At 46.5% G+C, this 60,948-nt stretch overlaps 1 protein-coding gene and 2 pseudogenes across 3 annotated transcripts, besides 2 other annotated features; 2 read left to right on the top strand and 1 right to left on the bottom strand.

Moving 5' to 3' along the window:
• Positions 15,866-16,039: a silencer, noted in NCBI's record as "fragment chr4:25647409-25647582 (GRCh37/hg19 assembly coordinates)". NCBI's record gives its function as "represses an EF-1alpha promoter that drives an FKBP-Casp9 reporter gene in an ReSE screen in phorbol 12-myristate 13-acetate-treated (for megakaryocytic differentiation) K562 erythroleukemia cells {active_cell/tissue: K562(+PMA)}" and the evidence as "EXISTENCE:reporter gene assay evidence [ECO:0000049][PMID:32094911]".
• Positions 25,380-26,293: an enhancer, noted in NCBI's record as "H3K4me1 hESC enhancer chr4:25656923-25657836 (GRCh37/hg19 assembly coordinates)". NCBI's record gives its function as "activates a minimal SCP1, AML or CMV promoter by ChIP-STARR-seq in primed H9 embryonic stem cells {active_cell/tissue: H9 hESC(primed)}" and the evidence as "EXISTENCE:reporter gene assay evidence [ECO:0000049][PMID:30033119]".
• On the top strand, positions 25,930-48,827 carry SLC34A2 (solute carrier family 34 member 2). Of its 3 annotated transcripts, none has more exons than NM_006424.3 (13): positions 25,930-25,969; positions 32,577-32,691; positions 32,784-32,921; positions 34,281-34,409; positions 36,207-36,350; positions 37,959-38,070; positions 39,726-39,921; positions 40,817-40,912; positions 41,680-41,800; positions 43,166-43,333; positions 44,375-44,491; positions 44,584-44,708; positions 46,214-48,827. In NM_006424.3, exons 2-13 carry the CDS (start codon positions 32,580-32,582, stop codon positions 46,826-46,828), a joined length of 2,073 nt encoding a protein of 690 aa, NP_006415.3. In that variant the 5' UTR covers positions 25,930-25,969; positions 32,577-32,579; the 3' UTR covers positions 46,829-48,827. The 3 variants fall into 3 exon arrangements, with proteins under 3 accessions (NP_006415.3, NP_001171469.2, NP_001171470.2); NM_001177998.2 differs by having other exon boundaries at positions 32,787-32,921; NM_001177999.2 differs by lacking the exon at positions 25,930-25,969 and adding an exon at positions 26,543-26,643 and having other exon boundaries at positions 32,787-32,921.
• On the top strand, positions 48,897-49,188 carry RPS29P11 (ribosomal protein S29 pseudogene 11; annotated as a pseudogene).
• On the bottom strand, positions 56,240-56,546 carry SLIRPP2 (SLIRP. pseudogene 2; annotated as a pseudogene).

The raw sequence follows: 60,948 nt of genomic DNA on the forward strand, positions 1-60,948 counted from the left end.
TTCCTGTTTAAAAAATAAAGCATATAGTCTTGGAGGAAAACCAGAAGTATGATTATTTAATAAGTATTGTGTTATTCATTCATATATTTATACATTCATCAACTATTATTTATTTATTATGTATATGATATATACTTTTTTTTTTTTTGAGACGGAGTTTTGCTCTTGTTGTCCAGGCTGGAGTGCAATGGCGCAATCTCAGCTCACTGCAATCTCCGCCTCCCAGGTTCAAGAGATTCTCCTGCCTCAGTCTCCTGAGTAGCTGGGATTGCAGGCATGCACCACCATGCCCAGCTAATTTTGTATTTTTAGTAGAGACAGGGTTTCTTCATATTGCTCAGGCTGGTCTTGAGCTCCCAACCTCAGGTGATTCTCCCACCTCGGCCTCCCAAAGTGCTGGGATTACAGGCGTGAGGCACCGTGCCTGGCCATATATACATATTTATATCCATATAAATTAAAGATGGGATCTTGCTATATCTTGCTATGTTGCCTAGGCAGGATTTGAACTCCTGCCTCAACCTCCTGAATAGCTGAACTACAGGCATGTGCCACCATGCCTGGCTTTCATTGACTACTTTGTGTTTGTATTTTTAAATATTTATTTATTCATTTTTAGAGGCAGAGTCTTGTTCTGTTACCCAGGCTTGACTGCAGTGGTGCAATCAGGGCTCATTGCAGTCTTGACCTCCTAGGCTCAAGCGATCCTCCCACCCCAGCCTCCTGAGCAGCTGGGACTACAAGTGTGTGTCATCACATCTGGTTAATTTTTTAAATTTTTTATTAATAGAGATGGAATCTTGCTTTGTTGCCAAGGCTGGTATTGAACTCCTGGCCTCAAGTGATCCTCTCACCTTGGTCTCCCAAAGTGCTGGGATTACAGGAGTGAGCCACTGCACCTGGCATCATCAATTACTTTTTTTTTTTTTTTTTTGAGACAAAGTCTGGCTCTATCCTCTAGGCTGGAGTGCTGTGGCACAATCTCAGCTCCCTGAAGCCTCTGCTTCCTGGGCTCAAGCCATCCTCCCACCTCTTGAGTAGCTAGGACTACAGGTATGCCTCACCAGATCCAGCATATATATATTTTAGAGCTGGGGTTTCACTCCTTTGCCCAGGCTGGTCTCGAACTCATGAGCTTATGTGATCCGCCTGCCTCGGCCTCCCAAATTGCTGAGATTATAGGTGTGAGCCACTGCACTCGGCCTCAACTACTTTTTGAATGTCTACTATGCACCACACTGGGTGCTGGGGACACAGAGATGAGCAAGAGAGCCAGTGCCCATCCCCATGGCTCTGGCAGCAAAGAGAGAGGTTGAGCAGCAATCAAGTGTGGGATAAGTTATGGTAGAGAAGGGCAAAGCATTCTGGAGACACACACCAAGGGACTCAAAGAAAGAAGGAGCATGGCCTTGAGGAACTGATATTTAAGTTGATATCTGGAAGATAAAAAGGAGCCACCCAGCCCAGTGTAGCCCTCATAAGAGCAGAAATCATGTTGCCTTCTTATTCTTCCAGTGCTTGGCTCACATTAGGAGCTCAACAGATTTTTGTTAAATGGCAGAGGGAAAATGTCAAGGTTGATGGCTGGAGGGGTAGGCAGGGGCTAGATCAGGGAGTTTCATAAACTGTCAAAAGAAGTTTGGCTTTGTATTGGAGTCAAGGGGGAGCCACTAAAGATTAGGAAGAGTGGCCAGATTTGTGCTTTAGAAGCATCATTTTGGCGGTGATGTGGGATTGGATTGGAGGGGGATGTGGGATTGGATTGGAGGGGGATGTGGGAAATGAGATCAGCAGTTGGGTGACAGTGGTCTGCTCTAGGGACTGGAGAGGTGAGGATTATCCAGGCAGAATAGACTGGGTTTGGTGATTGATTGATTGGATTTGGGGTGAGGGAAGAAGCAGAGGCAACCCTTGGACAGCTGGTTCAGGAAGCTTGAGGAATGGTGACACCATCCACTAGAGCAGAAAGCACTGGAGACCAGACAGGTGTGGGGCAAACATGCACTGTTTGTCTTTTTAATTTTTTTATTTATTTAATTTTTTGTTGTTTTTATTTTATTTTATTTTAGAGACAGGGCCTTGCTCTGTCACCCAGGCTGGAGTGCAGAAGTGTGATCATAACTCACTGCAGCCTTGAAATCCTGGGCTCAAAGGATCCTCCTGCCTCAGCATCCCGAGTAGCTGGGACTATAGGCACACGCCACCACACCCAGCTAATTTTTGTATTTTTAGTAGAGACAGGGTTTCTCCATGTTGGCCAGGCTGATCTCAAACTCCTGACCTCAAATGATCCACCAGCCTCGACCTCCCAAAGGGCTGGGATTACAGGCATGAGTCACCGCACCCAGCTCAACTGTTTCTTTACACAAGGGGTGCAACCTACATCATAAATTGACTTTTTGAGTTTGTCAAATCTTTTGACGAGCACAAACAATAACCACCATTTACTGAACAACAAAATATGTATGAGACACCCTGGCACGTGTTAGCTCTGTGGCTTTGGGGAGATTACTTAGCCTCTTTGTTCCTTAATTTTCTAACTTTCAAAATGAGGCAAAAATTACTTACTTCAAAGGGTTGTTGTTGTGAGGGTGGAATGAGTTTCTTACTAGATGTAGACTCCTGGAATAGCTCCTAGAACGTAGTAAGCACAATCTGGCATTTGCTGTTGATCACCTTTATTATTGCTGTTGCTGTTTTGTCCAATTACTCTGCACAGCAGGAATTAGTAGCATCATTTTCCAGATAAGAAAAGAGAGGCTCAGAGAGGTAAAATAACTTGTCCGAGTCCACCACTAACCTATAAGGAGTTTTGTGTCTTTTTTTGTTTTCTCTTTTTTTTTTGGTGGTTGTTGTTTTGTTTTTTTGAGACAGGATCTCACTCTGTTGCCCAGACTGGAGTGCGGTGGCATGACCTTGGCTCACTGCAACCTCTGCCTCCGGGTTCTTTCTTTTTTTTTTTTTTCGAGATGGAGTCTCGCTCTGTCGCCCAGGCTGGAGTGCAGTGGCGCGATCTCAGCTCACTGCAAGCTCCGCCTTTCGGGTTCATGCCATTCTCCTGCCTCAGCCTCCCAAGTAGCTGGGACTACAGGCGCCCACCACTGCGCCTAGCTAATTTTTTGTATTTTTAGTAGAGACAGGGTTTCACCGTGGTCTTGATCTCCTGACCTCATGATCCACCCCCCCCTCTGCCTCCCAAAGTGCTGGGATTACAGGTGTAAGCCACCGCGCCCGGCCTTGCCTCCGGGTTCAAGCGATTCTTCCGCCTTAGCCTCCTGAGTACCTGGGATTACAGGCACACGCCACTACTGCCTGGCTAATTTTGTATTTTTAGTAGAAACAGGGTTTTGCCATGTTGGCTAGGCTGGTCTCGAACTCCTGATGTCAAGTGATCCACCCACCTTGGCCTCCCAAAGTGCTGGGATTACAGGTATGAGCCACCACGCCTGGCAGGACTCTTGACCACAAGAGATGGAAATACACCTGGAGCTTACTTCCGGGGATGTATACAGGGCTGTCTCATGGAACTCAGGCACCTGATATAACTGCATATATCAGTCAGTACCTCTCAGTGGCAAATCAGAGAAACCAACTCTGGTTTTGCTAAAACAAAAGGGAACTTAGAGACAGAAAGAAGGGGGCACACAAGGCTGAAGGCTGAGGACAGCTGAGGCAGAGCCAAGGCAGCCTGGAGGGGTGGGCAGGAGACTTACCAGGATCGCATGGGCAGGCAGCCACCACTGCAGTCACTTGCATGGGGTTTGTGACCTGGGAGAGGCCAGCTGAAGACACGTGCCTGTGTGTGGCAGTCCCTGGCTGTGGGCAGAAGAATTTGGCTCCCCTCAGTATGGTGAAGGTGGCCTGGAATGACCCTTCTTTGAAAGGCGACCCACTGTTTTAGTTTATTTGGGCAGCTGTTAAAAATGCCACAGACTGGGTGGCTCACAAACAGCAGAAATGTATTTCTCACGGTTCTGGAGTCTGGGAAGTCCAAGATCAAGGTGCCAGCACATTTGATGTCTGGTTAGGACCAAGTTCCTGGTTTGTAGAAAGTACCTTCTCCCTGTATCCTCACATGGTGGAAGGGGTGAATGAGCTCCTGTGAGTCTCTTTTATAAGGCCACTAATCCCAAAGCCCTCACCTCCTGATACCATTACCTTAAAAGGATTTCAACACATGAATTTGGGGGAAACATAAACATTCAGACATAGTGCTCACAGTGGAAATGGGGGCCTGTTTTGGAAGCTAATGGGTACTGGGCAGCCAAAAACACACAAATCTGCCCCTCATGAGGCCCTGACCGGGGACTTGCCAGGGACAGGAATGCCCACAGGACTGTCTCCAAGTCCCATTTCAGCCCTTATTTTATTTCTGCTTCACTCTTCTCTCTTTCTTTTCCTGAAAACTCTCTCTGCAACCTATTATCATTCCCGGAGTAGAAAAGGCCTTAGAATTTCTTTTTCTTTTTCTTTTCTTTTCTTTCTTTCTTTTTTTTTTGAGATAGAGTCTGGCTCTGTCACGCAGGGTAGAGTGCAATGGTGCAAACTCGGCTCACTGCAATCTCTGCCCACCTGTTCAAACGATTCTCCTGCCTCAGCTTCCTGAGTAGCTAGGATTATAGGCACCCACCACCATGCCCGGCTAATTTTTGTATTTTTGTAGAGATGGGTTTTCACCATGTTGGCCAGGCTGGTCTTGAACTCCTGACCTTAGGTGATCTGCCCACCTCGGCCTCCCAAAGTGCTGGGATTACAGGCGTGAGCCATTGCACCTGGCCAAGGCCTTAGGATTTCTTGACTGGTCCAGCCACCATGGGACTGAAATCTCTTAGCATGATTTCAAAGTTTGAGGCCAGGAACCCATTGGTTCCACTCAGGTAAGATGTCTACTTGTGGGCCAATCAGTTGAGGCCGGGGGGATGGAGACAAGCTGAACACTCTACCAGCATGGACTGGGAGAGGGGAGCACTTTGCAGGACGAAGTTGGGGACCTCTCATAGGATATGAACCCCAGTCGAGATCATGCCACTGTACTCCAGCCTGGGCAACAGAACGAGACTCTGTCTAAAAATAAATAGGCCGGGCGTGGTGGCTCACGCCTGTAATCCCAGCACTTTGGGAGGCTGAGGTGGGTGGATTACATGAAGCCAGGAGTTTGAGACCAGCCTGGCCAACATGGAGAAACCCCGTCTCTACTAAAAATACAAAATTAGCCGGGTGCAGTAGCGCGTGCCCATAATCCCAGCTACTTGGGAGGCTGAGGCAGGAGAATTGCTTGAACCCGGGAGGCAGAGGTTGCAGTGAGCCGAGATTGCACCATTGCACTCCAGCCTGGGCAACAGGAGCAAAACTCTGTCTCAAAAAATAAAAAACAAAAAAACCCAAAAACAAAATTAGCTGGGCATGGTGGTGCATGCCTGTAATCCCAGCTACTCGGGAGGCTGAGGCGGAAGAATCACTTGAACCTGGGAGGCGGAGGTTGTGGTGAGCCGAGATCTCACCATTGCACTCCAGCCTGGGCAACGAGAGCGAAACTCTGTCTCAAAATAATAATAATAATAATAATAATAATAATAAATAAACAAATAAATAAATAAATAAAACTGGAAGTCCAGGCCAGGCACAGTGGCTCATGCCTGTAATTTCAGCACTTTGGGAAGTCGAGGTGGTAGGATGGCTTGAGGCCAGGAGTTTGAGACCAGCCTGGGTAACACAGCAAAACCTTGTCTCTCCAAAACAAACGAAAAAGAGTCTCACCTTGCAGGTTTTAGTCTCTTTATGCATGTGTCACTTCCGGAAAACCAGAAGGACTCAGGTTACAGTGAAGTGAGTGAGTCACTCACCTGGAGCACAAAATCTAAAGGATACCAAAAAACTCAGCACCCAAGAAAAATAATATCTTAATGCAATATTTAAAAAGTAATCTAAGTTAATGCAAACAATTCATAATGAACAAAATAACAATAAGACGTAGTATTGCTCTTTTGCCCATGCTGGCGTGCAGTGGTGTGATCTCAGCTCACTGCAACCTCTGCCTCCCAGGTTTAAGCAATTCTCCTGCCTCAGCCTCCCAAGTAGCTGGGATTACAGGTGTGCACCACCACGCCTGGCTAATTTTTGTATTTTTAGTAGAGGCAGGGTTTCCCCATGTTGGCCAGGCTGGTCTCAAACTCCTGACCTCAAGTGATCCATCTGCCTCAGCCTCCCAAAGTGTTGGGATTATAGGCGTGAGCCACTGCGCCTGGCCATAAAATTTAAATAAATAATTGGTGCCAAGTGCATCACTACTCCCCTCCTCCTGCTCTGAGAACACATATTTTTGGGTGGGAGACGTGGGACCAGACATAAGGAAGAAAAAGCAGGAATGCTAACAGCCTCGGGCAGTTTAGCGGAGACAGGAAGGTCCAGCTTCTCCTCCCTTCCCTCCCAGTTCACCCTAGGGAACGTACTGGTTTTTCTTCACTTTAGACTGGTGGGCAGGGGTCTCTGCAGACAGCAGGAATAGCTGCTGCAATGGAGAAGGAGGAGCTTGTGGGAGGAAATGCAGGAGGTGATATTCCCTCCAAGGGAAGCATATGGCTACCAAGAGCAGGTCATGGGGGAAAGGCCAGCACATGGGATAGGAAAGTGGTCCTTTTAGTAGGACAGAGGACTAACTCTGTTGGGAAAGGCTTCTAGAAGCCCATTTGCTGTAAAGGCATCATTGGCAGCTGAGGTCAGAGGAAGGAGAAAGATGTTCTACAACAGAGGAAAGAGAAATAATTGGACCCGGGGTGGAGTATCTCGGTGGAGCTAGAGACAGAGAATGATGCTCCTACATTAACTTGATGTGACCCCTCCTGCTGCCCTCCCCTCCCCATCTTGAATTAAATTTGCATCCATCACAAATTGCTGGGGGTGGGGTCTGTAAGGAGACAGCAGAGGCCAGGGTCAGCATGGCCCCCAGCTCGCTTCTGGATTTTGCTAACATCGTATCTGTTGGAAACGGATGCATCCCCCTCTTTCTGGGAAGGATGGCTCCTTTGTGACTGCTAGCCAGCAATTGTGAGATCCCAGAGCAATTTTGCTGTTGATTAGATTGCCTATTTTTGTATTCACTTTGGATCTCCATAGATCTGGGAGAGCAGAAGGTCTCTCTCAAGGGTTATAACAGTGACTTTGCCATTTGGCAGAGATTTATGGAGCTCGCCTTTGGTATCTCAGAAAGTTGAACTCTCGATTTTCTCTCTGAATCTGTTCCAGTCTCATTTTCTGCATCCCAGTAAATGGCACCACCAGCCACTCAGTTGCTCAAGCTAAATTCCTATCAGTCACTGTCAATTTTTTCTTTTCCTTCCTTCTATCCATCAGCGAGTAAGGTGGACTTGATCTCTACCCATGGTGGCCTAGGATGACCACCCATCCAGGTTTGCCAAGGACTTTCTCATTTTAGCACTGAAGTTCCTGTGTCCCAGGAAACCCCTCAGACCCAGCAAACTGGGGTCGTTGGTCACCCTCATCTTTCACAGCCATGTGAATCCAATTGGCACTAGTCTGTCCCTTCCTAGCCAGCATCCCTGCTTCCTTCTGGACCTACAAACATTCTCCACACAGCAGCAGAGTCAGCTGGTAACTGAATGAATCAGAGGATAGGATTCCTCTGTCTGCTTGAGACCCTTCAATGCACTTCAACCCACGAGAGCCCCCTTACAGCCCTGTACGATCAGCTCTGGCTTTGCTTGGGCCTCTCTGCCACAGCGCTTCCTCATTTGCATTCTAGAGCCACATGCTTCAATGTGCCCAGGCCCTTCTTCCATGTCTACCCTTGTTGTCCCTCCTCCCTGACATGCTGTCCCTGAATCTCCACAAGGGGCTTGCTTCTCATCATTCAGGTCTCAGCACACAGGTCACTATCTCAGAAAGGACCACCCAGGTCTGAATTAGCTTTCCGTTTCCTGACTTAGTGAAGGCTAAAGTTGGTCAGTTTCTAATCATTGGCCTCTTTATCTCATAACTCTGTTTTAATCTCCTGATGTATTTGTCACTGCTAAAACAACTTTGTGCTGGGCACGGTGGTTCATGCCTGTAATCCCAGCACTTTGGGAGGCTGAAGCAGGTGGATCACTTGAGGTCAGGAGTTGGAGGCCAGCCCGGCCAACATGACGAAACCCCGTCTCCACTAAACATACAAAAATTAACCGGGTGTGGTGGTGTGTGCCTGTAAGGAGAAAAAGATCCCTAAATCTTTGTGGAGGATGTGAGTCCTGAAAGAAGATGGATTTCCAGAGGCAAAGCGAAGGGCACTTCAAGGGCATTCCCCATATGTAAATGGATAAAGGCAGGAATGAGCAATGCGCACACAGGTCTGCCGCTTGGTGTGGCTTGTGGAGTCTATATGAAGACACCAATGTGACGAAATCTGCCATGGAAGGAGCAGGGAGCCACAGAATGCTTTGCCACAACACATCTTTTTTTTTTTTTTTTTTTTTTCTTTTCAGAGATGAGGTTTCACACCTTTGCCCAGGCTCACTCCATTGCAATCATAGCTCACTGAAGCCTCAACTTCCTGGGCTCAAGTGATCATTCCAAATAGCTGAGACTACAGGCATGTGCCACCACACCTGGCTAATTTTTAGAAATATTTTAGTAGAGCCAGGGTCTTGCTATGTTGTCCAGGCACCGAATAGTATTTTGGGGAAAGTCATTCAGTTTGCAGAAGACAGCAGAGTGGCATGGAGAGCTATTGGTCCAGGGCTGTGCTGATACTAGTGTGAGGGGCAGAGGGGGGAAGGCAGGACTGGGAGAAAGGAAACAAAATAGGGAACATTAAGGGGGAAGCAGGCCAGGTGCGGTGGCTCACGCTTGTAATCCCAGCACTTGGGAGGCTGAGGCAGGTGAATCACTTGAAGTCAGGAGTTCAAGACCAGACTGGCCAACATGGTGAAACCCCATCTCTACTAAAAAATACAAAACTTAGCTGATTATGGTGGTGTGTGCCTGTAATCCCAGCTACTCAGGGGGCTGAAGCATGAGAATTGTTTGAACCAGGGAGGCGGAGGTTGCAGTGAGCCGAGATTGCGCCGCTGCACTCCAGCCTGGGCCACAGGCCAAGACACTGTCTCAAACAAAAAAAATTAAAAAGAGAGAGAGAAGCATTACTAGGGCCTCATGGCAGTTTAGATCCTTGTGGCAAAGAGGAAGGAAATCTCCAATCAATTACCAAATTCTGTTGATTTCCAGTAGAATTGATCAATAGAATCAGGTAATTTCAGAAATCAATAGAAGTAGGGAATTCAATAGGAAGAGAAACAGAATTAAGTAATTGGCCAGATATTTTTGGCAAAGGAGAGGATGAAAGCTGACAAAATTTGGGTTGCTGGGTAGAGAGTGATCTCTGTGTGAAGTACTTGCTTGAGAGGGTCACACTAGTGAAACGGTTTTGCAGACTATTACATATAGGGTACTGGTGGCTTCCCAGGTGGTGTTCTCAGCAGCCACTGTGTCCTGTGGGGCTGGAGAGAGAAAGAGGCAAGTTGCTTCTGCTACAGGAAAAAAGGCTCTTAAATTCCTTTAGGACAAGGACCTTTGTGAACACACACAAAAAGCTCCCCAGAAAGATTCATTTACCCACAAACTTAGAAAAACTTGCATTGATAGCCAATCATGAGACTAGTTAAAACAAATAAATAAATAATTTTTAAAATTTTATTTTCATTTTTTAAGACAGAGTTTCACTCTGTCAGCCAGGCTGGAATGCAGTGGTGTGATCTCGGCTCACTGCAACCTCCACCTCCCAGGCTCAAGTGATTTTCCTGCCTCAGCCTCCTGAGTAGCTGGGATTACAGACATGCACCACCATGCCTGACCAATTTTTGCATTTTTGGTAAAGGTGGGGTTTCGCCATGTTGGCAAGGCTGGTCTCAAACTCCTGGCTTCATGTGATCTGCCCGCCTAGGCCTCCCAAAGTGCTGGGATTATAGGTGTGAGCCACAGTGCTGGGCCAATTTTTTTTTTTTTTTTTTTGAGACGGAGTCGCCCAGGCTGGAGTGCAGTGGCGTGATCTCAGCTCACTGCGAGCTCCACCTCCCGGGTTCATGCCATTCTCCTGCTTCAGCCTCCCAAGTAGCTGGGACTACAGGCGCCTGCCACCACGCCCGGCTAATTTTTTTTGTATTTTTAGTAGAGACGGGGTTTCACCGTGTTAGCCAGGATGGTCTCAATCTCCTGACCTCGTGATCTGCCCGCCTCGGCCTCCCAAAGTGCTGAGATTACAGGCGTGAACCACCACACACTGCCCAATTTTTTTTTTTTTTTAAAGAAAATCTTGCATTCTAATTTAACCCATCTGTCTTTGTTTTTTGTTTTGTTTTGTTTTGTTTTTTGAGACGGAGCCTTACTCTGTTGCCCAGGCCGGAGTGCAGTGGTGCCATCTCAGCTCACTGCAACCTCTGCCTCCTGGGCTCCAGCGATTCTCCTGCCTCAGCCTCCCTAGCACGCACCACCATGCGTGGCTAATTTTTGTATTTTTAGTAGAGACAGGGTTTCACCTCTTTGGCCAGGCTGGTCTCGAATTCCCGACCTCAAGTGATCCGCCCTCCTCAGCCTCCCAAAGTGCTGCGATCACAGACGTGAGCCACCGCGCCTGGCCAAACACGTTTCAAATGGGTGTTTTTTTGTTAGTTTTTTATTTTTTTGTGCGCCGTTGACAGTTGGGTTTTATGCATGGAAAAGATTTTCCAGAAATGGTTTTGGTTTTTGAAATAGCATTTTAAATTTGTTAAAGTTTTAACTTTTAAAAACTCTCTTTTCTTCATCTTCTTAAATTCAGTTTATAAATATTTTTGTACTATTTCTAAAGTTACTAAAGTTTAAACAACCCATTTTAAAAGCACTTTAATTACATTTTAAACTTCACTTATACTTTTAATATATTTAGTTTATTTTTATAAGTTACTTCAATTGTCTAATATAACAAACCTTCCAATATATCTGAATAATTTTTTATAAATCTAATGAATTAAACCTAAAAATGATGGATCTGAAGTTCTCATCGGGGTTCTAACATGGTTTACAAACTTAATGAGATTTCAACGTAATCAGAGTTCCAATGCAGAAAAAAAAGATTTCAACTTAAATTCACAAGTCTAAATCAATTATTTTTATATTTATTTATTTAGAGATGGAGTTTCACTCGTTGCCCAGGCTGAAGGGCAATGGCGTGATCTCAGCTCACTGCAACCTCCACCTCCCGGGAATTTCAAGCCATTCTCCTGCCTCAGCCTCTGGAGTAGCTGGGATTACAGGCATGCGCCACCGTGCCCAGCTAATCTTTTGTATTTTTAGTAGAGATGGGATTTCTCTATGTTGGTCAGACTGGGTTTGAACTCCCAACCTCAGGTGATCCGCCCGCCTCAGCCTCCCAAAGTGCTAGGATTACAGGCGTGAGCCACCGTGGTTGGCCTCAATTACCTGTTTTAAATTATAATCACTAGGTTAGGCCTGGCATGGTGGATCCTCCCTGTAATCCCAGCACTTTGTGAGGCCGAGGCCAGCAGATCACTTGAGCTTAAGAGTTTTAGAGCAGCCTGGGCAATCCATGGCAAAACCCCATCTCTACTAAAAATACAAAAATTAGCTGGGCATGATGGCGCACGCCTGTAATCCCAGCTACTCCAGAGACTGAGGCATGAGAATCCCTTGAAACTGGGAGGTAGAGGTTGCAGTGAGCCGACATCGCACCACTGCCCTCCAGCCTGAGTGACAGAGCGAGACTCTGTCTCAAAAATAAATGAATAAATAAAAATAAATACATAAATAAAATTAAAATTAAAAAATAAAAATAAAATTTAAAAAATCATTGGGTTAACCTACTATAAATGCCAATATGCTAAATTATCCTTAACATTTCAAGAAATTAAAATGACAGACAGGTACAGATTATTTTTAAATTCATCACAAAAAATGGAATATTCTAGGTTTGATTTACCTTATAGCTCTTCTAAATTCTGAATCTCCCCTGGGGTTAGTTTTTCTGGCAAGAGAATATCATTTAATCAAGGGACAACATTATGCCACCCGAATTTGGAGCCTATTTTTGCAGTCCTTCTATCAAGGGCCCCAAAACTCTGAAAGGGATAGGCCCTCATCTCCTCCCAGAAGTCTGCATGGCCCACATTGCCACCCAGAGGACCCTCACAAGAGGACATTTTTCTGTTTTTAATCAGACTTGATGTTTAAAAATAGATTAGATTAGATTTTCTGGACTTTTTGTTTGTTTTCTGTTCTTAGGATTGTTAAAATACCTTTTTTATCAAACCCTAAATACCTTGAACTTGATGGAATTCTTTCATATGTCCTATTGCTGTCCCACTTGATGGGACAGGAGTTGTGTGGCAGGATCTCCCTGGTCACGTGAGTCTCAGGCCTGCGGGGGCAGCAGGGTGGTAAAAGGCCAGCCAGCCCTGGGGAATGACCCCCAAGGCATATGTTACCAGCCAAATTTAGAGAAAGTAGAGAAAAGACCTTGTTCACAGGGGGCAGAGAGGTGCTGGGACGGTGCCAAGTAGTCACTGGCAGAACAAACCAAACCAAGAACTGGGAGGGGACCCAGAACCATGCAGTGTCACAGAAGCCAAAGGTGGAAAGTGTTTCCAGAAAGAAGCGTTTATAAAAAATGTCAAGCTGGTCGTGGTGGCTCATGCCTGTAATCCCAGCACTTTGAGTGGCTGAGGTGGGCAGATCATGAGGTCAGGAGTTCGAGACCAGCCTGACCAACATGGTAAAACCCCATCTCTACTAAAAATACAAAAATTAGCCAGGCATGGTGGCGGGTGCCTATAATCCCAGCTACTCAGGAGGCTGAGGCAGGAGAATCGCTTGAACCCAGGAGTCAGGGGTTGCAGTGAGCTGAGATTGCACCACTGTACTCTAGCATGGGCAACAGAGTGAGACTCCATCTCAAAAAAACAAAGTCAAAACTAGGTAAAGTTTGATGGCTGGGCGTGGTGGCTCATGCCTGTCATCCCAGCACTTTGGGAGGCTGAGGCAGGCAGATCACTTGAGGTCAGGAGTTTGAGACCAGCCTGGCCAACATGGTGAAACCCCATCTGTATTAAAAATACAAAAATTAGCCAGGCGTGGTAGCGGGCACCTGTAATACCAGCTGCTTGGGAGGCTGAGGCAGGAGAATCAGTTGAACCTGGGAGGCAGAAGTTGCAGTGAGCTGAGATCCTGCCAATGCACTCCAGCCTAGGTGATAGAGCAAGACTCAGTCTCGAAAAAGAAAAAACAAACAAACAAAGAAAACAACTATGTAAAGCTTGAGATGGATGAGGGCTTATGAAAGATCAGAAATCATTTGGATTACAACAGCTTGGTTCCTGAACTTGATCGTTAGCTGAAGCTTTTCTGATACCAGGCACAAAGGTCAGCATCGTTTCAGAGAGTGTACCCTTTTCTTAAAAGTTGTTGGAATTTCTATGTCCCCAATACTATGTTATAGTTAAAATGGCAGCTGTGTTTTTCCATATAGGCTCCATATTGTCATACCAGGTATTTCAAATTTATGCCAAAGTCCCTGAATCTGCTATGCTGAGGACTAGAAGAAGAAATTGACCATTTGACTTTCCTTAAGGTCACTTCCCTGCTTCTCTTGGAGAGAGGAATTATTCTTTACACAATAAGCTTCCTAGGCGGGACTGGAAACAGCACCACGCAGTAGATGGGACATAGATTTAGGACAGAGATTGCAAAGTGGCAGCCTCTTTGCAGCTCGGGATTTCTTGACTATGGCACTAACGACTTTCTGGGCTGGATCATTCTTGGTTGTGGGGTCGGCCCTGTGCATTGTATTATAGGATCTTTAGCAGCATCGCTGGCCTCTACCAGTAGATGCCAGTTACACTCCTTGCCCCTAGTTATGACAACACAAATGTCTCAAAGCTTTGCTAAATATCCCCTGTGGGCAAAACTGCCCCTAGCTGAGATCCTGTGCTGTGGCTATTTTAAGCAGAGAGGGGTTTAATTCCAGGAATGAGAAGGTGCTTTCAGATCCACACTAACATCATTGCGGGAGCCAGGCTGTGCTTCAGAAACACACAGAACTGGCCTTTCCCTGGCCCTGCCTCTCAGCCCCATTCAGCGGGTGCTCTCTATCATTCCCTTGCCCTGGAAGAGGTCCCCCTTGACTCATTCACATCCCCCAGGCTCCAAAGGCTTTGATTTTGCATCAGTGTCCGACAGACCTGTTTGCAAATTGTTGGTTCTGCTTCTTGCCAGCTGGGCACTCTTGGGCAAATTATTTAATTTTCTTGAGCTTGGTTTCCCCATCTCTGAGCGTCTTTCTCAACTCACATTCCCTGTCTGCCTTGAGACTCTGTGAGAGTCTCAACTCCTCTTTCTTTTTCCCTTCATCTTTTATTTTCCTTGACATCTTTTTTCCTTCTCTGTGTCTTTCCTTCAATGACTAAAGTACATTGATCAAATGTAAGGTTTGATGGTGTGCTCTTTAAAAAACAGTGTGTCGCAAAACAAAACCTCTATCAAAGAAAATTGGGAAAAACAAGGAACATTTAAAATACTCCCTTTAATCTTATCTCCCTAAAACAATCGTTCTGACAAATCTAGATGCATCTTGTCTTTGTTGCTTTGCTTGTTTTTTCCCCTTATTTTTTTCTTACCACAGGCAGCAATAATCAAATACCATAGACTGGGTATTTTATAAAAAACAGGCCAGGCGCAGTGGCTCACGCCTCTAATACCAGCACTTTGGGAGGCCAAGGCAGGTGAATCATCTGAGGTCAGGAGTTCGTGACCAGCCTGGCCCACATGGCGAAACCCCTTCTCAACTAAAAATACAAAAATTAGCCGAATATGGTGGCAGGCACCTGTAATCCCAGCTACTCTGGAAGGTGAGGCAGGAGAATCGCTTGAACCAGGGAGGCGGAGGTTGTGGTGAGCCAAGATCGCGCCACTGCACTCCAGTCTGGGCAACAAGAGTGAAACTCTGTCTCAAAAAAAACAAAAACAAAACCAAAACCAAACAAAACAAAAAACAAAACAAAACAAAATTCCAGAGGTTTAAAGTTTGTTTCTAAAAATTCCAAGGCTGGGAAATTGGAGATTGAGGCATTGGCATATTTGGTGCCTGGTGAGGAGGCGCTTCTTGGTTCATAGAACAGCACCTGCTAGCTATGTCTTCACTTGGTGGAAGTGGCAAAGGTCTCTCTTGGGCCTCTTATTTTTTTATTTCATTTCATTTTATTTTTTAGATGGAGTCTTGCTCTGTTGCCCAAGCTGGAGTGGTGGCACGATCTCAGCTCACTGCAACTTCGGTCGTCCAGGTTCAAGTGATTCTCCTGCCTCAGTCTCCTGAATAGTTGGGATCACAGATACCTGTCACCACACCTGGCTAATTTTTGTATTTTTAGTAGAGATGGGGTTTTGCCATGTTGGCCAGGCTGGTCTCGAACTCCTGACCTCTTGGGCCTCTTTTATAAGTACACTAATCCCATTCATGAGGGCAAATCCCTCATGACCTAATCACCTCCCAAAGACACTGGGTCCTAATACCATCACCTTGATGATTAGGTTTCAACATAAATATTGGGGGAGGGGAGTCATAAACATTCAGACTATAGCACCCCATATTTCTGTTTTGAATTTATCATTTCTTTGTTACATTGTATCATAAACATTTTGATGTTGCTACATTGTTTTCATAAATGTCTTTTTTTGTGAGATGGAGTCTTTTTGAGACGGAGTCTCACTCTGTCGCCCAGACTGGAGTGCAGTGGCATGATCTCGGCTCACTGCAAGCTCTGCCTCCTGGGTTCATGCCATTCTTCTGCCTCAGCCTCCTGAGTAGCTGGGACTACAGGCACCCACCACCACACCTGGCTAATTTTTAGTATTTTTAGCAGAGACGGGGTTTCACCTTGTTAGCCAGGATGGTCTGGATCTTGTGACATCTGATCTGTGCACCTCATCCTCCCAGGGTACTGGGATTATAGGCGTGAGCCACCATGCCTGGCTAATTTTTGGAATTTTTGGTAGAGACAGGGTTTCACCTTGTTAGCCAGGATGGTCTCAATCTCCTGACCTCGTGATCCCCCTGCCTTGGCCTCCCAAAGTACTGGGATTACAGGCCTGAGCCACCACGCCCGGCCCATAAATGCCATTTTTTAAAGGGACTGCAAATAGTCTTGCTTATCTAGTGAAAGTGCCGTAACTTACTCAAGTCACTCTCTCATTCTGGACATGTAGTTTGTGTCTTTCTTATCTTTATTCTTTACTCCGTAATGAATATTTTCATACATAAGGATAAAATATTTTTTCAATGTGGGTATCTGTAAATATAATTATTAAGTCAAAGGATAAAAAAAGTCATGTTTCTAAATAAATGTTGAGTTCATTTAAATTACAAAGCCAGAGGCCGGGCGCAGTGGCTCACGCCTGTAATCCCACCACTTTGGGAGGCTGAGGTGGGCAGATCACGAGGTCAGGAGTTCGAGACCAGCCTGGCCAACATCATGAAACCACTGCTCTACTAAAAATACAAAAATTAGCTGGGCATGGTGACACACGCCTGTAATCCCAGCTACTCAGGAGCCTGAGACAGGAGAATCCCTTGAGCCAGGGAGGTGAAGGTTTCAGTGAGCCTAGATCACGCCATTGCACTCCAGCCTGGGTGACAGAGTGAGACTCCGTCTCAAAAAAAGATAATAAATAATAAAAAAAAATTACGAAGCCAGACACTAAGGGTTCCATAAATAAAAGGAATAAGCAGAAATCCACCACAAAAGATATAGATCTACTAATTCAATCATGAAAAATGCCAATTTTTGAAGTACATATTAAAACCGTGAATAGGACACTTTTCCCGCTAGTACAATTTGTTTGAAACATTAATGTCTAACAGTGATGAGGGAGAAATGAAATAGATATTGGTGATTCACATGAACAGAACCTTTGAGGGAAAACTAGAAATATAAATGATCTGTCTACTGTTTATTATACTGTTCAGTGGGGATATTTTTTCCCACTGTGTTTGCCTAATTTTACATAGCTATATTGTCAAATCTATAGCTCTTTTGGGTTATCTCATTCATGGTTTTTCTGTGATCTGAGTTTTAAAGTCTTTCTCCTGGAATTAATTTTTTTTCCATTGTTTTCCATCCCAAATCAACATCCCTGGAATTAATTTTGATATATGATATGATATATGTCTAAGTCAATTTTTTTTTTCTAATTGACAATTGGTTACTCTAGAAAATTTATTAGTAATCCTTAACTTTAAAAATTGATTTGAAATGCCTTTTTAACCTAACAGCAGGAATCTATTTCTGGGTCATTTTATTCAACCATTCATCTTGCTGCTCCTTGGTTATTACCACATTGTTTTGTTCATTGTAGTTTATTACATTGTAGTTTATTATTTATTTATTAGATTGTAGTTTATTATTTTGTATTTATATAAATACAAATTTATACAAATATTAGTTTAGTATTTATTATTTATTACATTGTAGTTTACTAGTGTGTTTTGATATCTTATAGAGCTTGTTTCATCTCATTTCTTTAGTTTCTTCTGAATTTTCTTCTATATTCTTGTCCTCTCTATTCTTCTGTATTGGTTTTACAGATGCTTTCTTTTTTGTTGTTTGCTTTATTTTTTCCTTTGGAAACAGGGTCTCACTATTTTGCCTAGGCTGGGCTCCAACTCTCCATCCTTCCATCTCAGCCTCCTGAGGAGCTAGGATCACAGGCATGTACGACCTTGCCCAGCTACTCAGATGAGGTTAGAATTTTCTTGCCAATGTCCTATCTTCTCCCTGGGTGGGGGATGCCAGGGTGGGCTGGCCCAAGTGTTTCGGTCCCTAATGCCCTCATAGCACATATGTGTGTGTCAGACAGGCCTGCTTAGGCGGGTCACCACAACAAGAGGTTTGACGTGAGTGTGTGTAGAACCAAGGAACAAGCTCTAAAACAGGGGCTTCCAACCAGAGAGAAGGGATTAAACCCGCCTTAGGGTGGGACTGGGTTGATTAAATTAAGGAGATTGCAGGCATGGGTGGGGCTAAGTGGGACCTATTTAAGGCCTCTTATCTTCCCCGGTCTCAGACTAGTGGCTTCCAGTTCTGACTGAAGCGGTCTCCAGCTCTGAAGCGGTCTCCAGCTCTGAAGCTATCTCCAGCTCTGAAGCGGTCTCCAGCTCTGAAGCGATCTCCAGCTCTGAAGCGGTCTCCAGCTCTGAAACGATCTCCAGCTCTGAAACAATCTCCAGCTCTGAAGCGGTCTCCAGCTCTGAAACAATCTCCAGCTCTGAAGCGGTCTCCAGCTCTGAAACAGTCTCCAGCTCTGAAGCGGTCTCCAGCTCTGAAGCGGCCTCCAGCTATGAAGCGGTCTCCAGCTTTGACTCCAGTTGTTTCCAGCTCTTCTGGACTGACTTCTTTCCAGGTAGGAAGACCAATGCAGGGTCTGAGGGATCTGGAACCTTCACCACAGTATAACTAATTTCTTCAAGTCCTGAGTGGGCAAAGGTGGTCTCTGGGGAGATGGTGAAGGGTGGGGTATCAGAGTGTCATGTGGGGCTTGGAATGATGAAGGAAGTTGGGGTGACCAGTCAAGGAGGTCCCCATTTTCCAGCCCGGCAGGCTCTCCGTGTGTTGTTGGGAGTGGAGTAAGGGGCTAGTCCCTTTGTCCAGTGAAATAAGAGTGTGCTCGTGTGTCAATGAGCTCCCCATGGGGCCTGTTGGAGAGCTTGGGTCTCATTTAGGAGATGATGTCCACAGATTCTTGCTTAGGCTTATGAGAGGTTGGTAGAGTTGTGAATCTGGTTTGAATCCTGAGTGGACCAGAAACTTGGGCAAAATCTAAACTCCCAAGCCAGACTCCTCATCTGCAAAATGGCGATAAAATTACTGGATAATCTAGGGTTGTTGTGAGAATTTAACAATTGAGTGTTCAGGCTTTTGACATTTATTGGAGACAGGGTCTCGCTCTGTTACTCAAGCTGGGGTGCAGTGTTTGCTGTGCTCACAGCTCACTGCAGCGTTGGTCTCCTGCTCAAGCAATCTTCCCACCTCAGCCTCCCAAGTAGCTAGGGCCCCAGTTGGGCATCTCCCTGCCTAGCTTATTTTTGAAGTTTTTGTAGAGACAGAGTCTCGGTATGTTGCCCAGTCTGGTCTTAAGCTCCAGGACTCATGTAGTCCTCCCACCTCTGCTTCCCAAATTAGTGAGATTACACGTTTAGAAATCAAAAGTTAAGAGATGAAAGTTTCGGCCAGGCGTGGTGGTTCACGCCAGTAAACCCAGCACTTTGGGAGGCCGAGGTGGGTGGATCACGAGGTCAGGAGTTCAAGACCAGCCTGACCAAGATGGTGAAACTCTGTCTCTACTAAAAATACAAAAAAAATTAGCTGGATGTGGTGGTGCACGCCTGTAATCCCAACTACTCAGGAGGCTGAGGCAGAGAATTGCTTGAACCCAGGAGATGGAGGTTGTAGTGAGCTGAGATCGTGCCACTGCATTGTAGCCTGGGCAACACAGCAAGACTCCGTCTAAAAAAAAAAAGATGACAGTTTAGAGGTGAAAAGTGATAGGTTTTGACATCCTGGTTTCACCATCTGATGCAGGTAATCTGCAAAATGTGGATAATGAATCAACAGTGGTTGTTAAAGTTTTAACTTTTAAAAACTCTCTTGCTTTCTTCATCTTAAATTCAGTTTATAAATATTTTTGTATTATTTATACATTTACTAAAGTTTAAACAATGCGTTTTAAAAATACTTTATATTTTAAACTTCATTTATACTTTTAACATATTTAGTTTATTTTTATAAATTATTGCAATTGTCTAATATAACAAAACTTCCAATCTATCCAAATAATTTTTATAAATCTAATGAGCACCAGGCAGAGGTAGTAAGCTGGCAAGCAAGCAGCTAGTGGGCTGCATTTAGCTTGACATGGATTTTGCTTGGCTCCTACAGTTGCTTTAAAAAAAAAACCCACACTTAAATTCTGAATATTTTTATTTGTTTTATTTTGAGACCAGGTTATGAGACTGGTTGATTTTTGTATTTTTGGTAGAGATAGGGTCTCACCATGTTGGCCACGCTGGCCGCAAGTGAGCTGCCCACCTCAGGCCTCTCAAAGTGCTGGAGTTACAGGTGTGAGCCACCGTGCCTGGCCAAAATTCTAAAATTTTACCCGAAAGGCTTAATTTCTAGCTTCTGAAATGTGAGAAAAGTAGCAACACTTGCCCCAGTTCCCAGCAGCAACAGCCAGGCGAAGATGAGGCGTGGCTGCTCCATTTAGAGGAAAATCAGTGTGTCAGTTCTCTACTCTGAGATCTTTTTTGTCCCACCTGGCCTTTTTCTGTTTTCTTTTTTGAGACAGTCTCCTCCATCACCCAGGCTGGGGAGCAGTGGCAATCACTGCTCATTGCAGCCTTGACTTCCTGGGCTCAAGCAGCCCTGACTTCCTGGGCTCAAGCAGCCCCCTTGCCTTAGCCCGCTGAGCAGCTGGGAATACAAGCGTGTGCCACGCCCAGCTAATTTTTTAAAAAAATTTTTGCAGAGACAGGTCTTTCTATGTTGCCCAGGCTGGTCTTAAACCCCTGGGATCAAGGGATCATCCCGTTCCAGCCTCCCAGAGTGCAGAGATTATAGGCATGAGCCACTACACCAGGCCAATAGCAGGGGATTTTAAGGGAACATTTTTAACTTTAAAAAACTAATCTCTTGGCTGGGCGCAGTGGCTCATGCCTGTAATCCCAGCCCTTCCGGAGGCCAAGGTGGGCAGATCACGAGGTCAGGAGTTCGAGACCAGCCTGGCCATAGTGAAACCCTGTCTCTACTAAAAATACAAAAATTAGCTGGACATGGTGGCGGGCACCTGTAATCCCAATACTCCGGAGGCTGAGGCAAGAGAATTGCTAGAACCCTGGAGGCAGAGGTTGCAGTGAACCGAGATCACAACACTGCACTCCAGCCTGGGCAGCAGAGCGAGACTCTGTCTCAAACATACACACACACACACACACACACACACACACACACACACACAAACTGATCTCTGCCAGGCACAGTGGCTCATGCCTGTAATCCCAGCACTTTGGGAGGTGGAGGCGGGCTGAGGCAGGAGAATCGCTTGATCCTGGGAGGTAGAGGTTGCAGTGAGCTGAGATCGCACCATTGCACTCCAGCCTGGGCAACAGAGTGAGACTCTGTCTCAAAAAAAAAAAAAAACCCAAAAAAACAGCAACCAAAAAAACCTGATTTCATGGGGGCAAGATTCAAATGTCAACTTCAGTTTGAGATTAGGAGGCCCTGATTCATTAAACCGATAGTTATGTATTGGACCTACCATGAGTTGAATGCATGCATACAGTGTGGTGGGAAGGGTCTGTGAGCTCTGAGAGGCCAGAGTTTGAGAGTCTGGCGGTGCTTCTAGTCATAACAGACACATAATAGGACATAAAAGGAGTAGTATTTACCTACTAAGTTCCAGGCCTATGATAATGCTTTACACTCACTGGCTTGCCAAATAACTTATAAACTATACAAACTTTATTATCAGGAACTGTTATATTTAATAACTCAGGCAAAATATTCACATACTCTTACCAGTACTAATAGTCATTACCATGATTGATCTTTTAGGCTGTCTTTGACAAACAGAAATGGACAGTGTCGTACGGTTCCAGCATTTAACCTCTCCTCCACCTCAATCTTACTTCCCTACGTTTCTCTTTGCCTCTTCTTTCTCACTTAGTTTTGAATCAATTATACTTTGTCGATCTGTTAGCTGTCTTAGATCCTTTTAGGAGCAGCATACAAATAGAAAAATACAGTCTCCCATATCCCACAACCAAATATAACCACAATGAACATTTTTGTGTATTGCTTTCCGGTATTTTTCTCTGCATATTTATGTACATATTGAAGCCAGGTTGAAGACAGCCTGTAATTATGTCAGCCCTGTGTTCTGTTCCGTTAGCATTTCTCCATTTAAACCTGACTCTTTGAAGTCCAGTGCTGTCTCATGACTAGATAACACATTATTTGACTTTTCTGGAATTCTGGCTGTATCTAAGGGGATAGGTTTCCTGTCACTGAGCCTGACTGAACAATTCTGAGATTATCAACACTGCCATAGGGCCCCGAAAAAGCGTCTAATGAATGCAAAAGTTCAAAGCGGTTTTGTTCAGGTGTTATTTTTGGAGACACTTTCTCAGGCTTTTATGATGCAATCCACTTTGTGCCCCTCTCTTGCAGCAGCTGCGGCCAGGGAAAAAGCACTAAGTGGGCTTGCTCACTGGTCCTCAGGGGTGGGTACCCTGGGCAGGTCAGCCCAGAAGTCAGCTGCCTCCTCTCCAGGCCCTGCCTGGACAGCTGAGAGTCAAGCAGACAGTTATGTGCCATCCCTACCTCTTTTCTGTCTTCAGTAACTGGCAGCTTCATCCTGCCAGAGAGTTTGGAATGAGCTAGGACTTTCCCATCAGTCTGAACTCCTGGGTTTTCCCAGGCCTGGTGACTCAGAGGGTAAGGCACCGAGCCGAGGAAGAGAAAGGAGAACCTGGACTCCTGGGTGCCTTTGTCTCACCACACAATCACCTCCCAGGAAGGCTGTCATCCAATCACTCCTGTGGAATCTCTCTGCCACTTTGTTGTAAAGAAAGTCAGCCCCAGTGAAGGGTAAAAAGAAGTGCCAGAGGGCCTTGGGGACAAGCCATATACTGGTAGAAAGGGCACTGGGGCAGGGTCCGAACAGCTGAGAGTATGTCTAGCACCAGGATGAAAATCAGTAGTTCACAGAGCTGCTTTGTTTGACCTACTCCGTATTTTTTTAATGGTACATTTCACATAAAGACCTGTATATCTGGCTTCCCCACAAAAGTCAAGATCTGACAGCATCTGACTATATTTTCTCATGCAATATCTGAAGCTGGGTAGCAGCCAGCCCTGGATGGGGTGTTTCCTCTCCAGATTAACACAGAGCCTACCAACTTGTTAAATCTCACCTCATAGGACAATAGGCGCAAAAATATACTGAAATGAGTTGAAAAAATGGTAATACTTTTTTTTTTTGAGACAGAGTCTCACTCTGTCGCCCAGGCTGGAGTGCAGTGGCACGATCTTGGCTCACTGCAAGCTCTGCCTCCCAGGTTCATGCCATTCTCCTGCCTCAGCCTCCTGAGTAGCTGGGACTACAGGCACCCGCCACCATGCCCGGCTAATTTTTTTTTGTATTTTTAGTAGAGACAGGGTTTCACTGTGTTAGCCAGGATCATCTCGATCTCCTGACCTTGTGTTCCGCCCGTCTCGGCCTCCCAAAATGCTGGGATTACAGGCTTGAGCCACTGTGCCCGGTTTGGTGACACTTTTTTGATGAAAGTATTTTTTTTTAATTTAATTTTTTTGAGACAGATTCTTATTCTGTCATCCAGGCTGGATTGCAGTTAGCTCTCACTGCAACTTCCGCCTCCCGGGTTCAAGTGATTCTTGTGACTCAGCCTCCTGAGCAGCTGGGATTTTTTTATATTTTTAGCAGAGACGGGGTTTCGCCATGTTGGTAGACGGGTCTCCAACTCCTGGCTTCAAGTGATCTGCCTGCCTCGGCCTCCCAAACTGTTGGGATTACAGATGTGAGCCACCACACCCAGCCTCGATGAAAGTATTTTAGATGTTTGTATTTATACATAAGGCTCTATGTTTGAAGTACTAAATGGTGAGAGTATTTTGTATCTCAGATGGAATAACGATAGGAAAATGTTCTTCAGCAAATTGTACTCTCCTAAAGGGAGAGATTATAGAGTGATGAACACAGACACGCCATCTACCTTTCCTCCAGACTTTGTAAAAAAAAATTATATAAATTACAATCCCAAACTAGAATCAGATACCATCCCTGATCTACTACCAAGATCTATACACATTAAGAGAACAATGTTCGGGATTGAACCTGTTTTGCCTTTTTAATCGGAACACAAAAGGGATACCTTTTTCTTTCTCCAAGTTTTTGAAATTTTGGTCTCCCTCCTACATTCACTCCTTGTTGAAAGTAATGGAAAGGCAATTAGGTCTGTGTCCCAAATGAAAGCCCACAGTCAGGAGGGGATTCTCATTGAGGTGACTGTCCTGTTAAGACCTGCTCCTGTGAACCCCCAAGCACAGGGCAGAGCAGGACATGAACTAAGAGCCAGGCTTTGCCGAATCCGGGTCGAGTTCACCGACAGCAGTGTGTGCAGCACGCTTCCTCCTCTGCACCCTGGCAGTAGAGCCCTTCCTCATTGTAAAGCCAAGTGGTGTCTGCAGTCCGCCTTGCCCAGGGCTGGAGGCAGAGCTGAGCTTGGTGAACAGGTGCCAGGGGATTCCTGTCATCAGTGGACTATGCTTTAGAAGCTGCTTGTTGCAAAGGTACTGGTTGATCATTGTCTGAGAGTTGGATCTGAAGGCCAACACCCACTAGCAAAACCATCATCCCTGTAATAACAGCAACCCAAGCAGATTTGATTTCTCCAGTGAAGGTTCTAGATGAGTCTAATCAAGGCTTCCCACCCATCTTCTCCCAACACCAGAGTTTCCCTGTGAAAACGATCATGGTTAACTCGCACTGAATACTATTTATGTGCCAAGTACCATTCCACATTCTTTACATATTTTAGCTCACTTTACTCCAACGGGGACCATTATTCCCAGTTTGCACATAAGCAAATGGAGCCAGGGAAAGCAAGGGGCAGAACAGGGAACTGATTTCCCGGAGTTTCGGCCCAGAGTCAGTGTGCTTAGCCACCGCCAACACCAGCCCCAGAGCTCTAGGCTCCTGGAAGTCGTGCTCCCGAGTCCTTCCCCTTGCACAGTGGAGAGAACTCGATGTTGGAATGAAACCAGCTAATTCCAGTAGGGTGCTTCCGCTGTTGTGAGGAGCTGGGCAACTAGTAAGCTCACTGAGCCTCACTGTGCTCCACTATAAAACCAGGAGAGTGCGCAGCAGAGGAGAGGGTCTGGGTTTCAGAATAAGAAGCAGGTTTTCTTCCTGCTCAGCAAATCCTGGGTAATTGTATCATATCCCCTAACCCCTTAAACCTCAGCTAGAGAGGGCGCCAGTCTTAGCCCCAGGGAAGGCTTTCGTGTGCACATTGGAGACAAAGCCTGCCCAGCAGTGCCCGGCACAGAACTGGGGAGCTGTTGGGATAAGCATGGGGGTGGACTCTCCCTGGGACAGATCCTATCTCACAGCAGTTTGGAGAACTGTTGTATACACACGCAGGTGACACGAGGCAGAGCAGGATGTGAAACGAGCGCAGTGGTTTGCCAAACCCGCAGCAGGCTTAGGACGGAGTGGTGAGAACAGCCCCCTTCCTTTTCCTCAGCTTGACGGTCCCAGCCTTTCCCATTGCGGACCTAGAGCCCAGACTCCCAGGGCAGAAAGCGCCCCACAGACTGATAAAGGTGAACAATCCAGGCTTTGTTTCCAAGGGCTTTATCCCTGACTTTCCAACTGGCTTTTATCTGTGTCTTCACGTCTCTGACCTCTTGAGCCTCACAGGAGCTAGACTAGAAGGTTCAAGTTCTTGAGGAGAAGGCAGGGGCGGGAGAGCCCCACTTGCGGGAATCTCGTGCGGACCGAGTCGGGGCGGGAGAGGGCGCGCACCAGCCAGGCTAGGGCGCGCGGGGCGCCGAGGGGCGCGGGGCCGTTTGGGGCCGTTCGGGCCAGTTCGCGCGGCGGGGCCCGTCGGAGCTTTTCTCTCGGCAGCCTGGCTGGCCGCGCGTCTTCTCCGCGCAGCGGGCGAAGTCGCGATGGGTTCATTAAGGCGGCAGGTAGGCAGTGCCCCGGCGGCGGCTGCGGCAGGCGGTCCTGGAATGTGCGAGGGGCGTGATGACAGCGGCCAGCCTCTTTGCGCAACACCTTCGCCATATATACCCGGGGCGCTGCGCTCCACCTGGCCGCCGCCTCCAGCCCAGCACCTGCGGAGGGAGCGCTGGTGAGTACCGCCGCCGGGGCAGGGGCGCTTCCTCGCTCTTTCAAGGACTTTGATTCACTTAATTCTTGCAAATACCTCTCGGTGCTGACTTCAAGGAACTTGGCTGGCTTTGGGCCGCAGAAGTGAAAAACACAAAGCTCTCCACAATGTTCAAGTTGTTTTCTTCTTAATGTTACGGTTATTGCTTTTATTACAGCTTTTGCTGCTACACTCTTACGATCGACAGTGTTATTAATCAGCCACACTTGTGGATTCTAAAATGATCACTGTTTTGAGAGTCGTGGTTTGGAAGAGGAAAGGCCCAGGGGATAGAAATCTCCACCTAGGAATCAGGATAGCTAGGCTCTTTGTGGCTGGGTCACCAACTAGCCATGTGACAACGCTAGTCCCTGTGAGCCCCTGGGCTGCCGTCTTCCATTCTTTATAAGAAGGGGAATGCGACATCTCAGGACCATGAAAATTCTAGGTTTGTGGTGGCTGCCTGGTGATGTGACACTGCCCCCCACCCAAGTGTGACTTCCACGTGGTACAGTGCTTGTTTGCAGTTATTTAAGGTGCCTAGGAGACAGTCTTAGTTTGTTTCTATTAGGGCCCGTGGCCATCAGCGAAGGGTCCGTCCTTCAGCCGTCTTGGGGAGCAAAGCCCGCAATTTATGTTTTCCAAGCCACAAATGGGTGAGCAGGCTGGGGAGATAACTTACAAGGAGATGTGCACAGGAGTGGTTGGGTTCGGGGACTGCGCATCCTCAGGCCAGAAAGTTGGGGGCTGCATGGCATGGAGTTAGTTCAGGTTCCCTGCAACGGTGCCTGCCACCGGTGGCTCGCACTGCGCTGAAGAGAGTTGGAATCTCGTTTTCTTTGAGGAGGTCCCTTTTTCAAACATGTTGATTTCATGGAAGCAGCTTGTGGATTTCATCACTCGAGTCCCCTCTTCCTGTTTGGGTGCCCCAGGGGGTTTCTGTGTTAGCCCTGATCGCTCTGGGCCTTGTCGTTCTTTCCTTTTTCCTTCTTCCCTTGTGTGCTGGCAGTTCTTTAACTTGTCCTGGGTTGGGTATTCTTGGAAAACTGTGCTTGTAGGAGTGGCCGTTGTTTCAGATTGTTAAAGAAAAACAAAAATAAAAAAGATTGCCTCTTTTGTCCCATGCCCGCTGATCATGATCTTCTCTGCTTTTGTAATTTGGGGAATGGGTGATAAGAAAGGCGTGCTTTGTAAAAGGTTTGGATGCTAAACAAATTGCCCCATCCAAAACTCCCCAAATTGCTCAACTGTCTCAATGAAGCAAGTCCCCTGTGGTATGAGGATGGGCTTCTGATTGTTGCTGTTAGACACAAAGGGGACAAAAAAATAGCCCGAATTCAATGCAATGAGGAAAACAGCCTCACAGAATCAGAGTGCTTTGGAATAAACTGGGCTTTAGTAACCAGTTTCAGGCATCTTCCACTCCTCCATCCTCACCCACACCCCCACTTCCATTCTGGGGACCGCAGGGAGCAATCAGGACATCCCAGGGAATTTATTCATCTCAGTGAATTTTTAAAATGCAAAGGTACAAAAAGAGGGCTATAAAAAGATTGCGGTATTTTTAAGATGTTTATATTTACAAATTTAACTGCTTTAACCTCCCCCCCCAATACAATGCAGCACAACTGATATAGTTACAAGTTATTTACAGGATTTATTTTAAGATATCATAAATACAAATTGATAGTGCATGGTGAGGGTGTGGTTTGGTGATATGGCCCAAGTTTAAAGTTTATTAGTGTGCCACATCAAAAATGTAAACTCAAGTTATCTATCAATGTGAGGCCCAGGCCAATTGCTTCCTTGACTCCTCTCATCACTACCACCATTGTGTCCTTGAAGAGATTATTATTAGCAGTAATGTAGGGACAGGGTCTCACTATGTTGTCTAAGCTGGTCTCAAACTCACAGGTTCAAGGGACTCTCCCACTTTGGCCTCCCAAAGTGCTGGGATTATAGGTGTGAGCCACCACCCTTAGCCTATAGGGGTGATTATTTTTCCTTGTGATGGCTGTAAGGGAAGCAGAGGAAAAGGAGACGTCACCCTCTTGGGAATTTTTGAAGCACAGAGTCATTCTTTCAAAGTACAAGAAAGTTTTCCTGGGCATCCCGAGAACACTGGCCTGCATGAGGTTGAAATTATCTCTGCAGTGTTGTGGTGCCTATGTGATTTGAAGCCATTAACCTCTCTGTGGCTCAGTTTTTCCCTCTATAGAATGAGGATACTGTTCATTTTAAAGGAGACTCTAAGTTTACATAGATACATGAAATGCTGTGAGTAAATTTGTGCACCAATTTGCAAGTGCCAGGCACAAAGTCTTTAATAAACACTACTTGGCTACCATGTGCCCAGCACTGTCCTATGTGCTGGGGATACAATGGCCATACTCTAGTCCCTGTGCTTGTGAAGGCTGCCATTCTGATGGGAGACTGTGTGTCCATGTTCTGGTTCCTCACAGGACCACTGCCCTGGGCTTCCTCCTCTCCCCATTTCTTCAGATGGCCTTGACTGCTGCTCTGGGCACAAGGGGCCCAGGAACAGGTCTTGGTTGGAGAAGCCCAAACAATGCGAATGTAGGGGTTGGGTGACTGCCAGGTACCCTACATTCCCCTGCTTCCCAAGTCTGAGCCAAGTCAAGAAAGTTCCTCTCCTGGGTCTTCAAGAAAGAATAAGAGCTCTTTCTGGCAGTGGGTGCCCATGTGGTGCAGGAAGTGGAGCCAAGAGGGTGAGGCACACAGGCAACTCGGTTATAGAGGCCAGTGTGGCAGCGGGGGAGCCCCTCCCTGGGCTTTAGTAAAAAGCTTCCAAATGATGACTTCTCCCTTCCTCTGCTGCTTCTGGCAGGTGGCAAGAATGTGCTGGAGTGAGGCCTTGGGAAGGCTGGGAGAGAACAAGGCAGTGGTTGCGCCAGGGCTATGGGGGTAGGAGAAAGGCTTAGAGGGGCTCAGAGCTCCAGGGTACATTCTCTGCCTGCACCATTTAATACCCACCCCCACCCACCCACCCCACCCCCACCACCCTCCCCTCCTGCTCATCCATTGCAACATTCTTGGGCGGGCATTTCCAGCATCTGAATGATCATGTGGGAGTGACCTGCAGACATGCCAATCTAGCCAGCTATCCGAAAACACTCAGAGCCCTCAATGTGCCTAGACCTAAGGCCCCTGGGTGCCCTGGTGCTTTGAGGGCTGGAGAATTTCTCCTCCCTTTGCCCCTGGCTGTGAGATCTGTGGAAAAGCTTCTGGCTTTGGAGCCAGCAGTCTTGGGTTCATATCCTGACACCAGCTCCAGGTAGTTGGAGGCAAGCTTCTTTGTTTCTCTGTGCCTCAGTTTCTTTGTCTGTACACTGAGAAGAAAAACTCCTTCCTTGGTAGATTTAATGAGGTCACAAACTGTATAGGACACTCCTCTGCCACAAAACAAACATTAGCATCTTTCTCTCACAGGCTTTGGATTCATTTATTCAAATATTAACTGAGATCCACTACCATGCTGAGCATTGGAGATGAAGAGCTTATAGTCTAGGGTACACACAGTGGAAATGAGGCCATTTACTGTTCATGACACAGTGCATTTCCACGTAATAAACACTCTTGTTTATTGTTCATGACACAGTGCATTTCCACATTGTGTCATGAACAATAAACAAGAGTTCCGAGTGTTTACTCTGCCAGGCACCATGCTCTAGCCTCACCTACACTTATTAACCAATTAGTCCTCATAACAGCTCAGTAAGCAAGATGGTATTGTCCCCATTTTTACAATGATGAAGCTGAAGCTCAGAGTGGCTCAGGGTTGCATATAGTGAGGGGCAGGCCTCTGCAGAGCCAGCCCTCCCTCACTGTGATTCGCCTCTCTCCAGGTATCACTGAGCCATCTTACCTTTGTGAGCTTAGAGGTTGAGTTGCATCTTTTAAAATAATTTTCTTCTAAAATTTAAAAAATCACCCACAGTCTCACCACTCCCTTTTACCTCCAGAGAACATTTCTGGATCTTGTCTGCCTTGTTGAGATGATGCTGTGAATGGGAAAAAGAAGTGCTTTAGATGTGAAGTTTATCTAAAGCATTTCCCTATGGTTTTACTGATTCAGTATAACCTCTTTAATGGCATGCTCTTACAATGCATGGACATACCATAGTTAGAAGGAGTAATTTCTCTTTTTTCATTTTTTCACACTGTAAATGATAGAGCAGCAAATATCTTTTTGGTCTACATCACATTCATTCTATCATAAATATGCCCGGCAGGGCTCAAGACCTTAAAGATGAAGTGATGGACAAGACAAAGTCCACTTTTTGGTAGGGTTTGCAGTCTGGTAAGCAGGAAATAGGTTGACGAAGAAAGGAGTCAGGTGGACTCAGGCTCTAAGAAGCCCTCTTGGAAGAGGTGATCAGAGTAAGTTAGGTATTTCTGAATTTCTGAGAGGAAATATTCCTAGCTTCCTGATTCCTAGAAGTGAAATGACTGGGTCACAGACGTGTGATGAACATAAGGCACTTTGGACAGTTTGCTAACTTTTCCAGAGCTTCTAGCAGTGTTCAACTCATAACATCTTCTCCAGCATAGCATAATGAACTTAAATTCTTTTTGCTACTTTGATAGTTGTCACTGTTTTAGTTTGAATATATGGGATTGCTTCTGTTTTTTTGAGACGGAGTTTCACTCTTTTTGCCCAGGCTGGGGTGCAATGATGTGATCTCAGCTCACTGCAACCTCCACCTCCCAGATTCAAGTGATTCTCCTGCCTCAGCCTCCCGAGTAGCTGGAATTACAGGTGCATGCCACCACGCCTGGCTAATTTTGTATTTTTAGTAGAGACGGGGTTTCACCATGTTGTCCAGGCTGGTCTCTAACTCCTGACCTCAGATGATCCACCTGCCTCGGCTTCCCAAAGTGTTGGGTTTACAGGCATGAGCCACTGTGCCCGGCCTGGATTGCTTCTTTTTTAATAGGCATTTTAGCCATTTGTTCCTTTTCTGTGAATTGCCTTTCTCCAATCTTTTGGACTGCTTTGTCTAATGGACAAGGACTAATTGTCTAATGTCAAAGAACAAGGACTGCAAGGACTGGAATGTGAGGTGTGTCAAGTACCATGTAACTGAGAAAGGCCTTGTGAAGAAAATAGATTGTAAGAAGGTCTTTTCTGAAGGCTGAAAAGAATGTGGTTCTAACAAAGGATGATTAATCCAGACAGCATGACATAGTAATAATTGCTGCTATTTATTGGATGCCTCCTCAATGCCAGTCACTTTCTAGACTTTTAATTTCACTATTAGTCTCATAACCCTGCAAGAACTGTTCCATTTTATAGATGGAGAAACTGACACTTTATGCTCAGAGGCATAAAGGGACTTGCCTAAATACACACTCATTAATAGGTGGCACTGCTGGATTTTAAAACCAGGTCCATCACTCTTTTCACAGAAGGCCTGGGTGGTAGGTAAAACACGCAGAAGGTATATGAACACCTGCATATACTTATATATTTTGAGACAGAGTTTTGCTCTGTATCCCCCAGGCTGGAATACAGTGGCATGATCTCAGTTCACTACAACCTCCGCCTCCCAGGTTCAAGCAATTCTCATGCCTCAGCCTCCTAAGTAGCTGGGATTACAGGCACCCACCACCATCCCCTGCTAATTTTTGTATTTTTAGTAGAGACAGGGTTTTGACACGTTGCCCAGGCTGGTCTCGAACTTCTGACCTCAGGTGACCCACCCACCTTGGCCTCCTAAGGTGTTGGAGTTACAGGCCTGAGCCACCTCGCCTGGCCCCTGCATATATATTCACATACACACTAAGTTGTATAAATCTGTTAAATTCCACTGGATAAGGTTTTGCATAGATTTGCAGTGCACTTGTCTTGATATAAGAAGTAGATGGGGTTCCATTGAAGGGTTGTGAGGATTTGGCATGCTATGAGACAACAAAGATGAATGGGCTTGCACCCTGCCTTTTTCTTTTTTTTTTTTTTTGAGAAGGAGTTTCACTTTTGTCACCCAGGCTGGAGTGCAATGGCACAATCTCAGCTCACTGCAACCTCTGCCTCCCAGGTTCAAGCGATTCTCCTGTCTCAGCCTCCCGAGTAGCTGGGACTATAGGCGTGTGCCACCACGCCGGCTAATTTTTATATTTTTAGTAGAGATGGGGTTTCACCATGTTGTCAAGGCTGGTCTCAAACTCCTGACCTCAGGTGATCCACCTGTCTTGGCCTCCCAAAGTGCTGGGATTACAGGCGTGAGCCACGGTGCCCGTTGCACCCTGCTTTTGACTGAAGGAGAGAGTCAAGACAAAAACAAGTTTACGAGATTAAAGGTGGTACATGCAGCTAACTCAACACTGTACGAGGTAGTTTGCTTTAGCGACTGGGTGAGTGTTTGAAGGGGAACCACAGAGGAAATATGGTGCTTAATATGCCACACTTAGGGGGCATAAGTGTGAAATCTTTCCCTTCCTTTTACTGCCGCCTCCGGCCGAAACCCCCACCCAGTTGATGCTTTGCAACCAATGGTTCTTCCTCTTATAGCATCTCGGTGTGCCTCCTTTCCATGACTGCTGCTTTAAGCTGTTTTCTCATCCACAGACCATGGCTCCCTGGCCTGAATTGGGAGATGCCCAGCCCAACCCCGATAAGTACCTCGAAGGGGCCGCAGGTCAGCAGCCCACTGCCCCTGATAAAAGCAAAGAGACCAACAAAAGTAAGTGTCGCTCGTTTGTCTGCAGATCGGCCTTTGTGAGGACCCCAGGAGACTCAGGTCTGATTCCTCATTACCCCTTTTGCTTGTTTCAGCAGATAACACTGAGGCACCTGTAACCAAGATTGAACTTCTGCCGTCCTACTCCACGGCTACACTGATAGATGAGCCCACTGAGGTGGATGACCCCTGGAACCTACCCACTCTTCAGGACTCGGGGATCAAGTGGTCAGGTAAAAGTGAGGCCAGCTGAGACATTCAGGAGGGAAACTTCCTGTGGTTCACGGTGTCATCATCCTCCTGTCCCTCCCCCTTTTCATTGTTCTGATTCCCTTGAAGCAAGGGTCCTGGCTAGGGATGTCACCCTCTCATCTTTTTTTTTTTAGACGGAGTCTTGCTCTGTCACCCAGGCTGGAGTGCAGTGGTGCGATATTGGCTCACTGCAAGCTCTGCCCCGTGGGTTCAAGCAGTTATCCTGCCTCAGCCTCCTGAGTAGCTGGGATTACAGGCTAATTTTTGTATTTTTAATAGAGATGGGGTTTCACCATGTTGGCCAGGCTGGTCTCGAACTCCTGACCTCGTGATCCACCCTCCTCGACCTTCCAAAGTGCTGAGATTACAGGCATGAGCCACAGCACCCGGCCACCCTCCCATCTTTGAGGTAGAGTCAAAGCATGTTGGAGTAATTGGGGGTCATTCATTCAACAAATGTGCCAGGCACTGTGGTTATAGCAAAGATGGACATTGTCTGGCTCCTTATAATTCGCTGTGGGTGATGAGGTTCCAGGTACTGCTTTGGAGATGCTGTGGATACAGTGATGAACAGAAAAGGCCCCTCTTCTCAGAGAGCTTTCAGAGGGGTCCCCTCACCAAAATGTGGGCATATTTCTAGTAAAAGAAAATATGCAGCCAGACAGCTGGATGCAAGCAATCACTGTTTCATTTCCAAATGTATGTAGGGCAGAAGGTCTGTCTGTGAACTAGACAGCAAGGAGGAAAAAGGAGATTGGGGTGTGGGGTGGGGAGGAGAGGTAGGAAGGAAAGAGCTGGGAGGGGGAAGATGAGAACCATTTTAAAAGCCAGTGGAGTAAACAGCACTTAAGGATGTAGCATCCCAGGATGTATGATGCCCCAAGCCCTCCATAAATTGAGGCTGATTGCTGCTGTGCAGCTGCATTCTAGAAAATACTCTGTGCTGTTTGGAACGTGACAGCCATTATCTCCGACCCTGCACTTAGCAGGTGGCTAGTGCTGTCAACTGCCTCACTCAGTGACACTGTGGCTCAGCTGAGCATGGAGCCTGGTTTTTCTGTCGCAGACCACATTGAACCCCTCCTCCCAAACGCAAATCCTTTAGAGGCACTTTACCAGGGGTTTCAGCTAAATGGACCACAGCGGTAACTGCTTTGAAAGCTGCAGCGATGGCTGCTTCCCATCTGTAAGGCTGGCTAGACATAAGAACTTAACGGCTGCCAGGCTGGGAAGGGAGGGGAGGTCGGGGGAGCTCTGAGCTCATTGCCAAACTTCTCAGGGTTTCCAACACTAAAAGTTTCATGCCTTTCTCTCTCTCCCCCCATCCCACCCCCCTGCAGAGAGAGACACCAAAGGGAAGATTCTCTGTTTCTTCCAAGGGATTGGGAGATTGATTTTACTTCTCGGATTTCTCTACTTTTTCGTGTGCTCCCTGGATATTCTTAGTAGCGCCTTCCAGCTGGTTGGAGGTAAGAATGAAAGGGTGAGAGGTCTGCGGGTGAGGGGCATTATCTTGAAATGTGGTTCCGAGAGTAAAACTCAGCAAGCCCTCTCCAGCTGCAGCCTCCTGGAGTGTTTTAGGACTGGAACCGACCTCAGATCATTTATGAAGTCTATGCTTTCCGTTATAGAAGAGAAAACTGAGGCCTATACAAAGGGCTATGACTTGGCCCAGGTGGCTTAGGCCAGGAGCTGGGGCTAGACTATTCCAAGCTATCCGCCAGTTGAGTTTGTCCACAAACCCCAGGCAGGAAGTTGTCTGACATACAGACTTAGCTGAGGAATTCCTATATCCTCCACACCAGAGAGAATTCTGGAATGAGAAAGAGTGCCCTTTCAAATATGGGCCCTTGCTGGGGGAAGGACAGGGCCCCTTCTCTGGGCTGGAGGAATCTGCATCCATTGTACTTACCTTCACAGCCCTTAGGGCTGCGTGTGCCCATGCAGTGTGAGAACCCAGGAGTGAAGTCACCATGTGCTTGGTTCCCTTTGTACCTCAATGGTGATGTCAGAAACAAACAAGCAGCACTCCGTCTACTGGGTGCAGGCATTTTCGGGGGCCCTCTATCAAACATTCTTTCCCAGAGCCCTCCCATTTACGGAGAGATCATGAACCAGCCCTGAGACTCACAGCCTGTGATTAGCAGAGTAAGATTCAGTCTCAGATCTGGGTGACACAAAGGACCATGGATTTCTGCAACCCTTGGTGCCTTTCTTGGGAACCCATCTGTGTGACTTGGGAGAGTTGGGGAGGTGGGCATTCATGGGAGAGCATGAGGGGCAAACACTTCCTGGACATTGCTTTTTTTTTTTTTTTTTTTTGAGACAGAGTTTCACTCTTGTTGCCCGGGCTGGAGTGCATTGGCGTGATCTCAGCTCACCGCGACCTCCACCTCCCGGCTTCAAGCGATTCTTCTGCCTCAGCCTCCTGAGTAGCTGGGATTACAGGCATGCACCACCATGCCTGGCTAATTTTTGTATTTTTAGTAGAGACGGGGTTTCTCCGTGTTGGTCAGGCTGGTCTGCAACTACTGACCTCAGTTGTTCCGCCCGTCCTCCGCCTCCCGAAGTGCTGGGATTACAGGTGTGAGCCACCGTGCCTGGCCTCCTGAACATTGCTTCTGGGCTCCCTGGTCCATGGGAGCATCAGCTAGGGGCTTTGCTGTCTGGTTATCTCAGACAAATCACCTGCATCCTCTGGGCTTCCACCTTCTTTATACAATGGACTTGGGAATGCATTGATGGTCTCAGGTACACTCTTGAGAATAACTCTCCCAGCATTCAATTACAGGCTGGTGCTAGGGCTAAGGGTGGATAGAGAGATCTACTCTTGGAGGATAAATCTGAATTGGGTATACACCCCAGAGACATCCAGGAGGCTCATTGGAACCCACTGGTCCCAGTATGGAGTTGAGGCTGGGTTCCTGAGCACAGAAGGGCTTGCTGACTGAGGAGTGTTTGAAGAGTGGGAGGATGCAGGGTGAAGGAACAAAAGTAACCAGGGGCTCACAGTGGGTCGGGAACCAGGGCAGAGAGACAGAGACAGGAGGCACGTGTGGGCAGCTAGTAGATTTCCTGCCTTATCGGGGCAGCACTGGGAAGAGGCATGGGGAAGCAAGATTCCTTGGGTGCCTGCAGCGATGGAGGCTGGACTCTGCAACCCACAGCCAGCTGGCCTTGGATGGAGACTTCTGTTTACTCAGTGCCCACCTAATCCCCCTCGATCACGTTGTGATTGTTTTTGTTTGTTTGTTTGTTTTTCCCAGGAAAAATGGCAGGACAGTTCTTCAGCAACAGCTCTATTATGTCCAACCCTTTGTTGGGGCTGGTGATCGGGGTGCTGGTGACCGTCTTGGTGCAGAGCTCCAGCACCTCAACGTCCATCGTTGTCAGCATGGTGTCCTCTTCATGTGAGTCGGGGCACCCATGAGCCCACCTGCATTCCAGACACTCTCCTGTCTATCTGAGGGTGGGAAGGACGGGGGAGGAATTCACTCTGAATATGTCCAGGCCTTGCCACCATTGTCTTGGTATCTTGCCCCAGCTACAATGTGTTTCCCTCTTGATCCAAGGCAACTTCCTGTTTCCATTTCGATGGCAGGATCTGGAAATAGACCCTGCTGCTGGAGTTCTCAGCTCTGAATTCTCTAGTACTGTACTTTCCAGACCTGTAGCCACTAGCCACATGTGGCAGTTTAATTTTGTTGAACCTTAATTGATTTAAAATTAAAATATAACATTCAGTTCCTCAGTTGTACTAGTTACATTTCAAGTGTTAAAGAGCCACATGTGGCTGGCTGGCAGCTACCCTATTGAGAAGTAGAGACATAGAACATTTCCTTCACTGCAGAAAGTTAGTTCTCTGGGACAGGGCCACTCTCAGTGCTAAGAAGAAAGACAACTTAATCACATCACAAATTGCTCTGGGACAACCGAGCTTGGGAGATGGCACACTAAACTTGTACCTGTCTGATAATTGCTGCAGCTACGTTGGACAGACCCTCTGAGGGGGACCAGTTTGAACTGATTATTATTATTTTTTTTTCTATTTTCTTTTTAAATAGAGACTTGGGTCTCACTGTGTTGCCCAGGCTGGTCTCAAACTTCTGGGCTCAAGTGATCCTCCCAAAATGCTGGGATTACAGGCCTGAGCCACAGCCCCTGACCAGAACTATTTTTCTTCCCAAGCTAGCATCTTAGCCAAAATTAACTAGAATGTTTCTCGTCCAGTTAGAAAAAGGTATTACACTTTCAAAATATTTTACTTGTTTATATCAAAAAAGGTGCAGCAATATGCTGATTTTGTTGGAAAAAGTTACACTGCCTAGAATTAAATGTCTGATATCCAGCACAGAAATGATGCTTCCTGGCTGGGCCTAGTGGCTCACGCCTATAATCCCAGCACTCTGGGAGGCTGAGGTGGGAGGCTCACCTGAGGTTGGGAATCTGAGACCAGCCTGACCAACACGGTGAAACCCCGTCTCTACTAAAAATACAAAAATTAGCTGGATGTGGTGGTGCATGCCTCCAGTCTCAGCTACTCAGGAGGCTGAGGCAAGAGAATCACTTTAACCTGGGAGGTAGAGGTTGCAGTGAGCTGAGATCGAGCCACTGCTCTCCAGCCTGGGAGACAGAGCGAGATCCATCTCAAAAAATAAAAATAAAAAAGAAAAGAAAAAAAACTGATGCTTCCTTAAAGGCGAGCCTGTGTGCCATGCACAACTGACTCAACTGTACATGCAAGCCCTGCACTCATCCACCTAAGTCCTTAATCAGTGGGTGCCTCCTGGTCTCCTTCAGGCTAGCCTTGGATCTGCAATAGGGAGGAAGGAGGAAGCTAGAAAGGCACTTTCTTCAGATTCATAGTGAGGTGCAGAGTGAGGTGCAAAAAAAAAGTTTAAGAATTCACTTGCATAGAGGATAAAAACTACTTCTTTAGAGGATACCAGCATAGGTAACTTTAGCCTGCCTCCAGGCTGCCTTTCTAAGCTTGCTAATGGTACTTTTCCATCCTCTAGTGCTCACTGTTCGGGCTGCCATCCCCATTATCATGGGGGCCAACATTGGAACGTCAATCACCAACACTATTGTTGCGCTCATGCAGGTGGGAGATCGGAGTGAGTTCAGAAGGTAAGAGGCTCAAAACCAGCCTTTGCGACATCAGCTCTATTGTTCTTGGCCACGCTGTTGTAACTGCTTTTAACCAGCCAAAGATGACATGCTTATCAGGTTCATTCCTGGAGTTCCTAGAAGTAACCACAGGGAGGTATGGCTAGGGTTGGATCACATACTCACCAGCTGATTAGACTCAGCTCCCTGATCGGCAGAGCAGGGATAATACTATCTATCACTACTGAGTTGTTGTAGGATTAAATATACAACCCAGCAGGTGAGTGTTCAGAGCACCCAGCACATTGAGTTCACTAAATAAATGCAAACTCTAGCTAGAAACTTAGCCGCTGGGTGGCGGAATTGAAGCAAGGCCAGTTAGAAGAGTAGGATTTATTGGGACTGGGCGTGGTGGCTCATGCCTGTAATCCCAGCACTCTGGGAGGCCCAGGCGGGTGGATCGCCTGAGGTCAGGAGCCTGGCCAACATGGTGAAACCCCATCTCTTCTAAAAATACAAAAATTAGCCGGCCGTGGTTGCCAGCGTCTGTAATCCCAGCTACTCTGGAGGCTGAGGCAGGAGAATCGCTTGAACCCGGGAGGCGGAGGTTGCAGTGAGTCGAGATCGTGCCACTGCACTCCAGCCTGGGTGACAGAGTGAGACTCCATCTAAAAAAAAAAAAAAAAATAAATAAATACTGTTTTGTTTGGTCATAATTATAACTTATTTAAACTTCCACTTTCGGTCAGCTCAACCCATGCCACCTTTTCTTTGTTCTTCACTTACAAGTTAATAAAAAACAAAACCTAGTTTCTGCGTATGCAGAAACTCTGAAACTAGAGCAGGTAGAATGCTGGAAACTCTTTTCTTTCAAAAAGGTTAATGTGAAAATTAAGTGTTTCTTAGCCTCTTCTAGCTAGTTTTTTTTTTTTTTCAGTTTTTTTTTAAAAGGTAAGCTGTTTCATTGAAGACATAAAAATCCAGAACAGAGTTTTTTAAATCTGGAGATAAGATGGAATCGAGGAGGAATCTTTGAACCTCCTCAGATGGATGCAAAATGTTTTAGCCTTGTTTCCCATGGAAACTATTCATGTTTCATCACTTTCAAGAACTTAAAAAAAGTTTAAGAATTCACTTGCATAGAGGTCTTTTTAAGTTAAATTTTTTTATTGATACAAAATATTTTTACACCTTTCTGGGAAACATGTGATATTTTGTTACATTCATAGAATGTGTAGTGATCAAATCAGGGTATTTGAGGTGCCCACCGCTTTGGGGATTTATGATTTCTATGTGTTTGGAACAATTGAAAACTCCAGCATAGAGGGCTTTGGTTGCCTTCATACTGGTCCCCACCTTTCCAAAAGAAGGTAGCCTTCAATATACATGATACAAAAGTGCCCTTGATGCAATTCTTCGAAACAGTGATTGCTGAGCTAATTATTCCAGCCGTAACATGCTTGCTGGCCCGCAGCTTCTTCATCTGGCCAATGGGAATATAGATACCAGCCACTTTGGGGATCGATATGAGAGAACAAAAATGAGATTGTGTACATGTGCACACTTCCATAGGTGACACCTAGCAGAGGGTGGCAGATGATACAGGTAATGACCCACCTCACATGGTGCCCACTTGCTTAGTGACTAATCTGGCTGTCGGGGTTTCCCTCCCATAGAGCTTTTGCAGGAGCCACTGTCCATGACTTCTTCAACTGGCTGTCCGTGTTGGTGCTCTTGCCCGTGGAGGTGGCCACCCATTACCTCGAGATCATAACCCAGCTTATAGTGGAGAGCTTCCACTTCAAGAATGGAGAAGATGCCCCAGATCTTCTGAAAGTCATCACTAAGCCCTTCACAAAGCTCATTGTCCAGGTAACTTAGCTCCTTCAGAGAGAGAAGGAGACTAACTTCCTACCCACAACATCCCCTACCTGAGCTGACAGATATAGAGTGTCTACAACACTATTCTGGGCCTGGCATGGTGGCTCACCCTTGTTTTCCCAGCACTTTGGGAGGCCGAGGCAGGTGGATTGCTTGAGGTCAGGAATCTGAGACCAGCCTGGCCAACATGGCATAACCCTGTCTATACTAAAATGCAAAACATTAGCTGGGCATGGTGGCGTGCACCTGTAGTCCCAGCTATGTGGGGGCTGAGAAAGGAGGATCGCTTGAACCCCGGGAGGTCAAGGCTGCAGTGAGCTGAGAATTGTGCCATTGCACTCCAGCCTGGGTGACAAAGTGAGACTGTTTTTAAAAAATAAATAGATGAATAAACACTACTCTGTAGCTGCCTCTGGAAAAGGCCAAGGGAGGCAGAACTTTTGGGCCACCTGATAGAGTGACTGACCTTGATGGTTACTTTGACTTCCATAACATGCCACCTTTATTGGGGTGGAGGTGCTTCTTAAGACTGGACACTTGAGACCACTTTGTTCCCACTGCTGTCCTCAACACCAGTGGACTTGATAAAGTATGATCTACCCTTTCCTGCCTAGAGTCATCTCAGCCCCTTCTCCCTGGGTCCTTGCTAGGACCTTGTGTTTTCACTCTTACTGGTTTTCTTGGCCATTCAGTCATCCAGAAAATATCTACTGTCTGCTCCCTAGATATCAGTGCCTCTGCAGATAGAGTGAGTCCCACTTTGCCTCTCTGGGGGCTCACAGTCACATTTATCTCCTTAGAGCCCCTCTCACTTCAACCCCCTGGGTTTGTGTCCTAAATCGGTTCTGAGGATATGCTGATGGTTTCCTGTCTACTGTTTCCACAGCTGGATAAAAAAGTTATCAGCCAAATTGCAATGAACGATGAAAAAGCGAAAAACAAGAGTCTTGTCAAGATTTGGTGCAAAACTTTTACCAACAAGGTACGTTTCCAAGAATATTCCCGGGGCGGGGAGTGAACCTTTGCATCTGAACATGAAACTAAATCTTGCCTTCAAGGAAGGTAAATAGAAAGTCAGGGGAAAGAAATATTGGGAGTCCCTGAAAAATCAAAAGTGACCAGTGAATGCCTTTAGAAAACAAGTCCTTGAATGAATGCCAAATGCAGGTAAACAGTAGGACAGACAGACTCCCTTTTGCCCCATCCCAGGGATACATTATTTCTGGTTTGTTATTTCCATGCCTCTTGGAGAAGGCTTAGCTCTGCCTGCCGCTCTGTTCTCATTTTTGGAGAGACTTGTGGAAGTAGTCCAGCACGCCCTACGGGTGTTGGCAGCAAGTGTCCTCTCTCTTACTTTCCAGACTTTTCCAGAGTATTCCCCCTGCTCGGGCCCAGAGCATTCATGCCCTCTGTCAGGAACCTACCCAGGCTGCTTTGCACCTGGGTTGTGGCTTGCCCTTGCTTCTGGGGTGTACATGTATTTTTTTTGTGGGGTGCTAAAGACTGGAGACTAGAATAAACAAAGTAGATGTTTTTAAATGATGAAGGCTGATTTCAGTTGTCCTCAGTTATTCTAAGATTTCTAATAAAGGTGAGAAATAAGTCTTCAAGAGAAAAGAACTGTTCTGTTGGGGCCATACTGCATGCACCATGGGTGGTGTCTGCGCCTGTTCATTCCCACCCCCGCCATTGCCTCCCATTCCCCACTAAAAGCCAGTGTTGTGGGCATTTGTCATGTTTGTCATCCAGACCCAGATTAACGTCACTGTTCCCTCGACTGCTAACTGCACCTCCCCTTCCCTCTGTTGGACGGATGGCATCCAAAACTGGACCATGAAGAATGTGACCTACAAGGAGAACATCGCCAAATGTGAGTGGAGCTCAGTGGATTGGCCACTATGACAGGTGTTGTCTGGGGGTGACCTATTTATCCGTGTGAAGTCCCAGTAAGTGAAGGAAAGGACAGTAGGAGTCACCAAGCACCTGCCCTACATCAAGCAGTGAGCAACATGCTTTCACAGCAGAGGAAACTATGGCTTAGGAACTGAGGTGACAGGCCTGAGGTCCCACAGCAAGGGCAGAACTGGAACTTGAAGTCCATTTCCTTTGCCAGCTCCACACCACCTCAGAAAAGCTCAACAGATTCTAGAGGATTCCCTCTACATGCTTTGTTCAGATTCCTTTAGTCAATAACTCTAGGGGCCAGGCATGGTGTCTCAAGGCTATAATCCCAGCACTTTGGGGAGGCCGAGATGGGCTGGTCACTTGAAGCCAGGAGTTTGAGACCAGCCTGGCCAACATGGTGAAACCCTGTTTCTACTAAAAATAATACAAAAAAAGTAGGCATGGTGGCTCAAGCCTATAATTCCAGCCAAGATTGCACCACTACACTCCAGCCTGGGCAACAGGGAGATAGTCTGTCTCAAAATAAAATAACTTTAGGGAGACGACAACCCGATTTGAAGGAAGATGTGGGACCCACATAGAACAGATGTATTCACTCAATTAGTCCCTACTGTACAGCAGGCCCCATTTCAGGGCACTGGGGCTGTAGCTCTTGAACGGGCAGTGAGCTTGCATGATGCTCTGATTATTAAGAAGCTGTAATGTTTTTTCCAACCCAGCCATCCTTCGTTATTCTAATTACTCCTTACATATACTTTTGTATATCTCTGCTTCTCTCTTCTCACCCTCCCACCACATTAATTCTGAGCACTATATCTTAATACTCTAGGTATGATTACCCCAAAGAATCAAGTTAACTTACCACCTCCCACATTCTAGGCACTATACATTCATTCATATAACCATGTTTTGCTGGGATTATCTGGGGGATGCAGAAGGGGCTTTATAATTAGCAATGCCCCTTACTTTGACTTGCCCATCGAATCCCTCAAAGCATACTTATCATTAGTAAAAAAAAAAAATTAGACCATCGACAGCATGGTCTTTAGAGACAGAACTGGGCTGAGTCTACCCCTGAACAGTTGTGTGATTTTTAAAGCCATCACTTCATCTTCCAGCCTCATGCGATCCCACTGATTATGACATAGTTTCAGTGGTGCCCCTTGCTGCGAAGGAGGCTGAGAAGGGCTGTCTTGATTTGGGGCTGCCATCTGTTAAACTAACAACCAGGAATCTGTTTGTAGGAAAGACAGGATCTGGGGGAATAAATAACAATCTGTAGCCGTGGTGGCTCCATGCCCTCCTGACAAGATTCTTTGTGGTCTTTCAGGCCAGCATATCTTTGTGAATTTCCACCTCCCGGATCTTGCTGTGGGCACCATCTTGCTCATACTCTCCCTGCTGGTCCTCTGTGGTTGCCTGATCATGATTGTCAAGATCCTGGGCTCTGTGCTCAAGGGGCAGGTCGCCACTGTCATCAAGAAGACCATCAACACTGGTAGGTACACTGCCCTCACTTGTAGGCCTCACATGTAGTCACTGCATGGGGTGTGGGGGTCCTTTAGATTCCCATCTAGCAATGGCCTCTGCATGGAGTTTCTCTCTCAGATTGGATCAGCACCAGAAGTGAGGATGTCATTCACCTGGAAATGTTCTTGGCATCCTGGGTGGGGTCTAGGGAGCAGGCCCAAGTTTCCATTGCATCTTGGCAAGGTCCTGAGCAGGAGTTCATATCTAGAGAGCTGTGAGTCAGGCCTTCCTTCTTAGCGGGTTTCCTGTATGCTCAGAGCTTTACTGGCTCTGTCAAGACCCCTTAGAAAAAGGACCCCAGGTGTCTGCCCTCGCCCCCACCTCCCTTCACTCTTGTAAAGGAAATGTGATGCATAAATACATCAGCATCTAGAGGTGGCCAATGAGACTGCTGGCTAAGAGGATTTCCTGCCAAGTAGGGTGTCCTGGCCAATGAGAGCTCGCTAAGCCAATGACATCATCACTTCATGAAAGCTCAGTGAAATATAGCCAAGAAAATTCGCCCCCCACCCCAGATTGTCTTGGGGAACAGAGCAACTCTGGGTGCTTCTGGGAAATGCAGGGCCTGATCCGGTGCTAGTTGGGTGGAGGACTCAGTTGGCAGGCATGTTCCAAGCTGCTACAGTTTCTTGATGCTCTTTAAGGCAGAAATGAAGGTTGAAGGTCAAATGTGGGTGCTGACAGGAGACCAGGGCAGGCGAGGAAGCATGCTCTCAGCACTTTCTGGAAGGAGAGTGGTTACTTGGGTGGGTTCACTCTTTCTAACCTGACCTCCAGGGAATCTGTGTTTTTGTTTTCATAACACTTACCTGTATCCTTGGTTTTTCCATCTGAATATGCGGAGCAAAAGACAATGGGGAATGAAACTGGATTCTAAAACTCTACTCTGTAATCTGAGACCATATATGGGATGATGTACAACCTCACCCCTAAGCCCAGCCCCTACCCCAGGCCACCAGGCCATACCTTCCCCGGAGAGGCCATGACATCTCTTCCTTCTGTCTTCCAGATTTCCCCTTTCCCTTTGCATGGTTGACTGGCTACCTGGCCATCCTCGTCGGGGCAGGCATGACCTTCATCGTACAGAGCAGCTCTGTGTTCACGTCGGCCTTGACCCCCCTGATTGGTGAGTTACACCCTGGCTTCTCCCTCTGGCCACCACTGCCATTTCCTGTCATCCCATGGGGCTGATATGTTTGTGTTTTGTGTTTCCCCCAGGAATCGGCGTGATAACCATTGAGAGGGCTTATCCACTCACGCTGGGCTCCAACATCGGCACCACCACCACCGCCATCCTGGCCGCCTTAGCCAGCCCTGGCAATGCATTGAGGAGTTCACTCCAGGTCAGGACTTGGGGCACGGGGACAGGGGCCCTGGGAGTGGGACCACCCATGGTCTTGCAAACTGGTCTCTAACAAGAGCCAGGCTTTTCTCTGTACTATCCAAAATATGGAACTAATATGTGGAGGGGAAGCCACGGGTAAAGTTTTCAGGACCTTGATATGAGAACAATCAAAACTATCAGTTCTGAGAGAAGCAGTAAGACCCTCATAACTGGTGGTTGTTTCAGCAAAAGTGGGGTGGCCCCTTGATATAGATGTGGAAAAGGTACTTAGGAAGCACAGACACCACCTCCCATCTCCTCACTGCCTCCTATGGGGAACTTTACAATTAGGAGAACTCCTTGGCATGGACCATCTATGTTACTTTGTGCAAGACCTTTGGGATTTGAATTTATTTATTTATTTTTATTTTATTTTTTTGAGACAGAGTCTCGCACTGTAGCCCAGGCTGGAGTGCAGTGATACAATCTCCACTCACTGCAACCTCCACCTCCCAGGTTCAAGTGATTTTCCTGCCTCAGCCTCCCGAGCAGCTGGGATTACAGGCACCTGCCACCACACCTGGCTGATTTTTTGTATTTTTAGTAGAGACGGGGTTTCCCTATGTTGGCCAGGCTGGTCTTGAACTCTGGACCTCATGATGTGCTTGCCTTGGCCTCCCAAAGTGCTGGGATTACAGGCGTGAGCCACTGCACCCAGCCGGGGATTTGAATTCTTATCTCACCATTTACATACTAAGTGACCTTTGGCAAGTGATCTAACCTGAGCGTCAATTCCCTCATCTGAAAGATGGAGGACATAACCCCTATCTCATTAGGATTATTATAAAGATCTGATGAGGCAAAGCCATCTGTGCAACAGAAATAGAAATTCAGGCATCTAATATAAATTAACCGCATATGTCATCCTAAAATTTTTTAGTAGATACATTTTTAAAAGTAGAAACAGGCTGATTCATTCTTCAATAATGTATTTGATCTAAACCATTATCACTTTAATATGTCATCTGTCAAAAATTGAGAGTCTTTGAAATCTGGTGTGTATTTCATACTTAAAGCACATCTCAGTGTGGACATGCGGCTAGTGTATTGGACAGTGCTGGTCCACAGCCTGGGCATGGAAATTGGCACCTTGGGAAAGTGACCAAGCGCCTGGCCTCTGGAGCCAGGCTCCCAGGATGTGAATTTCCACCTCTTCCATCTCCCACCTGTGGGACTTGAGGAGCCTCCATTTTCTCATGTCAAGAAATAATGGTTGCCACTCTGTAGAGTGTTTTTTGAGAATTGAGATAATGCACAGTTGAGTGCTCCTGGCCCTCCCAGACACATAGTAGGTCCTCATGGAATCCAGGTACCCTCTGGGCTGAGCCATAAGGACAAAGAAGGCCTGGAAGGCCCGAGACTGTGCTGCCTGTGATGCCTGCTAGCTTACCTCCCCCTCCTCCTCCCTACTGCCACCCGCATTGGGCAACAGGCCCCTCACCTGTCCAACCTCTTGTGTTGCAGATCGCCCTGTGCCACTTTTTCTTCAACATCTCCGGCATCTTGCTGTGGTACCCGATCCCGTTCACTCGCCTGCCCATCCGCATGGCCAAGGGGCTGGGCAACATCTCTGCCAAGTATCGCTGGTTCGCCGTCTTCTACCTGATCATCTTCTTCTTCCTGATCCCGCTGACGGTGTTTGGCCTCTCGCTGGCCGGCTGGCGGGTGCTGGTTGGTGTCGGGGTTCCCGTCGTCTTCATCATCATCCTGGTACTGTGCCTCCGACTCCTGCAGTCTCGCTGCCCACGCGTCCTGCCGAAGAAACTCCAGAACTGGAACTTCCTGCCGCTGTGGATGCGCTCGCTGAAGCCCTGGGATGCCGTCGTCTCCAAGTTCACCGGCTGCTTCCAGATGCGCTGCTGCTGCTGCTGCCGCGTGTGCTGCCGCGCGTGCTGCTTGCTGTGTGACTGCCCCAAGTGCTGCCGCTGCAGCAAGTGCTGCGAGGACTTGGAGGAGGCGCAGGAGGGGCAGGATGTCCCTGTCAAGGCTCCTGAGACCTTTGATAACATAACCATTAGCAGAGAGGCTCAGGGTGAGGTCCCTGCCTCGGACTCAAAGACCGAATGCACGGCCTTGTAGGGGACGCCCCAGATTGTCAGGGATGGGGGGATGGTCCTTGAGTTTTGCATGCTCTCCTCCCTCCCACTTCTGCACCCTTTCACCACCTCGAGGAGATTTGCTCCCCATTAGCGAATGAAATTGATGCAGTCCTACCTAACTCGATTCCCTTTGGCTTGGTGGTAGGCCTGCAGGGCACTTTTATTCCAACCCCTGGTCACTCAGTAATCTTTTACTCCAGGAAGGCACAGGATGGTACCTAAAGAGAATTAGAGAATGAACCTGGCGGGACGGATGTCTAATCCTGCGCCTAGCTGGGTTGGTCAGTAGAACCTATTTTCAGACTCAAAAACCATCTTCAGAAAGAAAAGGCCCAGGGAAGGAATGTATGAGAGGCTCTCCCAGATGAGGAAGTGTACTCTCTATGACTATCAAGCTCAGGCCTCTCCCTTTTTTTAAACCAAAGTCTGGCAACCAAGAGCAGCAGCTCCATGGCCTCCTTGCCCCAGATCAGCCTGGGTCAGGGGACATAGTGTCATTGTTTGGAAACTGCAGACCACAAGGTGTGGGTCTATCCCACTTCCTAGTGCTCCCCACATTCCCCATCAGGGCTTCCTCACGTGGACAGGTGTGCTAGTCCAGGCAGTTCACTTGCAGTTTCCTTGTCCTCATGCTTCGGGGATGGGAGCCACGCCTGAACTAGAGTTCAGGCTGGATACATGTGCTCACCTGCTGCTCTTGTCTTCCTAAGAGACAGAGAGTGGGGCAGATGGAGGAGAAGAAAGTGAGGAATGAGTAGCATAGCATTCTGCCAAAAGGGCCCCAGATTCTTAATTTAGCAAACTAAGAAGCCCAATTCAAAAGCATTGTGGCTAAAGTCTAACGCTCCTCTCTTGGTCAGATAACAAAAGCCCTCCCTGTTGGATCTTTTGAAATAAAACGTGCAAGTTATCCAGGCTCGTAGCCTGCATGCTGCCACCTTGAATCCCAGGGAGTATCTGCACCTGGAATAGCTCTCCACCCCTCTCTGCCTCCTTACTTTCTGTGCAAGATGACTTCCTGGGTTAACTTCCTTCTTTCCATCCACCCACCCACTGGAATCTCTTTCCAAACATTTTTCCATTTTCCCACAGATGGGCTTTGATTAGCTGTCCTCTCTCCATGCCTGCAAAGCTCCAGATTTTTGGGGAAAGCTGTACCCAACTGGACTGCCCAGTGAACTGGGATCATTAAGTACAGTCGAGCACACGTGTGTGCATGGGTCAAAGGGGTGTGTTCCTTCTCATCCTAGATGCCTTCTCTGTGCCTTCCACAGCCTCCTGCCTGATTACACCACTGCCCCCGCCCCACCCTCAGCCATCCCAATTCTTCCTGGCCAGTGCGCTCCAGCCTTATCTAGGAAAGGAGGAGTGGGTGTAGCCGTGCAGCAAGATTGGGGCCTCCCCCATCCCAGCTTCTCCACCATCCCAGCAAGTCAGGATATCAGACAGTCCTCCCCTGACCCTCCCCCTTGTAGATATCAATTCCCAAACAGAGCCAAATACTCTATATCTATAGTCACAGCCCTGTACAGCATTTTTCATAAGTTATATAGTAAATGGTCTGCATGATTTGTGCTTCTAGTGCTCTCATTTGGAAATGAGGCAGGCTTCTTCTATGAAATGTAAAGAAAGAAACCACTTTGTATATTTTGTAATACCACCTCTGTGGCCATGCCTGCCCCGCCCACTCTGTATATATGTAAGTTAAACCCGGGCAGGGGCTGTGGCCGTCTTTGTACTCTGGTGATTTTTAAAAATTGAATCTTTGTACTTGCATTGATTGTATAATAATTTTGAGACCAGGTCTCGCTGTGTTGCTCAGGCTGGTCTCAAACTCCTGAGATCAAGCAATCCGCCCACCTCAGCCTCCCAAAGTGCTGAGATCACAGGCGTGAGCCACCACCAGGCCTGATTGTAATTTTTTTTTTTTTTTTTTTACTGGTTATGGGAAGGGAGAAATAAAATCATCAAACCCAAAAGGAGTGTGTTGTTTTTAATTACAGGGAAATAGGGACCTCCTTGGATCTATTTTATAAAAATGTGAGGTCTCCTTTTACCTCGTTGCACTGCTAGGAGCAAGATGGGTCACCAGCAGCTGTACTGGAGCCACCCAAAAAAATTCGGCCAGGGTTCTCGTTCTTGTCGTGTCTATTCAAACCAGCACGGTCTGATCCGGAAATATGGCCTCAATAAGTGCCGCCAATGTTTCTGTCAGTACGCGAAGGATATCGGTTTCATTAAGTTGGACTAAATGATCTTCCTTCAAAGGATTATCCAAGTCATCTACTCAATGAAAAACCATGATAGTTCTTTGTACATAAAATAAACATTTGAAAAAACAAAACAAAACGAACAAAAAAAAATGTGAGGTCTCTTCCTTCACTGAATGTCACTACCCACCACTTACCATCTGACCCTCCAGCTGCATAATTTGTGGAGCCTCTTGTTCAAAAACCTGGAGAAAAGTGTCATTTTATATTGTTCAATGCCAATTTCAAACACAAACATAAGACCTATTAACTTGTCTGTGGAATCATTGACATGATGTAGCTCTTATATGTAGCTCACATGTGTATTTTATTCCAAGAACAGTGAAAGCATTGCACAAAACTAACTCAATTGTTTTGATTTCACTACTTTTTTTTTTTGAGACATTGTTTCGCTCTGTCACCCAGGCTAGAGTGCAGTGGTGTGATTTCTGCTCACTGCAACCTCTGCCTCCAGGATTCAAGCGATTCTCCTGCCTCAGCCTCCCAAGCAGCTGGGATTACAGACGCATGCCACCACACCCAGATAATTTTTGTGTTTTTAGTCGAGACGGGGTTTCACCATGTTGGCCAGGCTGGTCTGGAACTCCTGACCTCAAGTGATCCACCTGCCTTGGCCTCCCAAAGTACTGGGATTACAGGCGTGAGCCACCCCACCTAGCCTGACTTCACTTTTTGTGCACATTCTGCCAATGCTCTCTGCCTTCCTGATGAGTTTAAGGAAGAACTGAAAGGAAAAAGAGCAATGGGCCACACTTTCCATATCAGCATTTTTCAGCCTAAGTGAGAAAAGACAGGGTAGGGTTTCTTAGTTGTTCCTTGCTTGTTTTCTTGGAGTGCCATTACCTTCTTGCTGCATTCAAAGAAAGTTCTGGTTTGAATGGAAAGTATGGCCTTTCAGTGCTGTGCGTTCTGCCAACAACTGCGCTAGTCAAAATAATAACATGTTGGTTGGGTGCGGTGGCTCATGCCTCTAATCCCAGCACTTTGGGAGGGAGGCTGAGGCGGGTGGATCGGAAGGTCAGGAGATCGAGACCATCCTGGCTAACACAGTGAAACCCCGTCTCTACTAAAAATACAAAAAATTAGCCGGGCATGGTGGTGGGCGCCTATAATCCCAGCTACTAGGGAGGCTGAGGCAGGAGAAACACTTGAACCCGGGAGGCGGAGGTTGCAGTGAGCCAAGATCGTGCCACTGCACTCCAGCCTGGACAAAAAGAGCTAAACTCTTAAATAAATAAATAAATAACTTGTTAAGGAAGAGTGGACTTTAAGAAACATTTGTAGGACTAAGCTGGTCACACCTCTTTGTAGGCCAGCTGTGCTGAGGAATGAATCCGTATTGCAGAGCACAGTGAATTTGGGCTTGGAATCACTCAGGTTGCTGGGTTCCACTCGTAGCTCTGTCATTTACTGTCTCAATAGCAACTTCCTCATCTGGAATATGGGACAGTAACACTTGGCTTCCTGTGATTATGAAAATGAAGCAATATATGTAAATATTTAGCCAGGGTGGGTTTACTGTAAGTGCTTGGCATATGGCTCTGCCTCAAAATATAGGGGATGAGCATGCATGGCAGATGTACAAGACACACTTCCCACGCTTGTTTGCATTTTTCTTCCTCTGAGTATTTCCAAAGTGACATGCCAAGTCAAGAAGGCTGCTATCAACCCAAGAAACCGAGGCCAGGACTGGCCTGGGATTATTAGGATGAGCTGAATAAATGTCATGTGGCCTGGGAGCAGTCCCCGGACTGGGCTCTGCAGCCACGGGACAGGAGTCAAGGACCACTCAGCATTTCCAAAACAAATCGTTGCTCTGTAAACTCACTTCCGAGTCCCAACAAATGGCAGTGGTGAGTGTTATTTTAAAAGGGTTTTGTTTTTGTTTTTGAGTCAGAGTCTTGCTCTATCACCCAGGCTGGAGTGCAGTGGCATGATCTCGGCTCACTGCAACCTCCGCCTCCTGGGTTCAAGTGATTCTCCTGCCTCAGCCTCCCAAGTAGCTGGGACTGCAGGTGCCCACCACCATGGCTGGCTAATTTTTGTATTTTTAGTAGAGACGGGGTTTCACCATGTTGGCCAGGCTGGTCTCAAACTCCCGACCTCAAGTGATCCACCTGCCTTGGCCTCCCAAAGTTCTGGGGTTACAGGTGTGAGCTACTGCGCCCAGCCTTAAAAGGGTTTTTTACATTATTATTTGTCTAGGTTGAAGATCACATACGTCTGGCCGGGCGCAGTGGCTCATGCCTGTAATCCCAGCACTTTGGGAGGCCGAGGCAGGCAGATCAGTTGAGGTCAGGAGTTTGAGACCAGCCTGGCCAACATGGTGAAACCCCATCTCTATTAAAAATACAAAAAATTAGCCAGGAGTGGTGGGTGCCTGTAATCCCAGCTCCCTGGGAGGCTGAGGCAGGAGAATCGCTTGAACCTGGGAGGTGGAGGTTGCAGTGAGCTGAGATCGTGCCACTGCACTCCAGCCAGGGCAACAAAGCGAGACGCCATCTCAGAAAAAAAGAAAATCAAATGTCTAGAGAGTGTACAACAAACAACATTACCCTTTGCTCTGCCCGCCTCTGCCCAATACTCCTGTCTGTCTCCCCAGGGGCAATCCTTTCCAGCTCTTTTCAGTGCTTTCTTCTGGTATTTTGTTCTGCAGTTATCACATGATTACAGTGGCTTTTTCTTAATGCAGCCATTGATCTGTTTTGGAGGAGATAGAATTTACCTCTCATGCCACACCCTCACTACCAGTGACTCCTTCTCCCAACCGGTAGTTAATATTTACAATATTATTATAATTGTGATAAACTGCAGAACTGAATAGTGCACCAACATTTGCTTTCTTTGTTTTCATCAGTGCCGTCACCTACCTATAAATAATCTTTCCCAATTGCTTCCAATCATCTGATAACCTTTTGGTTCTTCCCTCCCCTCTCTCTTCCCCTTCCCTCATCTCCTCTCCCCTTCCCGCCCCCCTCTCTCTCTTTCTTTCCCTCACCTTCTGCACTTTCTCCCTCCCTCTCTCACTCCCTTTCTCTTTCTCTCTCTTTCTTTCGTACCCAAGAAAGGATACAGAGAAAATAAAATTTTTGAGTCTATGCATTGAGTCCATGTGTGTGTGAAAATGTATTTTAACCTCAAGATTGATCAATAGTTTGAAAACCACTGCCTTGGCATAAGGAAGGTATTGCTCCATTGTCTTCTAGAATCTTGTGGATAAGAGACCTGGAGCAGAAACAGGCCCAGCATCCAGCCAGCACTGTCACCAGACTTGCAAATGAAGCCACCATAAAGGATACAGCCAGCATCCTGCCTGACTGGTGGGGCCAGCAGAACAACCCCTGCCAAAAACGCCCAGCCCTGATTGCTGACCATGGAGTAAACAAATAAAATGGTGATTATTTTTAAGACGTTACAATTTTGAGTTGTTTGTTACACAGCGCAAGATAACTGATACAGAATTCAACACTCTGAAGTGTAGACTGTGGCTTCAGTCTGATGTATTTCCTGCAGCTCACTGCCCACCCCTTGTCCTTCTTACTGTGGCTCCTTTGGTTACATCCTTCAGAGAATAAATCTCCTATCTCTTGCCTGCAGTGGTGACACAGGTTCACCAGGGTGCCTTATTTAATTATTAGCTTCAGGCCAGACACAATGACTCAAGCTTGTAATCCCAGTGCTTTGGGAGGCTGAGGTGGGAAAACCACTTAAGCCCAGGAGTTCAAGACCAGCCTGGGCAACAAAGTGAGACCCTGTCACTACAAAAATTTTTTAGGCCTGGCATGATGGCTCAAGCCTGTAATCCCAGCACTTTGGGAGACCAAGGTGGGTGGATCACTCGAAGTCAGGAGCTCCAGACGAGCCTGGACAACATGGTAAAATCCTGTCTCTACTAAAAATACAAAAATTAGCTGGGTATGGTGGCAGGCACCTGTAGTCCCTCAGGAGCTACTCAGGAGGCTACTGAGGAGGCTGAGGCATGAGAATTGCTTGAACCTGGGAGGCAGAGGTTGTAGTGAACTGAGAATCGTGCCACTGGGCGACAGAATGAAACTGTGTCTCAGAATAACAACAATAATAATAATTTTAAAAAATTAGCCAGGTATGATGGTGTGAGCCTATAGTCTCAGCTACTTGGAAGGCTGAGGCAAGAGGATCACTAAAGCCCAGGAGTTGGAGTTTGCAGTGAGCTATGATTGCACCACTGCACAGCAGCCTGGGCAACAGAGCAAGACTCTGTCTCTAAAAAAAAATTGTTTTTTTTTTTTTTTGAGACGGAATTTTGCTCTTGTCTCCCAGGCTGGAATACAAAGGCACGATCTTGGCTCACTACAACCTCTACCTCCCAGTTCAAGTGATTCTCCTGCCTCAGCCTCCTGGGTAGCTGAGGTTACAGGCACTCAGCTCCACACCGAGCTAATTTTTGTATTTTTAGTAGAGACAGGGTTTCACCATGTTGGCCAGGCTTGTCTTGAACTTCTGACCTAAGGTGATCCACCCGCCTTAGCCTCCCAAAGTGCTGGGATTACAGGTGTGAGCCACCATGCCTGGTCTAAAAAATATTTTTTTGAGTTAAAAAAAAAATCACTAGCTTCATGTCATTGGTGTGCTGTATTAGCAGACTAAATCATTTTCCACAGGCCCTGGTTAACCTATGGCCTGTGAGGACAGCATAAATTACGCTGCCATGAAGTAAAATTATGCCTTCTCATTTGGCTCAGGTTAATTACCTAGGACCCAAAGGGGCTCTGGAACCTGCTTGTTGGTGCTGAGGTTGTAGTTTTGCATTTTTCACTTCGTTGGAGTCTTAGGAAGTCAGTAAATAACATCCCTTTCTTCCCTTACATAATTTATTTTATTTATTTATTTATTTATTTTTTGAGACTGAGCCTTGCTTTATTGGAGTACAGTGGTGCCATCTCAGCTCACTGTAACCTCCGCCTCCCAGGTTCCAGTGATTCTCATACCTTGGCCTCCCAAGTAGCTGGAATTACAGGTGCACACCACCATGCCTGGCTATTTTTTTTTTTTTTTGTATTTTTAGTAGAGACGGGGTTTCACCATGTTGGCTAGGCTGGTCTCAAACTCCTGACCTCAAGTGATTCACCTGCCTCAGCCTCCCAAAGTGCTGGGATTACAGGTGTGAGCCACCACGCCTGGCCACCTTACAGAATTTAGAATCAATTGAAAAATAAGACACACAGGACAGAATGATGGAGATGAAAATATTCATTTTATTATTTATTAAGGAAGCTAATTGTAAGATGCGGCATTTAGAATTGCCAGGAGGTGGGGACAGGAGAGCTTACTAACACTTTACCTTTGAATTAAACCAATTTTCTTACCCAGGCTCAGGCAGAGGTGAATCTACAGGCCTTTCCCATGAGAATGGAGACTGTCCTGAGGTTTCCCAGCTGACCCATGGGTGGGCAAGCTCCAGAGCTCAGTGTGCTTTGTTTCTCCTCCCAGAATTGACAATCAGATGCCATGGAAGCCCAGATGTGACAACTGTGGATGCTCTAGGGGGTTGAAGGTCCTGTTCTAACATTCTAGTAAGGTCAGGCGCAGAGGCTCATGCCTGTAATCCCAACATTTTGGGAGGCGAAGGCAGGCGGATCACTTGAGGAGTTCAAGACCAGCCTCGCTAACATGGAGAAACCTCATCTCTACTAAAAATACAAAAATTAGCCAGGCATGGTGGTGCACGGCTGTAATCTCAGCTACTCAGGAGGCTAAGGCACGAGGATTGTGTGAGCTTGGGAAGCGGAGGTTGCAATGAGTCAAGATCGCCACTGCACTCCAGCCTGGGCAACAGAACAAGACTCTGTCTCATAAAATAAAAAACAAACAAACAAAGAAACATCATAATAGGAACTGCAGGTGACTTCCCTAAATAGGCATTTTCTTTCTTTCTTTTTTCTTATATAATCCTCATTATTTTGGAGGCATTTTCTTTTTTTAAAAAATATATATTTTTTCAGAGTCAGTATCCCTCTTGTCACCCAGGCTGGAGTGTAGTGGCATGATCATGGCTCACTGCAGCCTCCAACTCCTAGGCCCGAGCAATCCTCCCCCCTCAGCCTCCCAACCTGCTGAGATTACAGGTGTGAGCCACTGCACCCAGCCCTACATAGGCATTTTCCATTCATCACCTCACTGACTTATCATAGCCTGAGGAATAGGAGTTATTTATCTCCACTTAATAGAGAGAGATGCAGAAGCTTCCAGGGACATAGCTGAGGGTCCCAAGATGAGAGGATTAAGATCCACAGCCCACCCCTCAGACCAGTGAATTGTGCTGCCTTGGGACTCACTGACCTCACAGTACTCATGGTTATTAAAGCAGGACAGACGCATGGGAGTTGAAGAATCAAGGTGTCTGGAAGGAAGGACTTAGAGAAAGGCTGCAGAGCCACCCAGGTGTAAGAGTAAAGGGCAGGCCGGGTGCGGTGGCTCATGCGTGTAATCTCAGAACTTCGGGAGGCCGAGGCACAAGTATCCCTTGAGGTCAGGAGTTCGAGACCAGCCTGGCCAACATGGTGAAACCCTGTCTCTACTAAAAATTCAAAAATTAGCCAGGTGAGGTGGCACAGGCCTGTAATCCCAGCTACTCAGGAGGCTGAGGAATGAGAATTGCTTGAACCCGGGAGGTGGAGGTTGGAGTGAGCAGAGATCATGCCACTGCACTCCAGCCTGGGAGACAGAGTGAGACTCTATCTCAAAATAAATAAATAAATAAGTAAATAAAAATAAAAATACAAGGTCAGAGACTCAGAGACTCAGTCTTACTGAAAGTCATAAACACGTGACAAACACCCACCACTCTCTGTGCCAGCCCCCAAGCCCAGCTTCCTCGTCCTCAGGAGTGACCTGGTCCTTGCATCTCACAACTGCATGAAGTATTTGTGGGACACGTCGTGTGTCAAGGCAGGAAGATCACTTCCCAAATATCCACCACTGCGGGGAAAGGGAATGGAGTTATCACCACAGGCCGCCTCGGAACCGCGTGAGAACCTTGAGGTTAGCTGGTGGAGGGGATAAGCTCTCACTCACCCGTCTTCCCTTTGGAGTTTATCATCCCTGGTAGCCAATGAGGACATTTGTTTGTTAGTTTGTTGTTTTTCTCAGTTATGTTAACTTTATTTAATAAGCTGAAACAGTCTCAAAAATCTTTCTCTTCATCATCAGATGTTTGCAAAACTTTTGGCCTTTGAGCTTAAACCTGGAGCTTTACTCCACCTATAATATGATATTCCTGCTGTAGTGCATTCTGAAGTTCTGAAGAACACTGAACCCAACCCAAACCTCTGTGAAAGCCAGTCTCCTTGTCTTGGTCCAAGGAATTTTTCTCACAAAAACAACTGGCCGACTGATACTTCTACGCAGCACCATGGCACCTCTCCCTGCTAAGGCCGCCATCTTCAGACTTTTTTTTTCTTTTTCTGAGACAGAGTCTTGCTCTGTTGCCCAGGCTTGAGTGCAGTGGCACAATTTCAGCTCATGGCAACCTCTACCTCCCAGGTTCAAGTGATTCTCCTGCCTCAGCCTCCCAAGGAGCTGGGATTACAGGTGCCTGCCACCACGTCTGGCTAATTTTTTTGTATTTTTAGTGGAGACAGGGTTTCACCATGTTGGCCAGGCTGGTCTCGAACTCCTGGCCTCATGTGATCCGCCTGCCTTGACCTCTCAATGTACTGGAATTACAGGCGTGAGCCCCCAGGCCTGGCCACCAATGGGGAAATTTGGTCAGAAAATTGTGTCCACTTCTGGCCCTGTTCCTGCCCCTGGCCCCAACATTCTGTATGAAAACAGTGAGAAAATCTTGTTCCTTCTGTTAAAATAATTAAATGAGAGGCCATTAGCCTGAAGTGACTCTAACACCCTGGAATCCTACATAAAGAAAGAGAAACTTTACTCAGAATTTAAAGGAAAAGGAAGCTTAAGCTCAGCCCAGCACAGCAGCTACCTGGGCATTGGTTGTCTTCCCATTAACCTCCTACTGGAATAGGCCAAGTAAAGCAATGGCTCAAACTTTAACCAATCACAGAGTTTCTTTGCTCTGCTTCTTCATTCACCCTATAAAAGCCTCACCTTTATGCCCCTGCCTGATTCATCATTGCCTGCTCAAATACACTCTTTACTTCTTTTCCTGTTTAGAGAACAAAAAGTGCAGCCCACTGGCAGCACTCATTTAATTTTACATAAACTCACTCTTGGAGGCTGAAGCAAATCTGACTGATTTTCAATGCAATAATAAAATATAAAAACTCTTCCTGGAGTTCTTTCTAAACATAACATCAGAATTGTCTGAATCATCAGAAGGGTCTTTTTTGGAAAAATCAGATTCATCAAATGAATCTTTGGCCAACAAGTGTTCAAGAACAATGCTAACATCATGCGTAGGAATGCTTTGTTTTCTAGGATTTCACGTTTTCAGTGATTGAGAATGATTATATTTTGTCAATGGAAATACCACTACTAAAAACAGAATGCTCTAAGTAGAATGATGCCTTTTGTTTCCAAAGTCGATATACTAGAGCAATGCAAAAATGATTTTAAAAAGCACCAGGCACAGTGGCTCACGCCTGTAATCCCAGCACTTTGGAAGGCCGACGTAGGTGGATCACGAGATCAGGAGTTCAAGATCAGCCTGACCAAGGTGGTGAAACTCCATCTCTACTAAAAATACAAAAAATTAGCTGGGCACAGTGGCAGGTGCTTGTAATCCCAGCTACTTGGGAGGCTGAGGCTGAGAATTGCTTGAACCTGGGAGGCGGAGGTTGCAGTGAGTGGAGATCGAGCCACTGCACTCCAGCCTGGGTGTCAGAGTGAGACTCCGTCTTAAAAAAAAAAAAAAAAAAAAAAAAAGGCGAGATCTTTTGTGGCAAAATTATCTCAGAGTAAACACTGTGGCTGCAAGTGCCACTGGTGAGTATTTTGGGGTGCAAGCAGGAAATGGGTTGAAATTTTAACATGCCCAACCTTACTTTATAACACTTCTTTGATCTTCCTATCACTCTCAATCTTAACGCCCCAAGGAAAAAGGAACGGAAGTATTAATAATCGATATGTGGTGGATGGAAGACATTATCAAGAGATATTTTTAGACAGAGCAAGAAGTGTGGGCAGAAGCAGGCCTGGCTGTTGGTGGTCCAAGCTAAGCTGAGGAATGTTGGCTGTGATCACTAACCTCCTGCTCCCCACCCCTCCATATGTTTTCATCTGAGGGCCAGTCCAAGATGGGTGCTATGATTGGAATATTTGTCCCCTCCAAAAACCCCTCAATCTAGTCCCCAGTGCAACAGTGTTGAGAGGTGGGGCCTTTAAGAGGTGATTGAGGCTGGGCTCACACCCGTAATCCTAGCACTTTGAGAGGACGAGGCAAGCGGATCACAAGGTTAGGAGTTTGAGACCAGCCTTGCAAACATGGTAAAAACCCATCTCTACTAAAAATACAAAAATTAACCTAGCCATGGTGGCAGGCGCCTGTAGTTTCAGCTACTCGGGAGGCTGAGGAAGGAGAATTGTTTGAACTCCAGAGCCAGAGGTTGCAGTGAGCCAAGATTTCACCACTGCACTCCAGCCTGGACAACAGAGAAAACTTCATCTCAAAATAAATAAATAAATAAATATGAAGTGATTGCATCATGAAGACTGCGCTCACAAATGGATTAATCCATATGTGAATGAATGGATTAATGGGTTATCATGGGTATAGAACTGGTGGCTTCACAAGAACATAAGGAGACCTGAGCTACCACGCTCACCCCCTCACTTTGTGATGACCTGCACCACCTTGGGACTCTACAGAGTCCCCAGTGGCAAGAGGGCCCTCACCAGATGTGTCTCCTCAACCTGGGACTTCCCAGCCTCCATGATTGTAAGAAATAAATTTATTTTCTTATAAATTACCCAGTTTCAGGTATTCTATTAAAATGCAACAGAAAATGAACTAAGACAATGGGCATGCTTCCCTCTCCCTCAAAGTCTAGTGAGACGGCTTTAGTGGCACCCTTGGAGAGCTGGGTAGGAGTTCTCTGCAACTGGAAGCATGAAGGACTGCTACCTGACTTGTGTCCAAGAAGAAAAGATTGTATTTAAGAAATAACCAGTCAGGTGCAGTGGCTCACGCCTATAATCCCTGCACTTTGGGAGGCCGAGGAGGGCAGATCACCTGAGGTCAGGAGTTTGAGACCAGCCTGACCAACATGGTGAAACCCCGTCTCTATTAAAAATATAAAAAATAGCTGGGTGTGGTGGTGAGCACCTGTAATCCCAGCTACTTGGGAGGCTGAGGCAGGAGAATAGATTGAGCCTGGGAGACGGAGGTTGCAGCGAGCCTAGATCGTGCCACTGCACTTTAGCCTGGGCAACAGAGTGAGACTCCGTCTCAAAAAAACAAAACAAAACAAAACAAAACAATAACACCTCACAATTATTCTGGTGACTCTTAGATTTTTTTAAAAAGTTTTATTTTTGTAGTCAATATAAAATATACTAATGAGATATTTTGCATTCCTTTTTCATACGAAGTCTTCAAAATCCAGTGTGAATTTTACGTTTACACCACATCTCAATTACATTTACACCACAAATGATCACTGGAAATACTTTACTTGTTTTGTGACCAAAACAAATCTCTAAGCACAAATCTCATGGATTAAAGAAGGCCACACATGTTTTGCCATTCTTCCACTGGAGAGGTGGAATTATGTATATATAATTTTTGTGTGTGACGTAGTCTTTCTCTGCCACCCAGGCTGGAGTACAGAGGCACACTCTCTTGAATCCCAGGTTCAAGCAATTCTCCTGCCTCAGCCTCCTGAGTAGCTGGGACCACAGGCTTGTACCACCATGCCCAGCTAATTTTTGTTTTTTTTGTAGAGACAGGGGGTCTCGTTGTGTTAGCCAGGCTGGTCTTGAACTCCTGACCTCAGGTGATCTGCCCTACTTGGCCTCCCAAAGTGCTGGGATTATGGGCGTGAGCGACCATGCCAGGGCTGTACAAAATATATAAATATTAAATTTAGCTGGATATGGTGATGTGTGCTTGTAGTCCCAGCTACTCAGAAGGCTGAGGTCAAAGAAATCACATCACTTGAGCTTAGAAAGTCAAGGCTGCAGTGAACCATGATCATGCTGCTGCACTCCAGCCTGGGTGACACACCAAGATCTTGTCTCAATAAATAAAATAAACAAATAGGGGCATAGAGCTGCCTGTTCAGTACAGCAGATTATAGTCACTTGTTGCTGCTGAGCCCCTGAAATGTGGTTAAGGTGACTGAGAAATTGAATTTTTAATTTTATTTAATTTTAATCTATTTAAATAGTTTTTTTTTTTTGATAGGGAGTCTCACTCTGTCACCCAGGCTGGCATGATCTCAGTTCACTGCAACCTCTGCCTCCTAGGTTCAAGCAACTCTTGTGCCCTAGCCTCCTGAGTAGCTAGGATTACAGACGCCCACCACCATGCCCAGCTAATTTTTGTATTTTTAGTAGAGACAGGTTTTCACCATGTTGGTCAGAGGCTGGGCTTGAACTCCTGGCCTCAAGTGATCTACTGCCCTCAGCCTCCCAAAGTGCTGGGATTTCAGGCGTGAGCCACCATGCCTGGCCGGTATTAACAAATTTTAATCTTGTGACTGGTATTAACAAATTTTTAATTTTGTGACTCTATTTCTTCAACTTCTTCAAGTAGATTTTATGACTTCAAGACACAGATTAAGTATTTCCAATGACATTTTAGCATCTGAATGGAGATGTGCTGTAAATGTGAAATTCACACTAGATTTTAAAAACTTGGTTTGAAAAAAGAATGCAAAAGATCTCA

This window comes from Homo sapiens, chromosome 4, assembly GCF_000001405.40.
Source record: "Homo sapiens chromosome 4, GRCh38.p14 Primary Assembly".
Lineage (NCBI taxonomy): Eukaryota > Metazoa > Chordata > Mammalia > Primates > Hominidae > Homo > Homo sapiens.

Excerpts from the sequence above, each read along its gene's own strand:
- SLC34A2 (NM_006424.3), top strand. The coding sequence starts at position 32,580 with ATGGCTCCCTGGCCTGAATTGGGAGATGCCCAGCCCAACCCCGATAAG. Across the intron at positions 39,922-40,816 it reads TCACAAAGCTCATTGTCCAG|CTGGATAAAAAAGTTATCAG; the intron begins GTAACTTAGCTC and ends CTGTTTCCACAG. Across the intron at positions 41,801-43,165 it reads CAAGGAGAACATCGCCAAAT|GCCAGCATATCTTTGTGAAT; the intron begins GTGAGTGGAGCT and ends GTGGTCTTTCAG.